This window comes from Podarcis vaucheri (assembly GCF_965113315.1).
Source record: "Podarcis vaucheri genome assembly, chromosome: 4".
NCBI classification, from domain to species: Eukaryota; Metazoa; Chordata; class Lepidosauria; order Squamata; family Lacertidae; genus Podarcis; species Podarcis vaucheri.
Window position 1 is genome coordinate 51,642,958 of NC_138762.1, and position 72,089 is coordinate 51,715,046.

At 40.8% G+C, this 72,089-nt stretch overlaps 2 long non-coding RNA genes across 2 annotated transcripts; one reads left to right on the forward strand and one right to left on the reverse strand.

The window, feature by feature from the left end:
* Window positions 1-2,019: 2,019 nt before the first annotated feature.
* Window positions 2,020-59,859, forward strand: LOC309531399. The gene is made up of 4 exons (XR_014219295.1): window positions 2,020-2,063; window positions 5,743-5,907; window positions 54,790-54,856; window positions 59,810-59,859. It is a non-coding gene; the product is annotated as an uncharacterized lncRNA (long non-coding RNA).
* LOC309531393 lies at window positions 4,627-9,000 on the reverse strand. The gene is made up of 2 exons (XR_014219288.1): window positions 8,688-9,000; window positions 4,627-5,241 (listed from the first exon to the last, which is right to left on the reverse strand). It is a non-coding gene; the product is annotated as an uncharacterized lncRNA (long non-coding RNA).
* Window positions 59,860-72,089: the final 12,230 nt, after the last annotated feature.

Sequence of the window (72,089 nt, forward strand, 5' to 3'; positions counted from 1 at the left end):
TTATTTCAGAGTAAATTTGCTATCAGATTTATTCAAATTCAGTAACGTATGTGTGTAAAAATTAAAGTAATGTATCAACATACACACTATACTGGGCTTCCTCAACCTCGGCCCTCCAGATGTTTTTGGCCTACAACTCCCATGATCCCTAGCTAGAAGGATCAGTGGTCAGGGATGATGGGAATTGTAGTCTCAAAACATCTGGAGGGCCGAGGTTGAGGAAGCCTGCATTATACCTTTAAAGCACATTAATAGAACCATAGAATTGAGAGTTGGAAGGACCTCAATGACTCAACTAGTCCAACCTCCTGCAATGAAGAAATCTCAGCTAAAGCATCCAGGACAGATGGACAGCCAACTTATTATTAAAAACCTTCAAGGAAGGAGAGTCCATCGCCCTTCCTGGGAGTTCATTTCACTGGTGAACAGTTCACACCATCAGAAAGCTCTTCCTAATGTCTAGTCAGAATCTGCTGTATTGGTTCCTACCCACTGGAGCAGAAGAAAACAAGCTTGCTCCATCTTCCATGTGACAACCCTTGAGGTATTTGAAGATGGCTATCAAATCTCTTCTCAATCTCCTCTTTTCCAGGCTAAACATACCCAGCTCCCTCAATCATTCCGCATAAGGCTTAGTTCCAGACCCTTGATCATCTAGGTTGCCCTCCTCTGCATGTGTTCCTGTTTGTCAATATTATTCTTAAATTGTGGTATCCAGAACTGGACACAGTACTCCAGGTATGCTCTGATCATGGCAGAACAGAGTGGTACTATTACTTCCCTTGATCTGGAAACTATACCCTATTCAATTCCACAAAAGTAGAAGCACATTCTTACCCTCAATAAATTTTGGGCACTGTGGTTGGTTAAGGGTTACAGAGAACCAGACAGAGGGCCTTCTTGGTAGTGGTGCACGCCCTGTGGAACGCCCTCCCATCAGATGTCAAAGAGATAAAGAATTACCTGACATTCAGAAGACATCTTAAGGCAGCCCTGTTCAGGGAAGTTTTTAATATGTAACGCTGTACTGTTTTTAACACTTATTGGGAGCCGCCCAGAGTGGCTGGGGAAACTCAGCCAGATGGGTGGGGTATAAATAATATTATTATTATTATTATTATTATTATTATTATTATTATTATTATTATTATGGTTGCTGGAAACTGCAGCCTTATGAGGGATAAACTACAGTGCCCAGAACTCATTGAGGAAAAGAATGTGTTTTGTATGTGTTTTAAATAAGTTGTGTGTACCCAGTCATAGAGACATATGATGTGATTCAGAAAGTACAGAGTGTGGATGTTTCTACAAACAAAGACACTGGAAAGAAGCTATTAAAATAATATGCTTTTAAAATAACAACAAAATCCAATACATGTCTACTCACATAAATCTCAATGAATAATACTTCTAGGTAAGTGATTATAGCAGCCTTCCCCAGCCTTTTACACCCCAAATATTTTGGCTTGTAACTCCCATAATCCTTCATTGTTTGCTATGCCACCTGGAGCTGATGGGAATTGCATCCAAAAGATCTGGAGAGCATGCCCCCCCTCCCACTGCCAACTGGTGGGGCTGTACAGACTGGTGGGGTTAATGCCACATCCACAGCCCTGCTGTACATGGTGGGCAGGATAGAAGATGGGGGCAGGTTGATTGCTGCATCAGTCCAGACTGTTGGTGCTGCAGTCTGGTCCACATTGGACCCAATGTCACCATACAATGGCAGTGGGACTGGTTCAAGAGCCAATGGACCTTAGGGTTACTCAATCCCTCCCTACCTCCAGAATGTCCTTTTTTGGTGCCTTCCATTGACAGCCACTAGTGAAGATTCCACTAACAGCACTTTCATCCCTCTGTATGTTCAGTGGCTGGAAGAGAAAACTCCATTCTAGTGGTAGCTGAGGCAGGGGTTAACTAGTGGGAGGCATGCTTAGCTGGCAGAATGGATGGAGTGCTAGTTGAAGGGAGTTTGAAATGCTCTGTAATTAATAGACACTCTAGCTGCAGTAATATGAATCTATAGCTCTTTCAGGAAGTCTTGTTTGGTGTTAAGTAAACAGGTAAGTGAATAGACATATGCTAGCTCCATTGTTGTTCCTGTCATCAGTCATGAGGACAAATGTCTAAAGGCGGGAACTTGTGGAGCTTCCTATGCATTTTAGAACCCTGATTTTCCAGGGCTTCTAACATGTACATGGAATCTCCATGAGTACAAGAGGCTCAACTTTCAGTAGCTCATCCTCTAACAGCTAACTCATGGAGGCCATCTGGAGCAGTGAAAGAGGGAAAGAACTGTCATACTCCTTACCACGGTCTCACATGTTTACTTAACATGGAATTGGTATGCTGGAAGAGGGCTTTTAGGAATAGCACATTAGCAGAAAAATAACAGAATAGCATCAATCAATAAACACTGGCATCATTGTTTAAAATAGTATTTTGAAATAGGGTGTGAGCTATTTATGTATAAATAATTAGTAGGCAATACCATTAGCAGTTTCTGTGGTAGTGGATTAATCACTCCATAAATTCCAGCTTTAGACCGGGCTACACAGTGTGTGTTTATCCAATATTTCCTCAGCAAATAAACTAATATAGATAAGATATTGGTGTTCAAGCCCTAAATGAAAAACAACCATTATTCAGTGTCATATATGTCAATATAATAAATGTCCATCGTGATTCTTATAAAGAAAGAAAAAATGAAATAAGTGAAAAGAAGTGTGAAATTTATTTTTATATTAGAGCCTGCTGTAAATAATAATAATAGTTTAACATCAGCTGTCCATAGTAGCTGCTTCTGTAAATTGAGGCTGGGAATGAAATTCAGTGATAGATTTGAATGCTACTGGTGGGTTAGAGATGCCATGTTGTCAGAGGTTTGAAGATGTCTGAAGCTCTGCTGGACAAGTGGCAGTAGGGTGGAGGGGAGGGAAGAACAATTTATCCACTCCCCCTTTCTTTAATGCCTCCCATACGCCTCATTTTTGTTTCTACTGATGTCAGAACTCTGGCATCAGTAAAGTAAGGGCTGTGGAGGTTTGTGCAGTGGCTGGGAGGTGCTTGATGATGTCATAACTTCTCCCTGAGGCTGAACATCTTACTTTCTCCATCCCTCCATCCAGAAAGATAAATCTAAATGTTATTTGAGCTGTGGAACATGGCCACAGAGACCACAGGATTGCAGTCGTAATATTTCCATGGTTATTATAGAAACTCCTCCCCATGTTATTTCATCAGGCATCCCTGGAACTAGTTCCTCAGATTTTGGTGCTGCAACTTGGAGAAGACGATTCAGTGCAGATGACTTAGCTGTCACTTAGTATGGGAGGTATGGGAGTATAGGTATGGGAGGACTTAGTTAATGCCTTAGCATGGTCCCCTGAGTTGCTTACCATGTGATTTGAGATGCTGGAGAAGAGGGTGTGGTAGGGGACCACCATTTCAATAGGATTGAGAGAACTACAAAGAGAATTAGGAGGGATGTTAAGTAGAAAATTTCTGAAAATTGGAGGTGATTATATCTCACATGCCACCATTATATATAATGTTGTTGTTGTTGGCATCCCTCTGTCTCGGTAGACAATGGAGGAATGTGCTTTTGGGTGGTGAAGTCAAACTGTTGGAAGGTTACAGCACCTGCTGTGGCTGTAGCGACATGTGCCTTTATAGAGACGATGATGTGCATCTCTCCATGGAGGAGTGGGACACTTTAATTAAGGAACTCTGGGAAGACCTGTTCAACCTAATGATCTGCAGAAGGACTGAGGTTTACTGAGCTTGAGCTGGCTTCTTCTGTAGTAGGTGGTGTGGGCAGAGGAGTGAAGAGACTGCCCAGATGAGCCCCCTGAGGCACCTACATGGTGAAGTAACACTGCCAAACCTACCTCACATTGCCAGCCAGTTTAAAGGGGTTGAACCTTTTGACCCTGGACACGTCTTCATTCCAGACAGCAGGGGAGGGTTGGAGCAAACAGATGTTCTCTGTTTGAGCAGGAGAAGAAGGGAATGAACCAGTTAACTTAAAGCTCCAGTGCTCAGAGCCAGGGTGGTGTCACTCCCAGGAGAATCTGGAGAAAAGCTCCCATCAGCCTCCTCCAGCTAGGCTGCTCACTTAGATGGAATTAATCAGTCCCATTTTCTTCAGTCCTTCATCACAGTAGTTCAGTAGTTAACAGAGTAGTGATTCTTTACCCCAGATCTGGCCCCATGTCTTCCTTTCCTAGGGTGGGGGGTAGTTCAATTTCCCAAGGTTTCTGGAAGCCTTCTTTGGAATGATATTTTTTGGGGGAAGAGGATACCAGAGTACTACCAGTGAGCTCTGCTTGGTTCAGTTTTATCTGTGCCTAGCTTTATCGGGAAAGTTTCACAAGGAGGATGGAATTAAAGCACCTCAGAATTCTGTCTACACGTGCATGGCTTTTAAGAATGTGTTTGGACTGCTGGAACGGATTGAGGACCAAACATGTTGTTTGCTTTTTTAAAAAACTAAATACTGTTGCAAATGGTATTTTTAAAAATACATAAATAAATCCTGTTTTCAGTTGTGAGCCTTTCTGTTAAAAGATTTGTCAGCTGCAAGAAAAATCCTAACAAGCACATCACAAAAATAACTGATTCTAATAACCATTTCTACGGCTCAGTCTTTAATAAATCTGTTAGCGGCAAAGGCAGAAACAGTAGCATCACATCACTAGAATTGGCATCATATGTTTCACAGGTTAGGTGAGGTGCTACTCGCTCTGAATCGAAGAGGCAGCAGGAAACCTTGCTGATTAATTTTACGCCATGTACTAGTGTGTGGCTCCTTTGGGTAGTCATGCTTGGCAGTCCAGGTTTGAAGCACTTGGTAGTCAAGTCTGAAGCAGCATATTCTATTTATGTTGATTTCAGTACTAATGACTTTGAAGAGAGAAGTTCAAAAGATGCTTACTTCTGTGGAATAATCTAGCACCAGCTTGATTCAGATCAGACCTATGAAAAGTCAAATGCCAAACCGGGACAGGGTGGGAGGAAATCTTCTGTGCCACTAATTGCAATGCCAGTCCTCATTAGCACTTTGTCACTGCTGATTGCTGTGCTGCTCTTTACAAGTATTGTGACCGCAAAGGGCCTTATCAACTTGCTTTCCTTGACTGCACAGGATTTGCTCTGAGTCCCAGTGACGTACAGCAGCACAATGTTGAGTGAATAGTGCTGCAATAATAGCAACTCAGAGATCTAACAGAGGCCTCACTTCTGTTTTTACAGATAAAACAAGAAATGGTACGATTAATGTATGTCTCCCCCACCACCTTGCTTCCTTTTGAGCATTTTAAGAAATTGTTCTCCAAACTTAGTGAGGCTTTTGATTGGCACTCAAATTCTTTGCAGGTTTGTTTGCACTGTAATTATGCTCTTGAACACTGACATATTAGAAAGAAATTCAGTGCATGCTAACCCCTTTCAGGCATTATTTGCAAGGGATGTAACGAGGCTGGGAGATCCATTCAAATAAAAATCAGTGCTGTTTTTGTTCCACTGAAACTCGCTTTTCACCAAATACTACATTATTCATCTTGTTCACTATTTAGCATAACTTACATAGCTATTTGTTTAACGCATTTCAGTGTAAATGAAATGTTGAAACAATTATTTGTGGAATCAAAAACCACAACAATGATTGTATTTGCTTGGTTGAGTTCTGTTCCTGACCATAGATGAACATGTGAACTGCAGCAATATATTCTTCCTTTTCAGTTTGCACCAGAATTGTCTGGCATCCCTATTTACTGCAGTACTTGCAAAGGGGTCTGTATCCTCAGTGGTGCCGCACATGCCAGCAATGTTACCAAGCTGATTCATGCTCCGCTGGGTCTGAAGGGGGCAGTCTTCATTCCATAAATGGTTTGCGACATGGGAATGGTAAGTCTGGTTCAATCCAATCTCGGGGACTCTTTTTACAATGAATGTGCCCCTGTCAGACTCAGCCAATCATATATCAACTTTCCCATAGAACTGATTCCCTCCCCCTGCAACTTATCTGATAAAGCTTAGAAGGACTGAGCAAAGGAGAGTTTCCACCATATTCACAGAAAATTTCTCACTGTGCAATCTCTATGTTCCCAGTGCATGGGCAGAAGTCACATGAACCCACCACCTCTGAAGCTAAGCAGTGCCTGGTCAGTGCCTTGATGGATGATCACCTAGAAACCACACATTTGCTGTATAGCAGCTGATGTTGAGATTGAGAGATCACAGTGAAACTTGCAATGAAAAGTTACAATTCTTCATTTAAAACCTGAACACCTGCTGATGTTAAGATTCCCTTACAACTTTTGTAGGGGATTAAATTTGACCATGCTTGCATTGTGATTTGTTAAAAGATCACTTGGATATTATGTCAGCTGACCAACTGGCCAACAATATATGATTTATGAATGACTCTCCCCAACAGTAGATTCTGATTTGCTGAGTATTCCATCTTCACACTTTTATCATTAGCCAAACACTATTTGACTTCCTTCCTCAGCATTAAAGAGTCATTGCGTCTTTGGGTGTGTTCACAGAAAGAGATCTCCAACACCTTAATCTGAAGCAGAGGAGTTTTGGGGGTTTATGTATGTGTAGTTGTTTTTACAAACAGTTATTAATGTAAAATGAAAAGCCAATGGCATATTTTTCTCAGGGAGTTGACATCTGACATTGTTCCACTTGAACAAAGATTTGTGGGTTATTTTCCCCCAAGCTGCTTCTACATTTTATGAACTGTACTGCAGTCTTTTAATAGTTTTGATTTGATTCATTTGTTCTACTGCATTTCAATAAAGTAGAATGTGTTCATACATTTTTTATGTAGTGTGTTAATAGCTATCTGCACATACTGCTTCGTAAGCTTGTTATTTAGAAGCCTTCATGGAACTCAGGGTGAAGGCAGATGGAAAAGAAAGAGCTCACTGCAGGTCTTTCCCTGTTCTGGGAATATATGGACAAAATATATGGACAACAACTAACTGAACACTGTCTCAAACCATCAGCCATGTGCATCTTGCTTGCTACTACCACCTCTTCCCAGGCGATGATGCCCAAAATAGTGCCCAAACAGCTGATTGTCCAAATGTTAGAAGCTGCACCACTTTTGTCTGAGGCTCCCAGCTGGAGGGAACTTAATCTTCTCCGGCTGGTGAAGGATGTTAAGGTAGGAAGAGGACTAGGAAGAGAAAGAGTGAGTGGGAAGGCAGGGAGGCACATGGTGGATTGCTTTAGACTGGCCTGTAAGAAGGTTTTTCTGTTCAGTAGTAAAATGAGCCTCACGGTATAGCTGAAGAATATGAATATGCACACACGTTTAGGCAGGAATAATCAAATGCAGACATATAGGATGGGTGACACATGGCTTGGCAGCAATACACATGAAAAGGATCTTGGGGTCTTAGCAGACCACAAGGTTATCATGATTCAACAGGGTGGTGCAGTGGCAAAACAGCTAATGCAATTCTAGGCTGCATCAATAGACATATAGTGTCTAGAATCAATGTATCACTCTAGATCAATAGTACTGTATCACTCTATTTTTCTTTGGTTAGATCCTGTCTGGAGTACTGTGTCCAGCTCTGGATACCACAGTTTGAGAAGGGTATTGACAAGCTAGAATGTCTGTCAGAGATTCTTTGGCTTTGACTACTACATTGCAAGGCGTTGGAGTAGATGACCTTTGGGGTCCCTTCAAACTCTACAATTTTATTATTCTGTTTCCAGGTGCATATGGCTTAGGTGATTGATGCTGCTTTATCCCTTTGGCTTATTTGTTTGCTTTTTGCTGAGGCGTTCTCTATGCTTTTATTGTCCTGACTTTTAAAAACTTTATTTATGACTGTTTTTTGTATTTTGCATGATGTAAGCCACTTTGGGCACTTTAGAAATAAAGCAGAATGATGGAATGGGAATATTTTAGTAAATAATTAAATAATAAGAATGCTCCTTTCGCAAGGGGAATTATGTAATTCTGAAACTGATACAACATTGACCTTGCCAAGGGCATTTCCTAACCAACTTCAAGATGGCACATGGGTAATGAAAGCTCTACAAGATTTGCCATACATAAGCATTGCTGGCAGGCCCATTTATAACTTAATAGACAAACACACCATCACCTCTGGGTCTACCACAATTGACCTGGTAACTTCAGCTATGAAGTGATATTAACAAACAGCTTTTTAACTCCTAATTCAACCATTCTTACACCAGAGAAGCAGATTCTATACATTCAAAGCTGCTATCTTCATTACTGTACTACAAATATTTTTCAGAAATATCCCTGGTTTTTAAACATTGCTCTCAGTGTCTGAAGACCAAATAATTAAAATGGTCCTAAATACTGGGGCAAATTTGAAAAGGAGCTTTGTGTCAAAAAGGAGGATCACTGTATCATGATTGTAGACATGCTTTATTCTCAGTGGTTCATGATTGCTGACCAGCAATGTTTTCACTATAAATGCCCTTAAGCTGCCCTTAGTGGTATCAACACATAGCCTAAAATTATTTGCTATGTAGCACTGTAATGTAAGCAGCATTTGTACCTGATCCTGATTGGTTGCGATCATTCAGAGAGAAATTTCAGAGTGTGTGCGGTTGCCTGTGGGGAAACACTGCAAAATCACAGGGTGGGGAGATAACATCCAGGGTGCTATTCTGAACACACTTACTAGATCCAGACACTCTTGGAGGGGAAAGGTATCCTTCTTAATTCTCTTTGAGTTCTCAGAGGCTTTTGATACCATAGATCATCTGCTGCAGCTGAGTTATGGGTGGGTGGCACTGCTTTGTAGTGGTTCTGGTCCTACTTGGATGGTCGCTCCCAGAGGGTGATAACTTGGGGAGTCCTCATCGGCCCTTGGAGCCTGCTAGAGGCATGTGGTTTTCAGGTGGTAGTGGTGGGGTCACTCTTATAATTTTTCTAAATGAAGTCATATTTAATTGTTATAGACATTTTGGCTGTCCATATGCATAACAAAAATTCCACCACATCCTTCCAGCATAACAATGGTCAGCTGACATATTTACTGCAATCTCTGAGAAACTGATACATCCAAAAAGGGGGGGAAAGTGTCTAGCAAACCCAGAAGATCATGTGAGTAACTAAGGTGTTCAAGGCAATGATTGGATTTTGTCCTGCCAAACATGGAAAGTTGGCAAAGTTAAGGTTTAACCAGTCTTCAGTGACTTCATGTGTGCAGTGCACTATGGAAACAGGAAGAACCCTTTTATTTTTGTCTTAAGTGGATGGCTTTGGATCACCACCATCATCAAGAAATAGGCTGAGAACTAATATTCATTCCAACCCCTGGAAGTTGATGGTTTGAGGTGCTGTTTCAATAAACAAAATCTATCAAAGTCTCAGAGAGGAGCTGAATGTCATCAGAGTATGGTGCGCAATGTAGTCATACATCATATCTGGTTGTCAAGGTAACATACCATTGCCATTCTAAGAATAATAGATCTTCCAAATCCTTATAGGACTTAGTGCAGTTGTCAGGTAGTTAAGCTACCTGGTTTCATAGAGTTCAACTTCTTGTTGAGGGTTTCAGAAGAGATCAATGTATTAACTTTGTGAAGATCAACAGAATATACCCATTTGAACAACAAAGCTGTAATTCCAGTGTCCTGTGTGTTATTCAAACACACCCACCCCTTACAAAACAGCATCTTGCAAACTATTTGTAATTGTCTGGACACAATATTGGGATGAGAAAGAGCCCATTGGAAGACCATCTGCCTTACATCTAGAAGGTCCCATGTTCAATTCCTGGCTTCTCCATGTAGGGATAGAAATTGTCCTCTGCCTGAAATCCTGGTGAGCCACTGTCAGTTGGTGTTCACGGTACTGAACTAAATGGCAACTTCCTTTGTTGCTTCTCCATGTCAATTTTAGATTACAAGTGATTATTGCTGGATTCCAGCTCTTACCTTCCCCTACTATGGCAGCATGACCGATAATACCTGGAAGGCCACAAGTTCCCTGTCCTTGACCTTTAGGATCATACAATGAAACACTTGTTTAAACTAAATGGTCCATGGAAACAGCCCATAGCCTTCAAAATGCTGTCACAATTACAGAAACTCCAGTGAGGTGTTTGCATGTGTGAATGAGCTGTTACTTCTCATGGAAGCCTAGTGCAATTTTGTGTACATGCAGTGGTTATTCACAGACATTTGCATGTTTACCTTAGACTATTTAACAGCTATATTTTTTTTATCTTGAATAAAATACAGCATTTGTAGAGAACGCTGGAACCTTCTGCTTTTTTATTTTATGATATGTGACTGCAATTTTGGTGAAACGAGGAAGCTATGACTCACATAAAGTGGATTTTGAGGGTGTTCTATGATGTGTGAAATGTATCTGTCCTTTTGGTGAGATGCAGGGTATCAAAGCCATCTTCTGTTCTGTTTTTATGCCATTTGAAAACCTATACAACATCTATTATGATATCTCTTTTAGTCAAAATTGAGGACCCCCCTGGTCTTTCATATACATACATGCACCTTGCAGAATGGGATGAGCTTTTCTTTGATGTTTTCCCACAGTGATGGTGACTGTTTTTGTAATTATTACAATCATATTGGATTTATCTGAAATCTTGAACAGCTGCTGCCAGCCAGGATCAGGTTGTATACAGTCAGAGCCATGAAGTTTATGCAACGTTAAGTGACACCTTTTAAAATGGAAGAATTATGTGAAGGGAGTCTTCCCTATTGTATTTACTTATTATCAGACCAGCTTGGGTTAAAGCAAAAACAAAACTTAAACAACTAACCTTTTTAACTGACCTAGAAAATATTGCACTGTCTCTTTAGCATGGCAACTAAATTAATTCCTCTCAATTAATTCCTCTCATGAAAAAGAACAGAGTTCAATTTCCTCCCCATAGAAATAATTCATAATTTTATGATTCAGTGGAGCTGGCTCATTAGATTCCATATGAAGGTACACTGCACATCTCTATGGCATAACATATAACTATTGTGTGTGTGGTTTTTTTAATGCTCCTGTGGCTGCTATTTTTGGCCACCTCCCTTGAAGTGAAAAGCAAACAAACCTCCAGAAATGTAAATACACACACTGTCAATGAAAACAAAGAAGCTGCGGGAGGGGGCATTATTTCCCCTTAAAAATCTGGTCCTTTTAATATATGCCTTCATTTTATAATCTTAAAATGCAACTTGTTATGCTTAGCACAGTACAAGGTTGTAATATTATCCTTCTTGCATATATAATGTATAATCTCCCTTCTTTATACAATTATTTGGAGACCTCCACTTTTAGCTAGTAACCTTAGGCTCAAAAGTTATTAAGTCCTATTCTTCCATATCCATTACTGCTTTGATTTGCTTTACTCATGATACTTCACATAACTTTATATCAAATCTTGGCTTGAAAGATTGCCTATCCTTCAAGCAAACCTTCTTCCAATAAATGGAAAACATTCTCCACTTACTAAAACATATATATATATATACCCCACACACAATCATTGTATCCACTCACTTTAAATCTAAATTGCAGCGTATTATTTCATTTTGTTTAGCACACTGCATCTATTTTAAATATTGACAGTTGAGGCAGATTTTACTATACTTGGATTATTTTAGACATATGGCAGTCCCCATGTGAGCACACAGGGATGCCATTGAGCTGGCAGTGCAGCTTGGCTTATGTGGAGACACCAATTGTATGAATCATCACCACCATATGTCCCATCCCTCCCTTATATACAGATGTCCTGATTTCCCTGATAGCACTTAGAGTCTCTGAAACTCTCCAAACCATTGGAGAAAGGGTGTTCTAGTGACATAGCGGAGTCATACCTTGCTTTTTTAGACATAGGGCCAAGTTGAAATTTTCCAGAAGTATTTTATTTGGAGAAAATTTCTGATTTCTTCCTTTTTTTCTCATTGCCCCCTATAAAAATACCACTTTACAGAATTATTTCTGAATACCCTCCAACATTTTGTTTGTGGTGACCACCATCTTCTCTCCACAAGGCCACAGTATTGTAGAGAATACAAAATGGTGGCCAGATTTCCAATGCAGTTGCCATTGTTGCTACTTGCAGTGGCAGAAAAAATCCAAAAACAGCTTGAAGGAAAAAAGAAAGGAACTATACTACTACCCCCACTTCTCTCCCCAACTACTACAACTTCTTCTCCTTCTCCTTCTCCTTCTCCTTCTCCTCCTTAGGTCACCTTCCTCATCATGAACTCCTGGACCACCGCCTTGCCGACATGGGGATCCAGGGCACAGTCCATCAATGGCTGCGCTCGTTTCTCTCTGGTCGGGGACAGAGGGTGGCGCTTGGGGGGGGACTGTTATCGCGCCACTCCCTGGTGTGTAGAGTGCCTCAGGGTGCGATACTCTCCCCGATGCTTTTCAACATCTTTATGCGCCCCCTCGCCCAGCTTGTCCAGAGTTTTGGGTTGGGCTGCCATCAGTATGCCGATGACACCCAACTCTATCTGTTGATGGATGGCCATCCTGACTCGGCCCCAGACACACTGATCAGATGTTTGGGAGCTGTGGCTGGATGGTTATGTGGGAGCCGGTTGAAGCTAAATCCTTCAAAGACAGAGGTCCTTTGGCTGGGTCAGGACAATATGGGATTGGGGGGGGCAACTCCCATCTCTTGCAGGGTGCAATTAGTGCCAGCACCATCCATTAAGAGTTTGGGTGTAATCTTCGACACCTCCCTTTCCATGGAGGTGCAGATTGCAGCTATAACAAAGGCGGCATTTTTTCATCTCCGCCAAGCTAAGAGGTTGGCTCCTTACCTCTCTCGCCCTGACCTAGCCACTATGATTCACACGACGGTCACCTCCAGACTGGATTATTGTAACTAGCTCTACGTGGGGCTGCCCTTGAGACTGACCCAGAAACTCCAGCGGGTGCAGAATGCTGCAGCGAGACTCCTTACGGAGTCCTCGCTGCGAGGTCACATTCACCTGGTGCTATACCAGCTGCACTGGCTCCCGGAGGAGTACAGGATCAGGTTTAAGGTGCTGGTTTTAAGCTTTAAAGCCCTACACGACCTAGGACCCTTGTACCTACAGGACCGCCTCTCCTGATATGTTCCACAGAGGAACTTACGATCTTCAAACAAAAACATCTTGGAGGTCCCAGGCCATAGAGAGGTTAGGTTGGCCTCAACCAAAGCCAGGGCTTTTTCAGCTGTGGCTCTGATCTGGTAGAACGCTCTGCCACAAGAGACTAGGGCCCTGCAAGACAGAGCTGTTCCACCAAGCCTTTGGCCAGGGCACAGCCTGACTCCCTCCTTTGGCAATCTTCACAGAACCCTAGCCCAATGGTTGCCATCAATTTGATTTGAATTAATTTTATAATGAAATGATTTTAGAATGTTGTATTATTTTATTGTTGTTAGCCGCCCTGAGCCCGGCTTCGGCTGGGGAGGGCGGGATATAAATTATTATTATTATTATTATTATTATTATTATTATTATTATTATAATTAATTTATTTCCCAGTCTTTATGAGCTATTTTCCTGTAATTTTCCTAACAAAATATGTGACTTACACACACTTAGCAACAGGTCTGGTGCTTTTCATTCTCTTCTATTGAAAGTCCAGGCTCCTTCACAGCAATCATATAGGTGTGATTCATGTAATGCAAAGTAATCACCATTGGATGCAACCTATAACAAACTCACAACAGTAGATTCTGATGGTGATTTTGAACATTATACTCAAGCACAGCAGAAGAGTTACTGACTTGTGCTTCCTCTTGTTCAAAGCTTACCTGTTTTATATGTGAAACAGCGACCTGTCCTGAGTAGGAAAATTCATGAGTATGATGCCTCAGAAGTTAACACATCTAAGTGTCCAAGTCATCACTTTCCATTTTGCAGTTTTACATTGCAAATGAGGTGACAAGTCAGTTCTGCTTCCTCAGTCAACAGTTGTTTGTAGTGTCAGAAACTCTGCAGAGAATTTTCTGCATATATGATCTGTGTGAATGCATTTTATTTCTATATGTTCCTTTCCTGTTGCTACCGAATGGTGAGAGAACCTGATAAATATGTAACAACAACAACAACCCTAAATGCTACTTGTTAAGTATAAAAATGTGTAGACTGGATGCAGGACTTGCCAGGCTATGCAGATTATGAATACTCCCTTCATCATGTTTTGAGGGCAATATTTATACTTGTATTAATAGAAATAGGGAAATACTCATTTTGTTTCCATGGAGAGAAGAAGTAGACAGATATAATAACATTTTAGAGAGAGAAAAAGAACCCTTTTTTAATCTGACACTTTTCCATCAAAACTAAACACTTGGGAAATGGTGTTACCAACCATTTTCAGTGAAATAAAGCAATTTGAGAGTCTGGAAATAAATGTATTGTAACGTTTCTTTTCATATTGATGTTAAATTTAAGACTAGCATAGGAAAACATTTGCCTTTTGAGTTTGGCATCAATGACTGTATTGATCTAGTGCCCTAGTGTATGCCCTGTTTTGCAACCTCATCCAACTACACCTGAGAATTCTTCCCTTTTCGTCTTCCATTTTATAATAATAATAATAATAATAATAATAATAATAATAATAATTTATTATTTATACCCCGCCCATCTGGCTGGGCCTCCCCAGCCACTCTGGGCGGCTTCCATAAAAACCAAAAATACAATAAAATATCACACGTTAAAAACTTCCCTGAACAGGGCTGCCTTAAGATGTCTCCTGAATGTCAGGTAGTTGTTTATCGCCTTGACATCTGCTGGAAGGGTGTTCCACAGGGCGGGCGCCACTACCGAGAAGGCCCTCTGCCTGGTTCCCTGTAGCTTTGCTTCTCGCAGTGAGGGAACCGCCAGAAGGCCCTCGGCGCTGGACCTCAGCGTCCGGGCAGACTGATGGGGGTGGAGACGCTCCTTCAGGTATACTGGACCGAGGCCGTTTAGGGCTTTAAAGGTCAGCACCAACACTTTGAATTGTGCTCATGCATTGTATTGTCAGCTCTGCACATACAGTACATTCCTTCTGCTGTTTATATAATGCAGGCCCTGGGGAAAAATAACTGAGTGAATTATAATAAACAACATATTACGGGCAATCAATAATATAACAAAATCTTAATTATAGGCACAACCATGCAGTTGTGTATCTGATGCTCTTAAAAATAGGGGCTATATTCATTTGTATTATTTATTTATTGAAATATTTATTGCCTGCTCTTCATTGCAATAACAATTCCAGAGCAAGTTGCATTAAAAATTTAAATACAGAATATGCAATAAAGCATCATAAATAAATATACCATATTCCTCCACGAGTGGAAAACTAAAAGTAATAACAAAGAGACACATGTGCTAGTGATCAGCTGATGCCTGAATGTAAAGACGGGTCTTCATCTGTTCTCTAAGACTTATTAGGGCTGGTGTTAACCACATATTAAAGAGGAATGCATTCCATCATTTCATTTGTTTATTTTGAGAGATTTCCCCCCCACAACTGCCACCTTGGCTCTGTTGAGTTCTCACAGCACAGCCCCATTGAGTTCACTAAATAATTGTTGTTCCACATGATAACTTTAATTGTTATCTAGTTATAACTCTTTTAGAACCTTCTGTTGGAAAAGAAATACATAAATATTGTAAGTACAGTAAGTGAATACATAAAATCCCGATCACTATCTCTCAGTCTGTCCTGTCTCACAGGCTTGTGGTGAGGAGGCATCATGTAAACTGCCTTGAGCTCACTGAAGAAAGCAGAATATAATTGTGATAAAGCTACTGCGGAAACAGCAAATTACCTGATTAGGGAACATCTGCCATAGCTTCTACATCAAGCAAAATGTAAAGAAAATAATGAGTGGTTTATTTTAAGTTATGCTTTCATAATAAATGATTTCCTTAATATATGTTTTATTCAGTCAGTAGTAGGATTTTTATATAAATTTTGCTTTTGAAACATCTATATTAAATTATTATTATTATTATTATTATTATTATTATTATTATTATTATTAGACATATACACTGCCCTATACCCAGAGGTCTCAGGGCGGTTCACAACAAGACCACAACTTATAAAAACAAACCAAAAGCAGTAACCCAATACCCCCCCAAAAGCCACATTCTAGAAGGATGTTGAATGTCAATAAGATCAACCAAAGGTCTTGTTAAAAAGGAATGTTTTTGCCTGACGCCTAAAGGTGTATAATGAAGGTGCCAGGCGAACTTCCCTGTAGATCAATAGATAAAATCTCTTAGTCTCTCTTAGTATCCAGTCTATGTTCACTAACAAATCTGTTTTAGTCTGTTCCATTCATATACTCCAGAAAGTAGAAACAAAATAAAAAAATTCCTTCCAGTAGCACCTTAGAAACCAACTAAGTTTTTTATTGGTATGAGCTTTCGTGTGCATGCACACTTCTTCAGATAGTTGTTTGTCTGTCTATTCTCTACGCATTTGCATACTTCTTAATATACCAGATTTTGCATGATGATTTCCAAGATCAAGGAGCACCATTTTTTGTTTGGATCCATTTGGATACAATTTTGGATCAAGATGGCAAGGCTGAATCTTTAAAAACTACACTATTTTGTGTCATGAACTGGCAGGACTTTGAGGAGGAGGATCCCAGCAAGGGGTGCAGCTGGGACTGAGTCACTTGGGGGCAAGCTGGGGGTAGGGAAGGAGAGGTTGGCATAGGTAGTACTCACATGGTGACAGAGGATGACGAGGGGACAGCGCACAGGAAGCTGAGCAGAGGGACCCCTTGCCAGAGCCAGAGAGGCCCCCGTGCCCATGAACATGGTGGGTCCTGAGACATAGGGAACAGTGGGCTGTGCACACCAGGATGCAGAAACAGGTCAGTGCTTGCAGCCCAGTTCATTAGCTGACTAGGTGGGGAAAGAGGCATGTGATTCCTCTGCTGGGGCAAGATGAGAGCAGGTGAGGGTCACATGGTCTTCCACCAGAACGACCCTCAATAGTATCTTTAACACTGGTTCCAGGAAACCTTCCTTGACTCATGGAGTGTCTGGTTTATCTTCTGAGAACTCAATGTCTGGCACCAGGTCAGGGCTAAGCACAAGGCCTCCTATTTGAATACTTAGGCCCTCTCTGATCTGTACAGCAGACTGAATTACTGTAGATTCAGAGAGAACAATAAAACCCAGAATTACTACATCTTTACACATTTTTGGCACATCTTATCACCTCTATAGTCTGCAGTCACTTCATTCAAGATCTATTTTATTTAAGACCATGACACATTTGTTCAAATAAATGCACACCTCTGGTCCTCGAGCACTGGAGACGGCCTGCAATGTCACATACTGTTTACATTGTAAATTATGATTTTTAAAAAATTCTGTTTTAAATCATGCTGGATCTTCATCTGTCTGTGTATATCATTCTCTCTCTTTTTAATATCATTTGGATCATTTTAACATATTCCAAGCTGCACATTCAATTAAAATTGAACTGAAGCAATGAAGATGCAGCTGCTCTATAGCCTGAAATAAAACATGAAAAAAATGACTGAATTGGAGTTCACATTTGGATGAGGTTTTGTAAACCGTGTGATGTCACCCATGCTATCTCAGAACATATCTTTCATTTTATCCCCAAACCAGAGTGATTTCTCCAAATGAATCATAATTTGTTATCTTGAAGCGCTGTAACTTTAAAAGGAAAACCTGTGGGTTGTTCTTTTCTTCCATTTCTAGTGGGCAGTTTAAAATGTGTGAAATATATGAATGGAAATACTGAGTGGGGGGGGGGGGAAGCTTCATGTCTTTTCCAGTAAATACTGTTTGTATACAAAGAGCTACAACTATATATATTGTATGCATGCCATCTGCATACCTTATGCTACGTATACACTCTTTTGGAGCCCAAGAGTGGGGCATCAGAACCACAAACCAGAGTGGTTTTCTTTCAGAGTCTGAGATGCCCTAATTCTGCAGGAAAACACTGGGATGCCAAAAGGAAACCCTGTCCCGAAACCTCCTGTTCTCTGTCAAGCAAAGGAAAAGCAACCAGTGCTATTTTTTCCCCTTAGAAAAACCATCCGTTTAGTTTAGGATTTCCCTTCTCAGTTCAAGCTATCATCTCTGTTGGATATCTGATGTTTATTTCATGTCTCTAAAACTTCCCATTCATCCTTGATTACTTTAATAACACATTCCAAGCCTAGTAAAAAGAAGCGATCAACCCCAGAGCCTCTCTTCATGTAGATTGCTCCTCACTACAGCAGGAGTTCCTGTAGGGTTAATATACTTCATTTCTTGGTTCAAAAGCTCTGATAGTAACTGACTACTTCCATAATAGTCACCAAAGATAGGGGGAAATAGGGTGGGCAGGGGTAGTCAGCTCTGTTTTCTTAAAATATTGGGTTGGTGTTGTCCTAAAGCAAATATTGTCAGCATACCACAATGATTCTGTTTTGTTGTGCTAGCTTAGGGAACTGAGCTTGGCTTTCATGCTGAGACAATATAATGGTTTGGCACTGCTGTGACAACAGTAGGTACCGCTGTCATAAAGCGGTGCACCAAAATCTTGGCATATTACTGGGAGGATATGGGACATGAACCCCATAATAGCTAGATGACTATACCATAGGTAAAAAATGATGATGATGACGCCCTTCCTAAAAGATTTGCATTCCTAAAAGAATGTATGTGGCCATGGAAACTTCTTTGCTAGTTTAATGACATCTAGCTGATGTACAGTTATAATTGGTTGCCGTGCTACTGATTAGCCATCTTGCTTCTTATTGGGTGCTTAAGGTGACAGAAGCCACTCTGTGTGCTATTGCAGCAATATCTAATTTCAGGACTGGGGGTACATTTGCTTTTTATTTTCATTATGAAATTTCATTCGAAATACATTACCAAAATGTAGAGATCTTCTGTACTGCCTCTGATGGCAGCACAAGTCAATTTTTAAAGCACTTTACACATGCAGCAAATGTAATTTTGTTTTTATTAGCAAGCATAAAAACATACCTCTCTGGTTCAGGTTTCCACGTAGCTTATGTTGAAGTAGGGTGTTTTACTGCATTGTCATCTGAAATGAAGACCTACAGTAGACTTTTCTGTTTTCAAAAACATCCAAGGATGATGTGCAAAAGTAGCCTTCGCATAATAGAAAGGTATTTAATCTGCAGCAAGGAACTAGTTACTATGCCAACAAGTCACCACAATGAGAAGTATTTCCAAACTCTTCTATTATATGAAATATTAACAGAAGATAAGATGGTAATTTACTATTAACCTTGGTGCAGTAACTTAACCTTATACGTAACCATTTACTTGTACAACAGATCTCTCTGCTGCTGTTAGGCAGTGGAGAGCTATTTTACTGGAAGGCCTCTTTGAGGGGACATAAGAAAGGACCAATTGGAAATTTGACATGTATTTCATACACTGGATCCCTACACAATTGGACCTCACATTTGCCAGTCACTGTGGCTTACCAATGGTTTTGTCTGAGTGGGCGGGAGACTAAATTGCCACCTTCTGCTGTGTACTGCTCCACTGTGGGCTCAAAGTTCCCTTTAACTGTGATTGATTCCATGAGATTCACATAGTGTGATCCAAGATATTGGAAAGGGGAATGTGGAGGGATGTAAGACATCCTGCTAAATTGAATGGAATGAGAAAAAAGGTACATGGGATGACAGAATGCTGCCGTATACTGAGACAGACCACCAGTATAGCTAGCTTGATATGCTGACTGGCAACAGCTCTGAAGAGTTTCAGATGGGATCCCTCTCAGCCCTAATTGGAAATGCTGGGGATTAAAAGTGGGAAATTTGCATGCAAACCATGTGCTCTACCTCTGAGCCCTAACCCTTCCCAAATATGAGCACTGTATTGGCTGGGGAACGGTGTTTCCATGTGCGGCACTGGTGCTGGCTCGCCAGATGCAGCTTAGTCACGCTAGCCACGTGACCTGGAAGTGTCTTTGGACAGCGCCAGCTCCCGGCCTCTTGAGCGAGATGAGTGCGCAACCCTAGAGTCGGTCACGACTGGCCCTGATGGGCAGGGGTACCTTTACCTTTACCTTTATTGGCTGGGGGCTGATAAAGAGCATCCTGGTACAGCTGTTAAGCTCCAGGACATTTCTTATAAAAAGTTAATTTACAGAAGGAAAGAAACACTTGTCAACTATGGAGAGTGACTGTTTTAATTTCAGGGTATGGTCAAAAAGTTCTATCTGTGCTAGTTTTGAAAGCTTTGGTTTGAGTTTGGAGGCTGACCCCTCATTTGTGCAGTAATGTGATGAGAATTAGAGACAATAAGATTGGGCTGTACAATTATCTTTATACAGGCACCTTCAAGTACATACATGTCACAGTATTACAACCCTCATTTAAAATCAGCACTTTTCCAGCTGTCAGCCATGTTCACTGTTAAGTAAAGCCTTTTAAAATTCTTATCAGTGTGTTTTTATAAGGGTGTTTGTTTGTGTCTATCCACCCCCCTACACACACACACACACACACACACACACACACATCCTAGCCCCACACCATTATTACTTAAATCAAGCTAAATGAATGCCAAACAAATTTGTCAGTTTTGAAAAGAAAACTAATATCTGCACTGCTTGAGTAATGCCAGCAAATCCACATTATGAGCTTAAAATGGATTGATAGTCATTACCTCACCATAAGGGGGCTATAGTTTGGTGAGGGGAGTTACAGAATTGCCAGCAACCTCGCTCTCTCAGTTCTATGTATGTTTCTCTTATGGTCGAATGTAAGTTCAAGATATAAAAAGTCTAATGTATAAAAACTTGTATTTCAATTGCATGCACTTCCCCTAAAATATATACATATTGTATACATTTTGTACACGTTATTCACATAGAATGTACATGTTCCTACAAAAGATATCTTTGGCACACACGCTGGATCCCTAATGGAGCACAAACTGCACCAGCTTTGGAGTTGCCATAGTTTATTTCCCTCCAATTTAATTTGGGGAAAACTCATCACACCATTTGTGCTGCCAGTATGAGCCCAGTTGATCATTGATAAAAGGTGGCTATCTTCCTTTGGTCCTATTCCCATCTTTTGGATTGCTCTGTAAGCAGCTTAATACCAGGATAACTAGGAAATCTCCATCCACATGGAAATAACCTTTCATTGAAATCATTTGGTGAAACCCTTCTGCATTTCTTGCCACCCTCTGTAGACAAAGAAAGGGTGTACACACTTAAGGCCTTTGACCATATTGTAACTAGAAGTTTTCAAGGGGAACTTTTGTTGCAAAGAAGTTCAGTATCCAGAGAAAAAACTATGTCTGATCAGTACATGAGTCCAGGAGGTGTCAATCAACTGAATTCATGCTGGCATAAGAATGAAATGAATTCCTTGAACATCCCTACTTGGACATTCTAATTAGTGTAAAGGCGGAATGGAACTCCTTTAATACTTGCAGGAACACACATTCCTTTTCAGCATGGCATTTCCATCTTATGACTTTTTATTAAAAGTACAATGTGAACCTTTTTGCAGCTTGGAAAGACATTCAGAAGATTTTTCATATTTTCTGAGGCACGGTATCCACATGGGAATTTGTAACGTATTTTAGACTAACTTAAAAGAAAGCTAAAGTGTGTAGCGTATCCATTTAAATGGTAGATGGCTCTATGCCAAAATGCTGATTCCTTCCCCCCCCCACCCAAGGTTTGAAGAGTAGAGAACGTATACTACTTACACCTACATATTTATTGCAGCTTATTAGATAGAGGTAAATATGTAGTTGTTCAGAGGGCGGGCGGGGGCAGAATGATTTCTTTATTCCCAGAACATGTATAACACAGAAAGAAATTGCCTGAATTCACCTTATAGTGATATATTTTGTGTTTATTTCAATTTTCTCTGCTGGTGGTTGAATGAAACTCATGGGTGCCATTTAGGAAGGGGGGGGCAGTTACCTCCATGTGGTTCAGACCACATGAGAATTATTCAAGAGCACCTATATATTGGATCAACTCACAAGCTCCATGTAGGGAGTGATTCTTAGAATAAGAAGTATGTTAACTCTGTGTGGCGAAAACAGAAACCCTTTTGCTTCAAAATGATAACACAAACCCCACAACCATAGGGTGATTTGTGCTAATATAGTACTATGAGATTTTTTTAAACATGAAAAAGCACCAGAATGCTTCTAAAAGCACTTTTAAAAGATCTTTAATCCTTCTGGGAGCAGATGTTTGATTCTATCTGAAATGATGTTCATGATGGAGCTGTATCTAGGGCAAATCTTAATGGGGTGATTGGGGTATTACAGTGCTTAAAATGAAAACAGGGCTTTTTTCAGCAGGAACTTGACAGAACTCAGTTCCAGAACCTCTCAGGTGACTACCATTGCCATTCTAAGATATTAAGGGAGGTGTTCATTGTGAGTTATGGCACCTCTTTTTCTAGAAAAATAGCACTGGATCTAGTCCTGAACTCTGTTCTCTCAGTGATCAACAAGTCGCTAATGGGAACTCCACTAACTGTTGTTTGTTTGTTTGTTTGTTTATGCCATCTGAGCTGGTGGCTATATTTCTGCAATCATATGTTGATAATTTCCATATTTTAATTATTTATATTGTGTATGAAAACTAATCCCATGGGGGAAAATATTTGTCCTTCTAAATAAGGATAAACACAGAAGAGTAAGCAGTCTTTTTTTCTTTTCTTTTTTGCTGTTTCACACCTCACAGGTTCATCAATTAGAGATGACCTAGAAACTTATCTGCTTGGTGATGAGGCATGCACAGTGTTTGATATCTAATTCTCCCCCAGACACACAGCTGCTGTGTGGGGCTAATGGCCATATTTACAATATCCCCTCAACCTTCAAATTGCCTCTGCTGCTAAACTCAGCAGATTCCATAAGGCCATGAAGAGTTACTGCTACTTAGCACATTCCTGACTCCCGCCTTTTGCAAGTCATAGCAGTTCAGCAGGAGCATTAGGGATGGTATCTTACATTTGTCAACACAAAGTTACTTTCTAAAAAAGGCAAAGGGGAATTGTGATTTGGAAGCTACAACCATGTGTCGTTGGCCCCCCCCCCCCTGAGACTTTACTTTCATAGGTTCAGCTTAATGAGTAGCTCAAGACTGAGCCTGGAGACACACACAAAACAGGGACAGAGATCAGATTTTGATCATCCAATGGTGTATGGATTGGGAAATGCCACACTGATGAACTGCCCTATCAACAGCAGTCAGTGGCAAGATGTCTTAGTCAGGAGAACTGGGCAGTGAGACCCATCCAGCCCCTCAGATTATTCTGCCCAGTAGCAATCCTGACCCCACTTACTTTCACTGAATTCAGTAGGACTGATGGTTGAGTAGGCACAACTAGGATTGCACATTCAAACCAGTCATTCACAGAATGTTATTACAAACTGAGCCAAATGGCACAAAAGTTTAATCATAGTCAACATTGTTGCATTGCTTCAACAGATCCACACACGGCTGGATAATTCAGGCTGTACATATTTCTTGCATTCATGCTGACCATTTAAATAAAGGAAAATGGGATACAAGAGCTTGTGTAGCATTATCAAAATCAGCTTAACTGTGCAAGTGATTAAGAAGACAAGAGCCTGCTGGATCAATCCAAATGTTGATCTAGTCCAGCAGTTGCTTTTTTTTAAAAAAAAAGTGGGCAGCATCAAAGATTTAATGCTTTTGTTCAAATAAAACTATTAAAAATATCTTTATCTGGTGAACTTAAATGATCTTGCAAGAACAAATAAAAGAGAAGTGACTCTTTCTAACTTGGAGGCTTCACTCAAATCAATATTGGTGTCCTGCCTTGGGACTTCGAAGCACAGCACAAGGAAGCAACAAAAACAAGTGTTTAAACCATTAGATTTGAACTTCAATACAACTTGTTCCCTTTCTGGCGGAAGCACGGTAATAGCAAGCTTTGCAGTGTGTTTTATAGCCTCACACCCAGAGATATGTTATGATTTGAGGCCTCTTTTCTAGAACTAGCTTCTTAGTCTGCCAGCTAGGCCTCTCGTTCAAAGGATGAACTATCAGTCTCACTCAGCAGCTCCTGTGAACTCACATTATTCTTTACATTACAGCTACATTGCTGTCTTCTGTGTATTTTCTATTTTTCAGCTGCTGAAAGCTCACTATGTAGGCAGTGGCGTAGCGTGGGTTGTCAGCACCCGGGGCAAGGCAAGTAATTTGCGCCCCCCTAACCCTAACCCCCAGATGTTGCGCCCGGTGCAGCCGGCCCCCCCTGCACCCCCCACACTAAGCCACTGTATGTAGGAGCTATTTAGAAGGAGCTAAAAGGCAGGAGTTCAAATCCTGGTCATGGTAAAGGTAAAGGTAAAGGTACCCCTGCCCGAACGGGCCAGTCTTGACAGACTCTGGGGTTTGTGCGCCCATCTCACATCTATAGGCCGGGGGCCAGCGCTGTCCGGAGACACTTCCGGGTCACGTGGCCAGCGTGACAAAGCTGCATCTGGCGAGCCAGCGCAGCACACGGAACGCCGTTTACCTTCCCGCTGGTAAGCGGTACCTATTTATCTACTTGCACCCGGGGGTGCTTTCGAACTGCTAGGTTGGCAGGCGCTGGGACCGAGCAGCGGGAGCGCACCCCGCCGCGGGGATTCGAACCGCCGACCTTTCGATCGGCAAGCCCTAGGCGCTGAGGCTTTTACCCACAGCGCCACCCGCGTCCCCTAACCCTAACCCTAACCCCCAGATGTTGCACCCGGTGCAGCCGGCCCCCCTGCACCCCCCACACTACGCCACTGTATGTAGGAGCTATTTAGAAGGAGCTAAAAGGCAGGAGTTCAAATCCTGGTCATGGTAGATAAGGCTATTTCTCTACCAGAGCTCTGCCAACATTAAATATTTTAACTACACCCAATCTTTTTGGCTGTTTTTTATTTTTATTTTTAGGACAGCCTTTTAATGCCACTTATTTGATATGTCTGCACCTGATGTTCCAATAGATGATAGATGGAGAATTTTCCACACATGACCAAGTTTGGAATACTTAGAAATATAATATCACTGACATACATAGAGCAGTCTCTCAGCTGCCAAATGAGTCCTTACCTTCAGGGAAGATCAGTGGAAGAAGTAGTAGAATCTGAGTTTTGATAGACATGGATCTTGTCTTCCTTTTCCATCATTGTACTTTCCTTTACCCTAGAAACTCATATGTATACAGAAGCTCATGTTGTCACAGAAATCATATGGTTGGGTCAGCACCAGTAGGTTATATCACTGAATGTTTACTTGCAAACTCAGATGTACACATAGCATAATATTCATCTCAAGGATGTGCCAAAAAATATGATCCTCGTATTCTTCTGTAGCTCATATTTAATCTGACTCAGAGATGAATTCTCACCAACCGTCTCTCATTCACCCACTTATTAATTCCCCAAATCTATCTTTTTGCTTCAACCTCACTTACTAGCAGTTAGGGTAGAAAATTGTATCCCCTAGTTGGTAATTCAGGCCTGAACAGGGCTTGGAGATGGGGGGCGGGGCGGGAATTCCTTCCATGTTTGTGTGTTCTCTCTCTCTTATATATATATAGAGAGAGAGAGAGAGGGAGAGAGCGCGCGCGCTTGGCACAAGAGCCAGAGATAAAATGTCTCTTCAACCGACTATGTAGTTTGGGAAAGAAGGCAGAAACAGTCTTGGGAGGATCATTTAGGGACAGGGTGGACATAAGAGAGGGGATCTTGGGAGTTCAAAGGGGTTAGTTTAGGTTGGTTTGAACAATTTTCATGCCAGCCTATCATGTGCCAGGAATAGCTCGTGCATCACTATTCATTTTTCACAAATTTCCTTCCTACAGTAAATGCAATATATGCCATGGACTTGTTCCCAACAGACTTATATAAAGCAAAATAGATTGTGCATGTGGAAAGAATGGCTTTATCTGAAATATAAGCTAATTGTTTTTATTCAAATAGGTCTGCCTTTCGCATAGCTAGCACGCTATTACTCTCACAAGAGTTTTCAGCTAATTGTTGTATCTGCCACTTGCTAAATTTGTTTGCTAAATTACAAAGTCACAATGAGTGCACAGCCAGCCACTCCCCCGCCAAAATATCTTTACTCTAATTGTTTTATCTGCTGCTTGCTAAATCTGTTTGCTAAATTGTACCTTTCATTGAGCTTACACCAAAACCTTTTCAGGAAGCAATTAGTACCTACTGACATATTTTATAGCATCGTGTATACACTTTAACTGCACGGGTGGGTCTGAAGGAGAAATGTAGAAATAATACAGCTGTCAAAAGACTGTACTAAAGCATTGCCCAAGGCTTTCATAACAACATTCCTGTTATCGGACAAACATTGTTTCAGAGACATGAACTTGAAAGCTGTTCTTCCACATGTTTGTCTTGTTTTTGTTTTTATGACTGACAGAATATTGTTACTCTAATTCAAAATCTTATCTCAGGGCCATATTCCCTGTTTCTGCTTCTGTGATGCAGAAATGCACTCCAAATATAGACTTACTGGAACCAGTACCACTACTCCTACACCAAAGGACTGATTTAGAAAGAGTAGTGATAGCAGGCTGTCTGTGTATTCCACAGGGATGGGGGAGAAAATCAATTCAGTTCAAACTGAAAAACAAGTCAGCTTTCACACTTCCCAAAACAATATGTGAAATGAAACATAGCGATCCTTTTAAATTCACATGTCTCTAGATTTTGCAATGCAGTCCTCTAGCCCAGTAATGTGGGCAAAAGTGCATATACTATGGTAAGTGTACAAAAAATGGATAAATCAGTAAACATAACGTAATATACAATACTGTATTATGGACAATTGCTTGCAATAATGTGTATGTTCCAGAAAAATGGATACAAAAATGTGTGTATTTGGATAAAGCCAAACTAAAATCCTATGGAATCTTCATGAGAACTATTTTTTTAAAAAATTAAAAAGAAACTGATAGAGAAATGCGGAGAACTGAATGAAAGACTGGAAAAATAATGAAGCAAGCATAGCCAGGGATGTTGTGGGTTCTAGATCAGCAACATCTGGAGGGGCAAAGGTTCCCTACAACTGAATTAAATAGATCAGATATCTAAAGTAACCACCAGCAAAGGAACATAAATGCGTAGCCCTATTCAGGTAGTCACCTGAACATTGTTTAAAGTGCCCACAAGTGTTACCCCATCACCATGTATGCAGCTTGTCACATTCAGCTGAGCACTTGTATAAGTCTCCACATGAATGGGAATGTTGCTAAGGTTGAGGCTTCTTAGTGCATTCCACAGTGAAGGTGTGAGGAGGAACCCAACTGTGAAGGGACATTGAGAGTGGAACTTATGGGTGAGTCTCCACCTACTCCTCAAGGAAACAGCTGAATAAGACTGAGCTTGGCCACATTTACAGAAAAGTAGTCAAAAGAAGATGATAGCAAAAAGCTCTTACTGTAAATACCAGAACTTTGAGGTAGATTCCACTTAATCTAAAAACCTGTCTCCACACACATGCCTTAACGATTGGGGTGTTAATTACCTTTTCCTTCTGCTGGAAATCTTCGATATTTGCATATAACTGTACATAGAGAATGTGGAAGGAAAGAAAACTCACCCGCCTCAAAGGAAAACTCTCCTCCCAATCTGGAAGTTGCAATAGCCATTGAAGACTTTTCTTCTCCTTTCACAATCACCCTGAATGGCAGGACATGCCAGCAATCCACCTCACTGGCTACCACTACGTATATGATAGTTTTGTACATATGGTTTGGAGCACACTTTGCTTATTTGAGGGAACATCTGACAGTATGATGCCTCGCCTGATTTATAATTTAGCTATAATTTAGCTATGACTTGACATTTGAATTTGCTGAATGTGTAGTTCATTTGTAAGTCATGCACCACTTCCTATAAAACATATGGGTCTGTACTAATGGCTAGAAAATAGTTTGGGAAACTGCTGTGTAAAGTCTGAGATTTGCATCAGTACCTTCAATTATGTTATCCTAGAATACTGTGGCTGCATAGTAATTATCAGGGACAGACACTTGGGAAACATTTTTTAATCAAAGAATTTTGATTAGTCTAATCACTGCTCAATGATGACTGCAAATGCAAGGTCTTGCCGCATTCCAACTGAAAACCTTAGGTTTCTTTGCTAAGGAATACAGAAAGCGTTCCTTGGAAATAATGACACTGTTGTGGCTGCCAGATGAAATTTGCAAGCTGAAAAGTGAGAGGAATACCAAAGAGCAGAATACCTTAAACATAAAAAACAATAACTTAAGACGTTTGACCTAGGCCACTTTGCGTTTTCCAAGGCTAACTAACAGCTGCTAGCACAGCATAAAGCTGCCTCAAGTTTGATTTTATGTTTTTAGCCATGAAGAGTCTTTCTGTAGACTATTATTTATTGTTCTGTTTTGCTGAATGCATCGATTACAAGAAATGCCTCCTAAAGACAGAAACTGGCAAGATCTGATGTACAACTATTAAGAGTCTGAATGCACTAGAATGTACAATGTAAATCCCTCTGAGGAACACATCCCCATTTTTATGAACATGCAGTGCATCACTACATTCACCATAAGAAGCATCTTAATTATCATTTTAATCAAACATTTTGTTTTTCAACAGTCTACTGTTAATTCCCACTTTTTGTCTGTGCCCTATAGCACAATTTATTTTCTCTCTCTTTCTGCATCATAGATCTCTCCAAATACTAATAGAAAAGTGGGCATAGCTAGAGAAAAAGTACTAAAAATAAAATAAAATGTCTTTCTCCAAACTACAAGAAAGAAGATTCCACCTAAACATTAGGAAGAACTTCCTGACAGTAAGAGCTGTTCGACAGTGGAATTTGCTGCCAAGGAGTGTGGTGGAGTCTCCTTCTTTGGAGGTCTTTAAGCAGAGGCTTGACAACCATATGTCAGGAGTGCTCTGATGGTGTTTCCTGCTTGGCAGGGGGTTGGACTCGATGGCCCTTGTGGTCTCTTCCAACTCTATGATTCTATGATTCTCCCTGATTTCTGTTCTAATGTCCCCTATTTTCTCTCCATTCCCTAGTATTCTCTCCCCCCCCCCCCAGGTTAGAGGTATGCATTGGTTCTGTGCGGGAGCAAAATAATGAGGCAACTCCAGGTCTTTTCAGGGTCTTTCCCTTCCAAGTCAAAGTGCAATGTCAATAAACTCCCCTCGGATTGCGTTAGAGCCCCCACAAAGCTTCATGTTGCACAGTAACTCTCTTGCTTCTTATTTTCTGCCTTTATAGTTCAATTTTTTTATAGCTTTGTTTTTTTTCTAGCTCCATGGGCTTTGCAATATGTTGTGTGTGCAGCACTGAGGAGCTCAGGATTGGATTTTGTGTGTGTGTTAAATGTACAGTGGTACCTCAGGTTGCAGATGCTTGAGGGTAGAAACGCTTCAGCTTACAGACTCAGAAATAGTACCTCAGGTTAAGAACTTTGCTTCAGGATGAAAACAGAAATTGTGCAGTAGCGGCACGGTGGCAGCAGGAGGCCCCATTAGCTAAAGTGGTACCTCAGGTTAAGAACAGTTCCGGGCTAAGAACGGACCTCCAGAACGAATTAAGTTCTAACCCGAGGTATCACTGTAACACCGTTTAAAAACAACAACCCTACACTGCTCTAATTTAACCAACCAACCAACCCAGAGCTCTTCAGAACCCATAAGGCAGTGTTCTGGAGAGTATCATGTTTTAAGACATATCAAAGGACTGTAAGGGCTATTGGAGGACACAAGCAAGCAATAGAAAACCCAATATGAACAACATTTTAAAAATTCTATGTTGGAATACACACCACCACTTAATCACTGTAAGGTAAGAAAGAACAAGAGACAAACCACCTCGTTTCTTCCCCCATAAGAGATGAGGAAGGAAAGTGACTGCCTTTTACTTCTCTAACAAAAAGCAGTGTATCTAAAGGAGCTCATATGCCAATGAAGTAACATTGTATTGTGAGGCATAAAAACGGCAACTGCCTATCTCTAGCTGGAGAAGGTTGCTGCTTGGGCCTCTTCTAGACAATGAAGAAGGGAGCAGATGGTGGTGGCACCAAGTGGTTTCAGGGCTCAGCAGGTTAAGTGTCTTGGTGGCTCTGTCAAAGGTGTGCGGGCTTTGGCATTAGCCTAGCCCTGCCAGATGCTGACATCAAGTCCCAGTGTAAGGGCTCCTCATATGAGCATTCAATTTTGGGGGGGTCTCAGAGACTTGGAGCCTGGTCAAAGGAATACTTATGGGAAAGTGGGCATAGCTAGAGAAAAAATACTAAAAGGACAAAAAAAGGTCTTTCTCTCCCACATTATTAACATTTTATTCCTGTGTATTAATTGACAGAAGGTGACCTTTTGAAACTCTGCTGAAACAAAGTTGCTGTGGGCATTTTCAGGAAAAAAATGACAATTATGCCATGAAATCTGGCAGGCTATAGCCTTAAGCCTTATTAAATATATATGTTTTGCAACTTTAATATGGTCTGCATATTTCCCAGTGGGTTGAGATCTCCAATCCACTATGGTACCTTCTTCGTTTTAACAGTGAAGTTCCTTTGAATAAAAATAATTTTTTAAAAAAAGCTTAAGGTTATCTGTGTGTGATATCATGCAAGATTATCATTGGACATCCCAGCAGCCGAGACCCCGTTAATATACACACATGCATGGTGATGAGGCAGATGCTTCCCTGTGGTGTGCTTCCACACCACAGAAGCATGTGTGCGCGCACACACATGGATATTCTAACCCCATTGTTGTATTCTGGGTAAATCATGGAAAATGGAGTCCTGGCCACCAAGCAAAGGCTCCATTATGCACACAGTCAATGCTAGCTTTGCTTTATGCTGGCCTTGCCCTATGCTTGCTCAAGACTGAAGTTTGGTGCAATCGGAACAGCGTGAGTAGCTGAATTTAGAAATTTCAAAGGAGCTTTATATGAGGACTTCACAGAGGAATGAAAACCTAGGATCAAAGAGATCATGCTCAATAGAAAGGCTGTTCGTTATGATAAATGCTATGTCATTGAAGGATGCCAAGTCAAAACATATTAGAAGAACAACAACTTTGATAAGCACAACGAAGGAATGGGCCTAATCCATCATATGCATAGTATAGATAACACTGAGGAGATGAGTGTGGTAGATCTTCTCCCCAGGGCCATAAAATAGAAAAGGACAATTTATGGAGTAAACAAGAAAAAGCAAACAACATGACTGATTCTATACAAATACCTGTATTTTCCATATTTAAAGCAATTTCTCTGTTGACTTGTAAAGCAGAGTCATGCAATACCCACTTGCATTTAAAGTAGTAAACCCAAAGAAAGCTAAATCACACATGGGGGTTTTTTCTAGCGTTTAGATTGGCCCTTACTTAGTAATTTCACAAGCACCCTATACGTAGATCAGTCTTATTATCTATATTATACATGGTGGGCTAAGGCTAAAGGACTTTATGCTGCACAACACCATCAAATAAGTTTATGACATCGAATAAGTTTATGACATGAGCTGAGATTTAAAGCAGTGGCTTCTAGTTCATACCTCATGATCAGAACAAACATGCTGTTCCAGGTACACCTATCCAGAGACCTAATTCTTGGAAATTAAAGCCACCCACCTGATGCCTCTCTGCCTTATGCCCCATACTCTGACAACAACAGATAGCTCTGGGCCATCTTGACCTGTAGTGATACATGGCTCTTTGTAGCCAACTCACCTGACACCCGAGTCCCTCTGAATATATCTGTTTGAGCTCAGGAATGGGCCGGATCCAGTGCACAACCCAAGACTCAGCATGAAAATGAATGGAGGCACAAGAGAGCTTCTGCACTTTCTTTGCAATCTCCTTCCTGTGCATGGTTCCTTTGGACCTGATAGTTTTGATGCAGCAGAACATGCCTATATTTATAGATCAAGGTTTGATTTTAAAATTTCATGTCCTTTCCCTCTCCCTTTTAAAATTAATGACGCCCTTTTCCCTTTAAGATGATTTAAATTCATAGCCTGCTGAGCATATAGGTTCTGCTTTTTAATCCAGAAAATTACAGACTATTACAGTAATATTATTCACCTTTTTCTCTTAAAATGTCAAATAGCTAGCCTGAAATCTGGTAATGGAAGATAAATTTGTATCTTGAGAAAGACTTAATGATATTTTTTCAAATCTTAGTGTCGACTGTGTTGAACAAAGATATTATTTCAACACACAATGTTGAATAATTACTTTCTAATATCTACAAAGTGTTTTGTTCTAATGCTTTTACTTAATTGTACAGCGGTACCTCGGGTTACAGACGCTTCAGGTTACAGATGCTTCAGGTTACAGACTCCACTAACCCGGAAGTAGTACCTTGGGTTAAGAACTTTGCTTCAGGATGAGCTATCTGGTGCTGTATGTGCCACCAGATGGCGACATGGAGTCCCATTTTTCTCTACCTGTTTTCCCTGTTTAAATTTACAATACTTTAAACTGAAATGCTTCTTTGATGTGTCTTGTTGTTGTTTAGTCGTTTAGTCATGTCCGACTCTTCGTGACCCCATGGACCAGAGCACGCCAGGCACTCCTGTCTTCCACTGCCTCCCGCAGTTTGGTCAGACTCATGTTTGTAGCTTTGAGAACACTGTCCAACCATTGATGTGTCTAGATTTCGCCTTGTTATCTGTGCAACTTTTCAAAGCCATACAAAAATGGGAGTTTAGTTAATACATCTCCTTTTGCCATAGTAGTCATAGCTGAAGTGAATTTCAGTCCTTGGTGCAATTGAGTTGAAAGTGGTTTTTATGTGTGTGATTAAGCAGCAGTCACAGAACAGCAGCAGGATCCCCCAAAATAAGGAGTTTGAAAACTCTATTTATAAGCAGAGCTGTCAAAAATACATCTTGCTGCTTTTCATTTATATGCAAATAATTTGGAATATGTCTTGCATTTAGCTCAAATAAAATGCAGATCTATGAAATATGTAAATAGCTATGGATTTTTTTCTTGATGGATAAGTGCCCACCTGCTCTTTTTGGATCACAAAAATATAATATGTCTGAGTTTGATTGTAAGAGCCTGACCCTACTTAGGCTTATTTAAAAGTAAGTCCCACTATATTCAATAGGGCTAACTGCCAAAACTGTGCTTGGGAGACATACTTATCTGGGAGTGAGCCCCATTCAACTCAGTGGGATTACCTCAGAGTAGACATGACGAGCGCTGCACTGTTATTTACAGTTGCTGCAGTGATGCCACACTTCAGTGAGTTCATCATTATTTAGTATGTGTTTATCAAAATAATTTTCTTCCTCAGGGCAGTCATCTCCTCCCTCATGCCATAGTCATCTGCCATCCATTCACCTATGGGAATGAATGAGAGGGAAAGTGTGAATGACACAAGACACCTGCTTTCACTTCAAGAAGACACATCCCACCCCCTTTTTGATGCCTGCCAATCTCTCCTCCTCCTCCATTCCCATAGGAGGGTGGCTGGGACCATGGGGGTGGGGAAAGAGGACACTGTCCTGTAGGAGGAATAAAGGAAACGATGGAATTAGGTGAAGGCACCAGGTGCCTCATTCTCTTGCAGAAAGTTTTAGAGTGGAAGAAGATTGGAGAGTTACTTTCCCTCATCTCACTCTTACCAGTCTTGTTCATTAGGCAGAGCCCTGCCCTACAGGATTCAGCAAAGGGGACTGAAAATCAAGACAGCCCCTCTCTGCATAACCCTTCACTTTTCACTTTAGAATATGATAGATCACCAGGAAAGTAGGCTAAAAATTGTTGTGAAGTGTCTCCAAAAATAAAGTTGCTAAGTTCACGTTTGAAAAGATGGTGACAAAATTTCCGGGGTCAAGCCAATTGCTCTATTTGCTGGTTTTAAACAGCAAAAAGCTGGTCCTTGTGAACCTCCCTCAAGTCCCAATTCAAGGACAATTCACCATCTACAAGAGTCTAGCTTTCCACTGCAGACTGCCCTGGAGTGTCTGTCTGATGACAGTAATGAATAGCACTATTGAGGGGGAAGCCCGGCATATGATTCTTAGCTTGTTCCCAGAACTGATAAATTATTGTTTGACTGATAGGAAATGAGTTTATTATTGGCCTCAAGAAAAATAACCTGCAGCAAGCTCATTTACTGCACATGCAGCTGAAAGAGATACTGTAAATCCATTTTCTAAATATGTTTTCCTCCAGGACTGTCTTGACAATAGGCCCATATCCCCTTCCTGAAGAAGTAATTCCCTTAATCTATTTTGTCACTGAAACTCAACTACAGCACACTCTAGCAGACCTATTGTTGATGTCACTTTTCTTCAGGCGAGGGGAATAAGTGGTATCTTGCTGAAAATGAGTTCTTGCTTTAACTCGCTTTAACATCTTTAACCAGGAACGGAGAAGCTGTACTACAATGCCCATCATCCCTGGCTGTTGGCCTTGCTGGGTGGGGCTGATGGGAGACACGTGGAGAGCCACAGTTTCCCAATCCCTACCTTGAAAAGAAACCTGGACATTCAGGAGCTCATCTACATGCATCTGAAACCCATGTATCTTTTTGTGGAGAAGCTTCCCCTTCAGCATTTTAATAATCATAAGCAAATGAACAAGGAAAGGCAGATGAAATGCAAAAGCACAAGTCATTTCACTGCATGTTGATGTAACACCCAAAGGCAGGCTTTAAGTGACAGCCTGAACATTTGGAAAATTAGAAATCTGGAAAAGCAGAAGTGCTATTTGTGTGACTATCACTCAGATATAAGCAGATCTGGTATGGAAGCTAGGAGAACTCATTGATGTGTCTCCCCATACACATGTGATGATTATACAATCAATATGAATATAAAAATTGGGGAAAGTGGACTGTGGCACCATGATCAAGCTTCTGAAATGTTCCTAACATCTAAGGACATTTCTATGTCTGTGTGAAGATTGATACATATTTTTGAACATTCCATTGGAGCTTATGTCCAGCTATGTGTATAGGATTGTAGCCTAAGACATAGAATACAACATACACAGATATAGCAGACAGGGTTGCTAGGCTCTTAGATTATAAACTTTTGTTACACCTTTACCCACTTGTGTTCCTTTGTTCTTAATATTTTAATTAGGACAATTTCATTTCTTCACTAACACCTTCCTTATTTAAAAGTAAATCCCACTGAACTAAGTAGCACATATTCCCTATGTTGGCTCCCTTGACCAACTACAATCTTTCTGCGGCACCCCTGTGGGGTTCAGGAGCCCAGTTATGTCACCCCTTGCATGCGGAGCTGGCAACCCCTTTTCTGTCACCCTCTCTTGTGGAGTGTTTCCTCAGCCTCCTCTCTTTCCCCCTCTCCTTGGGAGTCCTCTGGGCAGCTGCACTGTCACCCCTGGATTCTGAGCTGTCCCCTGCTCCAAAGAGAGGTGCCTCCTCACACTGCCCCACAGGGGCCTGGGAAGCACCCCCTGGCCAGCCCCAGAGGCACCATTCGCCTGGGGAGCTTATAGCCAGGGCTGCTGCAATAAACAGCTGTGCAATGTGAACCAAACGCAAGTTTTCCCCCATCCCTACTTTTTAGCAGTTCAGTCACAGGCCACATTTCAACAGGCTTTAATTCACCACTACAATTTTGAATACAACCGTACAGAAAACCACAGCCAAAGTCATCAAATGGAAGAACACTTTGGAAAGCACCAAGAAATACTGAACTTGTGAGAACTGCCACAAGTTCTGTGGGATAATGCCCTCCTGAAAGACAAACACTATTATGCAAATAGGTACATATATTATCTGATAATGATAGTGATGTTAATAATAATGATGATGACGATGTTCAGTTCTTTCTCACTTTAGAGCTTTTCCAGTCCAGTGCTCAAATGATCAGAGTTTAATAATTTGACAGCTGTGAATTTGCTCAATAGTCCTGATTCAAAGATTTGGCATGAACATGATATGGAAACCTCTGTTGCCTGTATTCAGAGGACAAAAAATTCTGCTGTGAACATTCTCTATCCAGTATGAATGCAGAATAGAAGAACAACATAGAGATAGAAGAAATGAAATTTACCGTGCAAATGGTTCTGAGAGGGTAAAGAAGCATGAAACAGATATATAATTAGAGATCTCTGCAAACAATCTGGTTAAAAGATATTAGAAACAATTTCAATGCCATTTCAAAAGCAGCAGTGCATTTGGGAGCATTGCTATTGGAAACGCAGCAACTGTGAACTCCTGAAGATTTCCAATAGATGTGGGCAGATAGAAATCAATTGAATAATAGTAACTCACATCCATTGTGGGGTGTGTTTTTTTACTAAACTTGAGAAATAGGATAAAAGGGGGAGATGTCAACAGGAATAAGGAAATTTGAGCAGCATGACACATTATATATATTCAACTGTATGAACTGAACATAGGGTGGTAACCACATTCTCTATCATTACTTAGAGAATGCAAACACCTGACTAATCCTGTTACAGAAAATAGAATAATATCAGCCAACATGTTATTTAACTGATCAAATAAGTGGTTGTAAAGTATTTTTTTCCCTCCAGGCATACCTGCATGAACTGCTTTCAAATTTCGCTCCATTCCTTCTAAAGGGATGTTTTCCATTAGATAAACACTCTCTTGCAAGCTGCAGTCTCCTTGCTTAATCCCACAGAGTCATTTTATTAATCAAGCCTCTCGATAGATGAATAATTTCTTTTTCTTATGATTTCTACAAAAGATTTTGGCTTGGAGAGAATAAAGGAAATGTGGAACATTTCCAAGCCCTTTTGTGAAGCTACTGAGGAATGATAAGTCTGCTGTGGTTTTTTAGCCGTTCAGACTTTCTACGATGAAGAAAGATCTAAAACTTGCACAAATAGTAAAGGACTATGTAGGTTCAAGTTAGAATTCACACCTGTTTAAATCGGTCTGGTCTTTAAAAAAATCAAGGCCATATGAGAAGCTGCACTTCTGTAGACAGTATTACACAGAACTGAGAAATCATTGAAGTGTTGAACTGAAAACTTATATGATATTTATTGATGGATTGTTTTTTCTACCTTTAATAATACAAATCTTTCCAAGGTAGCTGAAAGCAAACCATAAAATGATGATAAAATAAATCAAAACATCAAGATATTCAAACATAGAAGGATGAAACATCAAGGACAGGAGGAATAGCACCATATCTGAGAATACTTCGAAGTGTCATTCCTGATCAGCTACTAATCAGAGAACAGGGACATGCAGCAACAACATGGCTATATACTAAGGGAAAGAGTGGACAGAGATCTTCAATATTCTGGCAATGCAAACTAAAAGAATAGTGCAAAAGTCAAACATCAGTGCAGATTCAATATTGGGACCATGTGCTTTAGATTTGCAGCAAGTTTTTTTTTTGTTGTTGTTTTTGGAAGGAGAATGATTCAGAATGCATCTTTAACTTGGTCAGTAAGTTTCATATGGTAAGCAGGTTTTGTGCTTACCATTTTAATACCCTTGTTATTAGAATGAGTCCTCAGATAGCTACCCATGTGAAAATCTGCCTAAATTAATCAGGTCATTAGATGAGGAAGACATCTTAACAGCACAATCATATACACATCTATTCAAAAGTAAGTTGCACTGAGTTCAGTGGGGCCTACTGACTGAATCCCTACTGACAAGTAGGGATTGGAGTAAATTCAGCTGAGTTTGCATTTTGATGTGAATCTACTAATTTGCACCTCCTGAAACAATAGGTTCAGTGAAATGCAACTACCTTCAAAATTTGCACATCTCTGAATTTTGTGGTGCAGTTCCCCAATAAAAGAATGAATGTTAGAGGGGAGTGTATATAAGTGTGCATATGTTATAGAAAACACATATGTTGATTTTTATGGTGAATTTTCATGAGGATTTTTTGTTTTTAAAAAATGTAATCTGATGTAGAAATGAGGGGAAATAGGACTGATGATTGTAAAAATGAGAAACTGAAATTGACAGATTCATATCTCCCTCCCAGTTCCCAATAAGCAGATTCAGGATTGTAGTTTTCATGATCCAATAGTATTGTGGTTCGAGGACCCGACCACCGCGAAGTGAAATGAAGACACAAGGACACGTGATATAAGGTTGATGGGCTAGAAAAGGCCACAACTTTATTGATTACAGCAATGAAAAGGTATTGGCTTAGGCATTGGATAGCGAAACAAGTGGGTTTATTCACCAGGGGTTCATCACCTGTTGATGCTAATCCAACTATAGGCTCACCCCAGATGTCACCGAGGGTCGTGCCATGGCCTCCCACCAAGCAGGCATCGGACGGAATACACGACCCCCAGATTCCTTTAACGGAACACCCCTAAAATTGAAGGCATAGGCGATGGCCACACCTAGCACTTCGACACACCACAACACATTATTCCAATGCCTAACCTACCCACCAATACCACAAAAGTTGTGACGATTGCTACGAGGTAGGCGAAAAAACCAAAAAGCCTAATGCCAAATGGAAAAACTCCTACCAGGCCCCCCGGGCAACCAGGGCGACCAACCTAAGGTCCATAGCAAGGCCAATGACCTAAGCCCTAACTAAAAGGGAGTGGAGGGTGGGTGACTCGCGATGGGGCGACGATGAGGAATGAGGCCAGATAGAGGCTGGCGCTGCAGCAAAAGGCTGCTGAACACGCCCCCTCTGCGGCACCTGGTTGGGTGGCCACCGGGGGCGTGAGCGCCAGCCAGGTGAGCTGGAGGCAGGGGGCCACGCCTCCTGCTGGGCGGTGCTCGGGCTCCCGACCACAACCACTCCCCTCTCTTTCAGGGAGGAGAGTCTTTCTAGAAGTGCTCCTATGAATGTATGCATACATTCCTCAGGTATAAGAGTGGGATTTATATCTGTCAATGGCATCCTTTAACAGTTTTTGGGGCTAATATTAAGACCATAAGATGCCAAATAACCTTGCAATCAAGCATCAGCAGCAAAGTCTGTAGCAATGTCTCCTGCTTACATATTTTTCACTTTAGAAAGTGTGAAAATCTAGGTGTTATATGATTAAACTCTACAACACGCATGTTGACAGTAAGAACACTTAGCTGCTTCTTTACATCAAATACTAAATGTAGGGAGATCAAACGCTAATCTTTTAAAGACTAAAGTGACAGGGATATGGAATGTTAATATAAGTTATTTGAGAATACTTTACATCTATTTGCTTCCAGCTATATGCGCCAATAGAATAATGGCCAGAAATTTCAACTGGACAAGGAGCAAATCCTATGTGGAAAAAATCCCACACCAACCCATTATAGATTAATTATGGATGCAGTGGGTGGGGTTTGAACTATTATATCCCACGCTAATACAAAGAAAGTGTATTGTTCAATGTCAGGCCAGGTTACTGCAGCAATTTGTCCTTTTGTTTGAAAGATATTTGCTCTCAGTCGCCAGTGTTTTATTTGCTCATTGTTTTCCTTATCACACTTGCCATGTCATTTTAGAACTGAAGTGTCTGTAAGAGTGTTCTATTACAAATGAGGTTTACAGGACAAAAAGGTAACTTTCCTGTCTGAATAACAGCAATCATGTCAAGCTGGGGAGGGGGGGGGAGAAATCCTGCAGGTAATAAGTCTGCAGAAGGCCTCTTGGGTCATCTAGTAAATGTTCTTGATGTTCCAACGGGTTGTTTGAGGGCATACAACGCAGTGCCTTTAAGAAATCTGCCAGTGTGTCATCTTTGTTCGCCTCTCTGGAGCCATAAAATATAGACAGTCTCCACATTCTGACCATCCTTTACACTCTTAAAACTACTTTCCAATTTATTGCTTGACAAACAAAAGTTTGAGGCATGCTTCTTAGAGATAAATTCTCACACAAACTGTGAGTTGCTTGTGCTAACCACACTGTGAGAGATTATCCATAAAGAACATATGCCTGCATTTTTTTGTGAGTCCTGACAGGTCTTGCATGGACATTAAATCTGAATCAAACTGCTTGAGCAGAATGTCTTTATAAAAACTTGGTTTCCTTTAAAAAAGAAATCAAACAGCATTTACGGCTTGACAAGATACAGTATGAAAGCGTGGAATATATAGCGGGGGGAGGGGGGGAAAGCAAAAAGCACCACGGTGGGAATTGTAATAAGCCAAATGCACATTTAAAAAGCTTTCTAAGGATTCTTAAGGAGTGAGCCTTGCTTTAAAAATCTCACCCAGAAGAAGCTTTTCATTAGGGCAAAGTGAGACTGTGCTTAAGCTCTCTCTGCCAACCTCTCTACCAACCAAGTACAAGTCAGAAGTTGCACTTGCTCAAACTTCCTGCACACTCCTGTCTTCTCCCAGACCTTCCCCTAATCTTCTATATGTTGGCTACAGAGTATATGAAAGGGAAATGTCGGTGTATAGACTCCCCAAGCAGGCCAGCAGGTAGGAATGATCAGTTTGGCTATGGACAGATGCTTCCCATGAGCCCATCATGACATTGCTGCTGTTTGTTAATAGGAAGTTTCTGAGAGATGCCCCCAGTCAATCTGGCTCAATGTATGGCTACTGCTGTGCAATGCATCCTAACAGAATTCCTTACTCTCCTTGCGGCCAGGTGTGTAGAGCTTGCACTATCCAGCCTCCTCACTACAAGTATGAGAATAAAATCATAGAAGGACCACAAGGGTCATCTAGTCCAACTGCCTGTAATGCAGGAATCTTTGGGTCAAACACACAACCCTAAGATTCCAAGTCTCGTGCTCTAGCAACTGAGCTTTCCCAACAGTGATGGAAGCAACAGAGTGCAAAGTCTGTGTGAGTGTGTCAGAAATGGCAGAGGACTTGGAGCACTGGGAGGTGATGACATGGAGATGAGAGGGTGCACTGACCAGCTGCAACCAGGCACTTCAACAGTCCCCATACCCAGTGCAGCAAGTCTATTTTTCTAAATAAATGAAGAGCAAAATAGAATGTTAAAGGATAGCCATTTACAACACCACAGTTGGGATGGTGTCAGCGCATGTTACAATACTATTCCTCAACCACCCGCTTTTTTTTTCTTTGCAGAAGATTTATATGTGTCTCAGCACATAAACCTTTGCAAGGATACCAAATTTCTGCAGCAAGAAAAGTGGGGCATGATTTTCTAAAATAAATATTTTGAAAATTACTTTTAGGATCATTAAGCGGGAGGGAAGAGATTTTCACCATTGAGCAGCTGGCTTCGATCTGGTATTTATAAGTTCATGTGTAAAATGAGGAATTTTTAGCTTTGGGGTATTGTTTATAACCACCCATTTTTCCTGCATTTCTTATGCTGATTGGTGGAGTATGGGAGCTTCTAGTGCCCTACTTCTTAAATATATTCTGGTGCTTTTTCTTTGCATTTTAGAAGAAAATGTCATTCATCTTTACATGTGCAATCTGGGACTTGGATTTGTATCCATAAACATTTCCTTTGCAGCAAAAGGAAAATCATTCTAGATCTTTGGGTGTCCTGGGTCCAAACCAGGAACCCTTGGAGAGATTGTCTTCTACTGATGACTGTCTTGAGGGGATGAATCCACTCCTTGGTCCATCACATGTGGAACTTCAGGCAGGAGGGCCCACATCTCCTCCCCTGAACCCCTGCAGGGACACCTTACGCACAGAGCCTTCAGAGAATCAGGACAGACACTTTTCCAGCCGCTGTCATAACAATGCTTCTCAATGCATTGTGTGACCAGGCGGCAACCGCCCCAGCCCCCAGGGGCCACCAGAAAGGGATAATGACTCGTGATAATGTGCTGTGGAATTAAAATTTGGCCACAACTTTATTAAACTTTCAAATGTAGGAAGACCTTGGCTTAGGCATTGGGCGTGTATCCCTCCCAGCCCCCCAGCCAGGGGAACTGGGGCTCCTCAGGGTTAATGGGATATGGGGTGCACTGAAAGACACACGTGTACGCAGGCAGCCCACCCTATATTCCCGCACGCAGGGTAGTTCACTGACAATCTTTCAGTGTGTGGCCAGTGATACCCATGTTACAGCCCCTTTAAGAGGCAACCTGGAATCGCTGCCGCAGTGGGGGGTGAGTCAGCATTTCACACACACACACACATTATAGGGAAGAAAAGAATAAAGGATTCCACCCAAGGCCTTAAACCGCTAAAGTTGTGACAAGTTGCTATGGGGAGGACAAAACCTGCCAATGCAGGATCTTCCTGGTTTTTCAATAGCAACCAGTCAAAAGATCGTAGCAGTGCCCACTAAACAGGAAGGAAAGGGTTAACCTGAAAACAAGAAACATTACACAAAGGGAGGGTTGGGTGGGTGGGTGAAGCTCCTGAGCCGACTGCCTGGCTGCTACCAGCTCCACCCCCTATTTATGCAACTGGCCTCACCTCCCAGCAGTGTAAATTGACTAACTGAGGCTGGGCATGAACCTCCAAAGAATAACACTGAGAGGCAGGCCAGACCATACAACCAGTAAGTTCCCTGCACGATTTGGCAAAGGGCACCCACAGTGTAAAGTGTGAGTGCTCATTATGGAGATAAGCATTTTTGCTCTCAAAGTGCCTTGCAAATTTGCCACAGCATTGACTTGTTCCTCCAACTATAGTTAAAATTAACCACTGTTTATCCACATGCAAACCAATGTAGCAACTGTAGCTAGCTAAAATTGGAAGCAAAACATTCCAGTCTCCACCTTGTGACTGCACCCAAAGAAGAGAGTGGAGGGGGGTGGGTTAATGAGAGCAAGACTTGCTCACATGACACTAAACCATAAGTTGAATGCTACTTCTGAACTAGGCTACCAAATCAGACATCTGAGCTACAGCAAAAGCTTCATGTACAGTAGATGTGCCTGCATATACTGTGCAGAACTCTGGGGTTGGGTGAGATAATAATTTCACGAAATCCTCAGATCCTGAATGAAACACTTCTGATTGCAAAAAATTACTACTAATTCTTTAAAGCACCATCAAATATGCATATTTAACTAACAAGAGGTAAATGAATAATTTATCCAAGATAGGATGGAAAGGAAGACATTAAATTGTTATCTATAGACCCATTTTGCACTCAGAAAAGCTATTATGAATTCTCTGGAGTTTTGTTCTGTGCTACATGTCTTCAGTGTTCTGGAGTCGTTACAAATGTGTTCCGATTTTTAAAGAGTGCACACTTTTGACATGTAGCAGTAGCTGAACAAATATTCTATTAAGAGCTTTTTGGAAAGAGATTTCTTTGAAATGCTCTTTTTAAATTGCTATTCCGCACAAGTAATTCATGTTGTAGGAACTGTGTGGTGCCATTTAATGAAATTAGAAGGACTTTAAAAACAACATGTTATTTCTGTTGAAATTAAGGGAATGAACATTTCTTAAAAAGGAAAGAAAAACATTTTTATGTGCACTAATGCTTCCATTTCATTGACTGAAAAAGTACAAGTAAATAAAAAAACAGGGGAAGCTAAGAAGAAAGGGACCAGCAGAATTTCCTGTGCTGGCCAAAATATAAGTTGTGATTGTGCTGCAGCAGCAAAAGCGTGATAGACGCAGAACACATTTCATTTGTCCAACAAAGGGTAAAGGATGCCTCAGAAGCATATGAAATGGTATCCTGCATTTTCTGCTATAGTAGCTACTTCAGAAGTACTAGGCTAGAACGCTCAACCTGAGCCATGTTACCATTCATAATATATGGAGTATGGGTAGAAAATGATAATTACTATCAAACATTAAATTCTATATTTTTTCCACTTTCCATGGCTGATGCATACCCATCATGCATACTTTAGTAATCACTGCTCTAAAATATTCTGGGCCTGGGGGGGACATTACAAATTGTAATGAGCACAATAAAGTACCCCCAAAAGAGAAAGAAAACTGGACATGCTCCAGAATCACTCCTTCTGGGTCTCCTCTTCCCCTGTATGGGGAAGGGAACCACAAAACACAACCAGCTGAACAACCCTCCCTACATTCGATTTATTTTTTACAAAGAAAAGGGGGGGAGCAGGACTTGGCAGGCACCAAAGAAAATAATGGTGACCATGAGTGGCATGTTAGGGATCCCCCCAGACATGCTTCCTGGGAGTCAATCTATTTGAACTCAATGGGGTTTTGTTCTAGGAAGATTACAGGATTTAGGATTACATGGTAAATATGGTTACTACATTTAGTACTACACGAGGATATTTTTGTATATGGTGTAGCAAAATTAGAAGTTACTTGATGTGTGTGATTTCACAAAGTGTTCCATTTTTGAGGTCAGACCTTCTTTTCCTATAAAAAATGATAATAATAGTATTTTGCTGTAACGTATTGGTTGAATAGCCATTGATGACAGTGTCCATTATTCCAGCATGAATAATGCATTATAGACTTGCATTGTATTATAGATATCAATTTCTTCATTAGAAATTACGTGTTCATATTTCACTTGTCTGTATCATGTACCTTTCTGTTTAAAAGAAAGTTATCACAAATCATTCATCGAGAAGGATACTAATATTAATAGTTGATTTGGGTCAATTGAGTTCAAAAGACAGTTAATACATTTATTTATAGTTCAATCATATGTATGTTTATTTGGAAGTCAGCCTCACTGAGTTCTTTGATGCATACTCCCAAGCAAAAGTGCCCTTTTGAACACAGAAAGGGGCACATTAAACAGAGGATGGAGTACAGCACTTGAAGTAATGATTCTTACAACATAGATATATCTTGACCAAAAAATAAATCAAGAGGGGTTGTGTTTCTTTCAAATTTTCTTACTGGGCAGTGGAAGCCCATCTCAGATATTTTTCAGCCCTGTTACTACATTCCCTCATAGGCTAGTCCAGGCATAGGCAAACTCGGCCCTCCAGATGTTTGGGGACTACAATTCCCATCATCCCTGACCACTGGTCCTGTTAGCTAGGGATGATGGGAGTTGTAATCCTAAAACATCTGGAGGGCCGAGTTTGCCTATGCCTGCCTTAGACATTTAGGGTATCTAGAAACTTAGCATTACTTCACTTAGTTTTCATCTATGCTATACATCCCTTGCAAGGTGTCCAGTCTGATTTGTAGATTTTTATTATTCTTGCATTCTGTTAAAGTTACCATTCCGTATATATCTTAATACTCGTAAAAAAATAATATTATTTTAAAAGCAGTGTGATAAGCAGCATCTGTTCATCCTTTAGCATTGGCTCAGACAGTGCCAGTACACTGGGCTTTTTTCCTTGGATTCCTTTCATATTCTAAGGGAAGATTGCTGCAACTCTGCACCAATGTACCGTATTTTTTGCTCTACAAGACTCACTTTTTCCCTCCTAAAAAGTAAGGGGAAATGTGTGTGCATCTTATGGAGCAAATGCAGGCTGCGCAGCTATCTCAGAAGCCAGAACAGCAAGAGGGACTGCTGCTTTCACTGCGCAGTGATCCCTCTTGCTGTTCTGGCTTCTGGGATTCAGAATATTTTTTTTCTTGTTTTCCTCCTCCAAAAACTAGGTGCGTCTTGTGGTCTGGTGCGTCTTATAGAGTGAAAAATACGGTAAGCTAAAGGGTAAAGGACAGTCAAATTTGACTATGGTGGTGTTCATCTCTGTTTTCAGGCCAAGACAGCTGGAGTTTGTCCACGGACAGCTTTTCGGGTCATGTGGCCAGCATGACTAAACCACTTCTGGTGCATGGAAACACCATTACCTCCCTGCCACCTATTCATCTACTCATGCTGGTATGAACTGTGAGGTTGGCAGAAGCTGGAACAAAGCAACAGGAGCTCACCCCATCACATTGATTCAAAACTGCCAACCTTACGACCAGCAAACTCAAGAGGCTTGGTGTTTTAGACCACAGCACCACCTGAGTCCCTCAGGTTGAATACTACAGAACTCACAGGAGCTTCCTTCTGAGAAATTGGGTCCTCTCTTAAAGAGGGCATGTGTTGCGGTGAGACCTGGCAACCAAACCCTGTGTTGTGGGTGGGTTGATTGATTAGCCACAACACCCAATTGGTAGGTCCCTTGATGCTGGATTTAATCAGGCCAATGGGACGCAGGATAAATGGATTAAGGGACCAATATGTATCTATGCATGTGACACAGAGCTTCCTCTTTCGGTGCATGCATTGGAACACCTGCCCACCTCTCCCTATGTTTAGGGCTATGCACTTGACCTTGCTATGCCGTTGTGTGTCGTCTGTCATTGGGACAGGGGCGCAGCAGGAATTTCCCCCACTTGGCTGATTGGCTGGTGCCATTTGGGTTTCGCCTGCCGCGTAGCAAATCATCACAACTTGTAAGGTTGCAGATAGGCTCTGGTTCAGGTGATAGGGATGGGAGAACGCTCTCACCATCCCTATGTGAAGGGTATTCCGTTAAAGGAATCCAGGGACTCAATTGTTTGGTCAACTCCTGAGAGTGGGTTGTGCCCGTGCCTGAGTCGAGGGTGGCATTTGGGTGGCGGAGTTAGCCCATTCCCAGCTTTCCGCTTATCCAGGTGTTCCCCCTTGGCTGACCTATGCTGGAACCCTGGGTCAGCGCTACCGGCATGGCAGGGAGATAGTCGAACCAGAGCCTATGCAACCACTCACTTTCTGTAATCAATAAAGTTGTGGCCTAAATTCTGCCAAAAACCAAACCAAAATTTGAGTCTTGTCTGAATTTTTTTTAAGGGGTAGGTTTAAAGGTCTGAACATGCAAAGCATGGCTGGGAACAAAGTGTAAGGCAAACCGGAAGAAGTATTGTAAAATAAATGAAATATACTAAGTGCAAAAGAATTACTTTTTAAAGAGGATTTTAATCTCATTTCACCAAATGCTAATGACTGGTTATGTATTTGCTTATTTGGCAAAAGTATGACTCACTCACTCCAAAATGAAAGACGGAACAGCTGGCATTGCTTGGCACCCAAAATGGATTCCTGGAAATAAGTGGGGCCCATTTTGTAGCATCCATATTCTTTTAATTAACTCATGTAAAATGGTTTCAAAGGAACAGGGAAATAAAGCATCGGGGGGGGGGGGAATTGTGCCTAAGATTCTCCATGGAATGGTGAATCAGGTCAAACAGACTAAATAAGATGGGTGGGCTGTTTACTTATTTCCTTTTATAGATGAAATTTCGTTCTCCAGACCCTCAAAAAGTTCCCCAAAATCTATCATAATTATCACCTCAAGGGTGGGAATTCTATGCTCACTTACACGTTGTTATTTTTTAAAAGACAAAGTATGGTGCAAGTGGTTGTGACAGACATTTGCTGAAATCTGAAGCATTTTGCCCCCAATATCAGCTCAGCCATTTCCATATTTAGGAGCTGAACATATTATTTAGGTTAACATAGAGTGTACCAAGAGTTACTGTAGCACCTTTAATATAACATATTTTCTTCCTTTTGATTTTATGTCAATCTTTATGCTCTTAAAATTTTGTAAGTCCCTTCAAGAGACCTTATGCAGCAAATAACTAACAAACTGATTAAACAACAACCAACAGTACAATCCTATACTTGTGTACTTCTAAACCTGATTGAGTTCTTCAATGCGGCATACTCTCAAGTAAGTGTTTATAACTGCAGGTAATGGAAATGCTCAGCGTATATAGTATAGTATAGAATAAATAAGCACATTCCCTTTGAAAGTGGGATAAACAGGTTATAATTAGTTCAAAATGTGCAAAATAGGGTTTGCGGCTGGCAGCAGGAACAATTCAAGCAAATATTACTTTAATCTGTCTTTTGAATTCTAAAGCAATTGAGGCATGTACAATAGGAGAGCAGCCCACAGGGAAGATTATTATAGAACATAGAAAGGTATTTTCATTCTGTTAGCTCGACCTTGTTTGCAATTATCAACGTAGCCTATCATTTACTAAGTGGTTAGTTGTGCGTATGGGACCTTTTTCTTGCACTATAATTACAATGTGTAGCATAAGTATAATTGTGAGGACTGGTTGATAGAAATGGGTAGTTAACTGTCATTAAAAAGCTTCCTTAATGTATTAATTTGCTAATAAATATTTGTCAAATCTGTCTTTGGATGAGTTTTCTGAAATTATATATAAAACCTGGCACCATGGCAGTGTTGTGCAGATGACGGAAATGAAGAGGGTTTTACCAGTCTCTGTGAGTTGATCAAGGCTTCCGCACTTAACTTTTTGGCAAAGTACTGATTACTTGCAAAGGGACATATACAATAAAATTTTGTTAGTCCATAGGGTAGCTCTGCAGATGTTTTGGACTACAACTCTAATAAGCTCCAGCTAGATGGGTAATGGTAAGGTAAGGAATGATAGTCTAGAACGGTAGTCCAGAACATCTAGATGCCACCAGGTTTGAGAAGGCTGACACCAGCTCTGTACAGAAGACTCACTCAGCATATGAAGGTTGGATATGGGCTACTGAGTACAACCCTGTTCCCTCTCTATGAGTTGGTTATCCCAATATCTGTCTCTCACCATGTCATACGAATACACTTTTTAAAAAGCAACCTATTTTACAAAAAGAATGCAAACCAGGGAGGTTGTTTTTGGCCTTTCTCCTGCCTGATTTTTGGTAGTATATTATTAGTGCAACTCAATGGGGAAAATCCTAGAGGAGAGTGACAAAATCAATATAGAGTTAAAGTGTATTTAGATTCTATGCTATTTTCAGGCCATTTTCAGTACTCTTAAAAATGACATCTGGATGAGTTTTTAACACCCTAAAGCATATTATACATGGATATGTAGTGGAGCACTTTCCATTTTTATATATAGTCATAAATGTGTTCTTACAAAATGGCAAAGTGGCATGCATAGTTATCAGTATTAGTGATTCACCCTTTTATGGTGGGTTTTAGAGTTTTACACACAAGCAACTAAACTCTGATGTCAAAAAATCATGTACCTTAACTATACAAGAGAAAATTGACCAAGGAACCTATATGTTATGCACTGAAGTTCTCACCCTGGGCTAGGAGGGGATACTGTTGATAGTTTTCACTCAGGTCCAGATATGCAAATAAGGGATTGAAAGTGACGTTCAGTGATCAGATACTTACAGAATGTTGTTACAGTTGCATTGTACTGGAGCTCTATATAAGCAGGCTGGCTGAACCCTTCAGTTCAGTTCTGTTCTGGCCTGTGAATAAACAAGAGCTGTTTGAAGAATCGCTGTGTCGTCTGATATGTTCACCCACAACTTAACACAACCAAACTACACATTCCACACAGTCACATATTATCATCACCACCACCCCGCCACAAATTATCCATTACAAAAGGCAGCCATAGAGGCTAAAAACTGAAATGAAAAGCTATCATTTTAAAAGGGGGAATAGGATGGTCTTAAAAGCTAGAATTACAACTTAAGTATTTCACTAGTAAGTTACATTGGAGTAGGGTTGTGTTGAAATGAAGAAGCTTCAAAAGGATTGTGGGGTGTATAAAGTCTCATTTTTTAAAAAAGTATACATTTTTACGCCCGGACACCTTAAAACAGGTTTTAAAACTCCCATTCGCATGCTCACAACAGCATACAGATCTTTGAAGACAAGCTTCCAGCTTTGCAGCACTTCTGGATATGATGCCATGTAATGCCTGCCAAGCTAAATACTTTCTTTAAAGAGCCCTCTGTTGTGGATCGAGGGCCCGACCCCGCTATGTGAAATAAATACACAAGGACACATGATATAAGGTTAATGGGCAAGAAAAGGCCACAACTTTATTGATTACAGCCGTGAAAAAGGTATTGGCTTAGGCATTGGATGACTATAGGAGGTGGGTTTATTCAACAGTAGGTGGAGCCTGTTGATGCTAATCCAACTATAGGCTCACCCCCTGATGTCACCGAGGGTCATGCCATGGCCTCCCACCAAGCAGGCATCGGACGGAATACACGACCGCCAGATTCCTTTAACGGAATAACCCACGGTAGATAGCATAGGCGATGGCCACACCTAGCCCTTGACACAGCACAACACATGAATCCAATGCCTAACCTACCCACCAATACCACGAAAGTTGTGACGATTGCTACGAGGTAGGCGAAAAAAAAACAAAAAGCCTAATGCCAAATGGAAAAATTCCTACCAGGCCCCCCAGACAAACAGGGTGACCAACCTAAGGTCCATAGCAAGGCCAAAAACCTATACCCTGAGCTAAATGGGAGTGGAGGGTGGGTGACTCGCTGAGGGACGACGACGAATGAGGTGGGGGCGGAGCTGGCGCCACAGCATTAAGCTGCTACACACGCCCCCCAGAGGCACCTGGTTGGCCACCTCCGGTGGGCGTGGGCGCCAGCCAGGTAGGAGGGGAGGGGGCTAATGCCCCCTACCAGGAGCGGAGCTCGGTCTCCCGCCCACAACCACTCCCCTCTCTTCCAGGGAGGAGAGTCCCTGCTACAAGTTGGATCCTCCTAACAGAGGGTCCATGTTGTGCTCGGCCCTGAAACTCTTCCCTAACCAGCTTGTGGGTGGGGCTTGCCCCGCTCCAAGCCAGTGGTGCACAGTTATGCCAATGGACTTTAGCCAATTAGCAGCATGGCAAGGTTGGGGGTTGGGGGTATCTATTTGGCAGCGCGACATAGGGACCTCCTTTTGCTTCGCGCTGCCAAACACCCGCCCACCCACCTGTTAAGGGTCGTGTTTGGCCTTCCTTTGGACTTCGGTTGGTCGCCTCTTTTGGAATTGAGGCCAGGTAGGAATTTTTCCCAATGTGGCAGATTGGCTGTGGCCACTTGGTTTTTGCCTACCTCTTAGCAATCGTCACAACTTTGTAAGGTTTGGTGGTCAGGTATTGGTTTAGGGAAATGTGGGGAGGGGAGGTGCGGCCATCACTAGCCCCTCCAATGAATAGGGTATTCTGTTAAAGGAATCTGGGGGTCTGGATCTCGTCCGAAGCCCGAAGAGGGGCTAGGGCCATGCCAGGACCCCTGGGAACTCCAGGGGTGAGCACCAGTCAATATACACTGACGGAGATCCCCCTGCTGGTTGTTTACCCTTACCGGCTTCCTACAGGGTGGGGCAGAAGCCAGATATAGTTTGATACCAATGCCTAAGCCAATACCAGTCACATTTGTGTATTTTAATAAAATTGTGGCCAAAATTTGCCCATTAACATTTAAACTAAATTCTGTCTCCACTGTGCCTTTATTTCCATTTGGGATGGGTTTTGGGGCTCGAAGCACAAGTGCTAACAGGGTGTTAAAAGCCTATTTTGTGGTTGGGTGTGGTGGTGGAAAGGAATCCCTTGGCCACCTCATTGCATTCATTAGGTAAGCACACCCCAACCCCTTTAAAATTCACGCACATTATCCAGAGTGAATGTCTTTCCCAGAGAGTGAATAGATTGGAGGGGGGGGATCAGAGTTTGGCACAACACTTCTTCTGGATGTGAATCTAGCCTGATTTTAAGGATGGAACCATTTAACCCCCCCCCCAAAAAAGGCAAATCACTTGTTATAGTCTCATTTGCTTCTTCCTTTATAACAGAGTTTGTCAAGCTGCACTGCTAAGACAGGTAATTACATGAGAAAGTAGCTGAGAACTTGGTAAACACCGAAGTGCATAAATGTCACTTCAAATTAAGCATTGCTTCATTAAGATACTCCTTGTTTTGTCAAGCACTGCTTCTAACTGAGGATGAACTAATCATTTCTCTCATTTTCTTATGGTCAAGTATTTTGCAGGGTGGCCAGCGGGGGTGGGGTGGCAGATGAATATTTGCAGCTGACGTGCAGCTGTTCCAGAACATCCTGCTGTTATGCATTTGCTATTCTGCCAGACCATCATATCTGTATTCGTGACTCCATTCAGACTGCAAAACATCTCAAAGAAAATTGCCAGATTTCAGCATAAAGGAGATATTATAGTGAATCCAATTAATATTCTTTGCCAGTTGTTCTATGTTAATGGCAGACATTCAGTAAGACTGGACTGCTGTAAACTGCTTCCTAAATGGCACTCCCCATGCTGACCTATCTCTTCCTTGCCAGAAGCAACCAGTGAGGTGAAGTGGGGCAGGGAAAGTAACACTAAGAATGTTGCTTTTAGCACCACTCCCCTAGTACACATCACATGTAGTTCTGGCCTAAGTGTAGACTGTTATCAGCAATTATAAGACAGGGATGAGGAACCAGTGGTCCGCTAGATGTCATTGAGCTCCAACTCCCATCAACTCCAGCCTGAATTGGTATTGATCAGGGACAATGAAAGTCCTAAAACATCTGGAGGGCCACAGATTTGTCATCCATATTATAAAAGTCCATAGGTCAATATATCAGAAAGATCTATCTACTCATAAATTTCATGACCATTTGTTACATAACCAATAATAATTTCCATAATTTAACAATAAAGGACACATCCCATATTGAAGTTGGTAAATGTCCCAAACCAGCAAAATGATAAAAATATTTCTAGTCTTCTTCAGACAGTCTGTAGATGTGCTAACTAAACACTCAAGAGTAGACTGTGGAGATAAGTGTGTAGGCTCTGACCTTCCCATTACTATCATTTTCACGATGCTCCATTTGTTGGAGGTCAAGGAACTGAAGTTTTGAGTCTCTGGAAGCCATGGAGGAACCCAGTGTGTTTTAAAACCCCAATTTTCTGAACTTTTATTCCCCCTCCCCCCCAAATGGTCAAAAATGAGAATGCCAAAATTCTTATTCTACTGAGAACATTGCTACAGATCAGTTTATAGTCATTAAGAGGTTTTTTTTAAAAAAATACAAATATGGAAATTTAGTGATATGAATTTAAGATGAGTAAAAGGAGAAAATGAAAAGAACAGACATTGACATATAGTGCAGAAATAACATTTGCCATAATTAGCATCAAACAAATGAAAAAAGGTGGAAAGGAGCACATGAGAGGAAAGAATGAGAGCTCACAGTGTATTCCTGATTTTCTAGTCAATGTTTTGAGATCAGGCAGCATTATGTCTTCAAGGCAGAATGAGTAAAGATCAAATGATGGTCCTCACATGATTTGCATTCTAGGTATTCTTATGTTTTGAATTAAAATGTTAAGATACAGTTGACTTTGTTATTTTTCATGGCGGGGATGGTGTGTTTTTGTGCAGTCAGAAGTTCAGTCAAGGCAAATAAGCTTACCAAAGCAAATGTGAGTGTAGCAGAGTTTGTTTTACTCAGTAAACACAAACTATATACAAACTATACACAGTTGCTTCAGAAAGTCTTTCTGAGCCCAGAGAGAGCTTTCAGAGTCCTTCATTCAACAAAGTTCTCAGCAAGTGTGTAGTACAAAGTTGCCAGAGTCCTACAAAGTCCACATTTCTCTGAGTCTATGGTCTTCAGTTTTTTCAATTTGTTTCCAGTTCTGTCTCCACAATCTGTCCTACACAGAAAGCTGTAACATGAGCTTCTTACCAAGGCTGCACTACAATAGAGATCAGGACATCATGTGCACTCTGCAGCTGTACCTTAGAAATAAATCATTCCAACTGACTTATGGAGAATTAACTCATTCCTTCACAGAGGTGGGGCTACAAGTCACATCATCCCTGGCCATTGGCCATTTTGTAGGCTTCTAGTATAATTCCTCATACTCATAAAGACCACTGGAATTAGGTTATCCCTTTCTCACCTTACATGCTTCATCAAAGTAAATGAGGTCTATAAATTTTGATGCCTGTTTAATTATACCTAGCAAGAAAATAGACATGCAAACTTTTGACCTTTTCTGCTTGATCTTTTATATTTTGGAGGTTTTTGGCTGGACAATTGTGCTGTATCTGCTCTTCTGTAAGGTTGTAAACTGCAAGTAGAGTGGAAGGGCAGGGCAATCAAAGTATGGAATACTGAAAAGGTTGAAGCCATAAAGCACCTAATACTAAATTTCGATATATTTTTATTTAATACAAGACAAAGGTTTGTAATGGAAATGGGATCATCCCTTTGGAATGTCTGTATTTATCACTGGAAAATAGTGGGAAACTCAACAATGCTTCAATCCTTCAAGATTTTGTAGATTTCTTCCAGTCTTTGGAAGAAGAAGAAAAAGCAAAAACAGCAACTATTTAGCTCCCCCCAATCCCCTTCTTTGCATAACAGTTCTGGAGAATACTGTGGGTGGAATGTAACATCACAGTAAGGCAATGTTTCCACCAGTGCAATCATTTCTGCTTGCTGGATGGAGTTATCTCCCCTCTCCTGCCCCCCCCACTGTTCTCCTGACCCACATAGTTTTTGGGGGAATGCAGGAGGTGGGGACACTGGTGGAGAAATGTGGGGAGTGCACCACCCCCGGCACCATTGGGGAGTGGGGTGCCATCATGGCTGCCCCCCCTGGACACACGCCGTGCACCCCCCCACCATGCCGGGCACCACGTCCCCAGGACACATGCCACGCCCCCAAGTGACAATGCCAGTCTCCCTGGAACATCCTCTCTCTTCCTAGTAGGCAACTCACTGCCAGGCAGCTAGTATCCCACCTCTGCCCCACCCAGAAAGCATCTTCTGAAGTCATATTTTCCATTGCAAGCTCTTCAGAGAAATATTAGGGCATAATACAAATAGGTAGGGAAATAAATTCACAAGGTGAAGACGACTTGTGCCTTGTTTTTAACCATTTCCTTGCCATTTCTATGGGTGTAACTATAATCCTCTTTAGCCAATATTCTGTAGGTGTATGACACAACCTTGAGTTATTTTTCTCTTCTCCCCCCTTTCCCGCCCCACCATGTCTGTTAAAATCTCAGGAGTAGCAGCCTGTTTTCCTATCAGCTGGACTTTCTTTCCTTCAGCAATTGGCAGAGGCAGGCAGTTTCAGTGTGAGCTGTCATTTGATTATTTTCCTTCCCTACCTCCTGCTCTGATTCCTGTTCTTCTTTACTGGCTTGGAACAAGCCCTCACTGTATTGAATTTTCCTTACAGACCAACATGTTGCCAAGGCAGAGAAGAAAATGCTTCCTTCCCCATCCCCCGCCCCTTCTTCCCTTGGGTGAGTAAATGGCTAGTATTTGACCAGCGCAGCTGTATTTTACACAGTGTTATTGTTGTCATACTGTTATTTTTAGCGTAGTTCTAGTTACATTTTTAAAGCCTCCATCCCTGTTTCTTTGGCCTATGGTGCTGTGTAAGCATCTCTGGCATCATTAACTGCTAAAGAGCTGACAATGGCTGAAGCTGCTTTTGTATAAACAAGTGCAGCAATTTTTCCTTTCTTTCAGACAGATTCCTCAAGGCCATATGTTACGATATCATTGATCTGACCTCAATATTGTCAAATTTCACAAAATCAGGGCTGTTAAGCCTGCAACTTTAAGCAGATGTAACACACAGCAGGATGCTCCATCAAAATTACACATTTGGACCCTTATTGCTTCCTAACGGATGGAACAGTTTCCAATTATTATTTCCCCCCCACGGTACCTTAGCACTGAGGCATGAATCCTCTGAATGGGTAAAGGGATGTTTTCATGGCATTTCCAGATGATACAAAAAGGCCCCACAGGAATTTATTTTTAGGGGTGAAATAACAGTAGCCCAGATCCAGATTTAGTGTACAATTTACCTGTGTGAGCTGTTATTTTATTCCCTCTCTATCTCTCACTCACACATACACACACACAAACCATGCTGTTAACCTCACAATGAACTAAGGTTTTAAACTCTGGTTAAACATGTGGTTGGAAAGACCACATGCTTCATTAGGGTTTTAAATAATAATAAAATGTAAGGCTGTGCTAGGGCTCCGGATCAGGTTGAGTTGGGTGCTGTAAACAGCAGTAGTGTGGACAATGTGTCCATGCACATCAAGCTCTACATGCATAGACCCCTATCTAAACATGATGTTTGCATACTGGGGACACCAGATAGATGGCCAGCACCATCTCAGTTGCACAGAGAAGTACATAGGAATGGTCCGAATGAAAATATATGTGCCAGGCTTGTTTGTCATGGGAATGGAACTGAAGTCCATACCATTCCATTTCTGTGCATCCCATTTTAAATGTGCATTTAAAAACACTAGATGGTCTGGGTTGTGAGTGCATATGAGGTGGTCTCAGGTTTGCCTGCCTTATTTTCTTGTTTTTCTTTTTTAAAAATAATTTCAGCATCATAACAGTGGCTAACTAGTGTGAACCTTTGCATCACATGTAATGAAATCAATGCAGCAAGACATCCTGGGAGTGAGAAGTCTTGATGATGTAAAATGACACAGACAAAATCCATAAGGCTGTGGAGATCGAGCAGTATGCTGATTCTAGAGTGCATCTGTGGACTGATCCCTGAAGGTCAGATCATATGTGTCTGCTTCAGAATTATTGCTCAGTTAATGTGTCTGCTATACTTACTTTTAATGAGTCAGGTATAGGAAAAGATTTGCTCATTTTCAAAACGATACAAGCTTTGTGGTCTTCTACATTTCTTCTATAGCTCTGATGTTAATCTTAGCGGAAGTAAAAAAGTTGCAATTACAAACACATTGGGAATTCCTGGAAAAGAACTTTTCTGAACATGTTCCACGTGTGGTTGTCAATGCCACTCCCAATCTCAACTGAAGCTGAAGACCACCTATCTCTATTGCCATCCCTATCTATCCCCTTCATTCATATGTTCAGTTAATTTCCTTCTTCAAATCCAGATCTTTTAATTTCTGATTCCATCATTTTTATTTCTATTGCTTTTTTATATTTAATGTGGACTAAAAGGGTTCTTTTTTCCATTTTACACAGTTCTACTCTGATTTTGTCTTACAATAATCATAATTGTACAACAGTAATAATAATGTAAATATCAATATTTATAAGCATATGACAATTTTCTATAGTTAATAACAATGCTTTGATTCAGAGAATAATTATAATTAAATTATAGGGTGTCTAGTTCACATTGATTTCTGGAAAAACATTGATTAGCTATGCTTCAATGCCCTCTCACTGCCCGTAATGAATATAATGCAACCTATAATTTAATGACAAGGAATTATCTAACATAAACATGGAACCCAGATTCTTTTCAATCAAAACAGTTGTTTTTCTGTGCATGTGTGACTTTCTCCACATAATCTATAATTTTTGCCACCTGCCCCAAATCAGCAAATATTTCATGCTGTCTAGATGTGTTAATTTTTATTAAATAAAATAAAGCTTATTCTTAGATCTATTTTTTTCTAATAACTACCTTCTAGCACAAAAGGGTTTTGTTTAGTACAGTTGTCACTGTGGTGACTCTTTAAAAGAAATATTTCTAGTTCTGCCTGGTAATTTAAAAAAATTGGAATAACATTTGCTAGGTTGTTTACCATCCTGAAATTGTACTAAGGAGTAGACTAATTGAGTGACACATGGCCAAAATATCTGGGGAATTACCAACACAAACTCTGGTCACATCGCATTATGCCCAGGATCCAAAGTGTTTCCAGGAAAGTTCAAGGTGTAATGTTGCTGGTTTCCTGACAGATTGTGCCACATAAAATGCCATTCCAGAGGGTCACCAAATGTTTAGCATCAGCTTCTAGGTGGCAGAGTGGACTCTGGTACAAAGGCCCTAGCTAAAGCTCAGTTTGAGAAAAAACTGGATTCATATCCCAATGGAACTCAAAGCACTGTTTTGCTGAACCAGTGCAGGTTATATTGGTCATTCCGTGTTTAACCTACACCCCGGTCAAAGACATATCCACCAGTGATACTTCTTACCGAGAATGGTTCTAGGTTACTTGTTTTTTTCAAGTAAAGGGATCTTAAGCAGCTTGGCTGGATATTGATTACTAATACCACTGTTGTCAATCAGCATACATAGCACTAGACTGAACATTGTTCCATCTTTATACATTTAGCAGCTACTTTCGTGTTCTTTCCTTCTGTACCTTCCTTAATAATTGCTCCTGTAATATTTTTCTTTTTCATAAACTGAATATTATCTACATTACAAATGTGGACTCCTATACTGTATGTCTGACAACATAATGCTATGCTATGCTATGCTATGCTATGCTATGCTATGCTATGCTATGCTATGCTATGCTATGCTATGCTATGCAAAGATCACTGATACTTATAGATATGTTACAAAAGAAGGAATCATCATGGTACTTACCATATTTTTCGCTCCATAAGGCACACCTGACATAAGGCGCAACTAGTTTTTAGAGGGGGAAATCAAGAAAAAAATATTATCCCCCCCCCCAGCCCCAAAGAGCAGCAGACAGGCTACGCACAGCCTGTCCTCTTCTCCCAGAGCTTCTCGGGGCTGCCGGGGGAAGCCCAGTTCCCCCCACCCGGCCCAAAGAGCAAAGAAGCCAAGACAGCCAGCGGGATCCATCCCGCTGGCTGTCTTGGCTTCTGCCATAGCCACGCACAGCCTCTCCCGGCCGGAGAGGCTGCGCGCAGCTAAAGAGGAAGCCAGGTAATCAATGTATACATAATGTATGTTTAATTTGTAGTCTCTGAATGACTAGACTTGAAGGGGAAGAGACCTGGCAAAATACATTATATAGGCCCAACACTGTTAGGTGTGCTTAAGGCCACTGAAATCAATTGTCTTAAGTGTATGTAACTTTGCTGATAGTAATCTGGGATCTAAAATTTCCAGTGCCTAACTCTGTGTTGGATTTCACCGATAGTATTTTAGGCTCTAAAATTTAGAGTTGTTTCTGTAATAACAGTTTGTCCTCTCAAAGAGCCTGATGTGAGCTTGGATTCTCTCAATGGATTCTTTTCAGAACCGGTAATTTGCAATACAGGGCTATTTCTAGCTATTCTGATTAGCAATAACTCCTCTCTAGTTAAAATGATGTTCACCATCCCTTTTAAGTTCCACGACAGATCCATTTAGCTTGTGACATTCTAACATTAGTTTCTTTGCCAACAGCACTATAACTCCTTTTCATTGCCTATTAGAGAAGAGAATTACGCCAAGCCATGGCCAAAGATCACATAAGAAACAAGAAAGTACACTTTCTACATGATTAGCTCCGTGTGCCTTAGGAGAGTGAGACAAATGAAGAGGAGATCATTTAGGGGAAACTTCTGTTAATGCTTACCATGTTCCCGATTCAGCTGTAATCAGTCTGACTGGCTGTGTAAGGAGGAGGAATCTACCATTCAGATGACTGGTAGAACAGCACAGGGCACAGTTAAATTGCTAGCATGGCTATGCTGTGGGAGGATTCTGATCTACCCAATGGAGTTACACCTTTACAGCAAATGCATACATATGCAACTGTATGTCCAGATAACACAGGCTTGGTGTGTTACAGAAATAGGGGAAAATAGACCCCAAATTTGGGTCTACCACAGTTCTCACAGCAATCTAATTCAACTGGAATGTTTACTTACATTGCTAATAGTTCTGTAAAAACCACAGCACAGCATGGCTGTTCGAATCAAATTTGTCTGTCTTCTGCTTTTTCTCATAAAGAAATTAAGAGATTTTGAGTGAAATGTTGCTAGTCCCCTTTCCAGATTCCCAATTTCCTTTTCTCTGAAGGAAAATTTGGACATAATGACTTCACGATACAGGAGTTCCCAATGTGAGATTTCCCCCTTTTTATGTAGCCATGCATTTATTTATGGAAATTTGGGCTACAGCGTAGAGGCTTAATTGCTCTGCAACCTCTCTAAAATGTGAATGAATTGCTTATTATATCATTAGTCTTTCACACCTTTGAAAGAAGGTCTGGGTGGCAAACTTTAATGGTGGCTTTCAAAAGCCACAGAGTTCCAGGATGTATACAGAGGTCAATGCTTGTGTTTTGCCACATGCACAAAGTCTATTCATCCACCATCTCAGTCACTGTGGTCTGTACGTGGTTTAATAGCTACATTGTTTTGCCATGCTCATAATTTTCCCCTACTTTGATTAGCAGTGTTTGCGGTTGGAAATTGAATAGCTTATATTCTATTTTGCTGTGCAATTATTTATAAACACTTTATTACATCTCTTTTAGGGACTTGATGCAGGGGAAGAGTCATACCCAAATTATGTTCAGGGTTGGGGGAGTTTCTTCAGAATGCAGGGCAATGAACAAGAATCAATGGCATTCAAAGATTCTAATATCGACACACTTCAATTGTTGTTATTATTATTAATATGACTACAACTATTTATTAAATGTGTTAGTTGCTTTATCTTGCCCAAGGCAACCCAAAGTGACTAAAGATAAAGGGTAAAGGGACCCCTGACCATTAGGTCCAGTCGTGACCGACTCTGGGGTTGTGGCGCTCATCTCGCTTTATTGGCCAAGGGAGCTAGCATATATTTTCCAGGCCATGTGGCCAGCATGACTAAACTGGTTCTGGCGAACCAGAGTAGTGCACAGAAATGCCGTTTACCTTCCCGCTGTTTACCTTACCTATTTATCTACTTGCACTTTGGGGCGTGCTAGGTTGGCAGGAGCAGGGGCAGGGACCGAGCAATGGGAGCTCACCCCACCACGGGGATTCAAACCGCCGACCTTCTAACCAGCAAGCCCTAGACTCTGTGGTTTAGACCACCCACTATTTAATACATAATACATAATACATAAATATTTAATACATAAGCTACCTATCATTATATGTTTGGTGTACCAATAGGTACAGAATTTGTACCTAAGACTGAAACTTCTGTTCCATCTATCTATGTGACTTGTCTAATATTGTTGGTTATTTATGAATGCCATTTTGTGGCAGATTTAAAATGTTCTGATTTACTGCCTCCAAATATGAAATTGTGCTATCTGAGTTGTAGGGAAATTAATATCTGAAAATAGTTTCCATTGCAGTTCTGATTAAGCCCTCCCAAATCACTAGACTCTAAAGAAATGGTATTGGGCTTGATTAAACCCTGTCTATTTATTTAGTGAATGTATACCCCACCCTTCATCATAAAAATGTTTCCCCTGCAGGTCGCAACACAACAAACAAATATACAAAATCATATTACAAATAAAGCAACAATTACAATATATAATTTACAAAAATTACACCTGTCCCACTTCAAGGATCTATGTATGAATTCTACAATTAATACATTAAAAAGTGAAGCTGTCATAAAGTACTGAAAGGCCATAGTCACAGAAAGTTGGTGGAGATTTGGGCTAAAATATTCAGAACAATGTTTAAGCACAAATGCCACTGAAAAGGCTTAAAGGGCTGGGACAATCAACATATATTGTGGCTCAGAGACTTAGACTTCAGCCCTAAGCATGTCTACTCAGAAGCAAATCCCATTTAATTCATTGAGACTTACTCTTGGTTGAGTGGAGTTAGTATTGCAGCCTTGGTTTCTCTTCTCGTCAAACCTGGAAGTTCCAGAATGACATTCTTGTGCTCACCTTTGGCAACTGCTAGCCTGACTCTGTAGGTCATACTCCAGGCACATTGTGCACAGACACTGGGAGTTTGCTTTAGCTCAGAAAGCTTTATTTCCTTAACTTCTGTTTTGGCAAATCACTAAATATTTGATCAGAAAGAGTGGTCCCATATGCCATAGTTATGATTATGAGCAGACTGATATTTACACACATATTGGAATGTTTATCTGCCATGATGCCTCATGCTTTTCAAAAGAAAATTAAAATCTGTACTGGCTGCTATATGGAATAGGGATTTGAAAATACACATAATTTCTGAATTCTAAATCCAACTTGACAGCTTCCCTTTCAGCACCATTTTTATGTGTAGCTTCTGCAGATCTTGGAAATTAGGAGCTGTGCTTAGGCTGAGCTGCCACATGAAGTGGACAGTATGGCCACAGATGACTAAGAATACATGCAAAAATTTGTTGGTGTTGTATAGCCTTCTTTATCATATTACTACACTTGAATTTTGTATAGAAGGGGATGCAGAAAAAGGAATGGTGTGTAATACTGTGTAAGTTTCTGCATGGACAATGTGACTGGTGATTGAGGGACATGACAGACACTGTACAAATCATTGTGCTATTGGTGACAAGCAGTGGTTCACTGATAGAATATATGTTTTGTATGCAGAGGGTCTCAGATTCAAGTCCTGGCATCTCTAAGTAGGCCTGGAAAAGACTCTTGCCTAAAACCCAGAAAAGCCCCTCCTAGCTAATGTAGACAAAACTGAACCAAATGAGTCAATTGTGGTAGTCACTAAAGGGCAGTTTCTTGCGTTTCTCAGTTCATGGGAGATGGTCTGTGGGATCTCTATGTTATGTCTCTTCATGGAGCTGCTTGTGGTGATAAAGGGTACTTGGGTACTCTGATGAATCCTTACTGTTTCTTTCTGTAGTATGGAATTAGGACTGGGTCAACCTCCTATGCAAGAATGAAGGCTGATATGGGCAAATTGTTAGAAAGGCTTAGCATGGTATCTGTTGAATATCTCTTATAACATTAATTTGAACACACACACACACACACACACACACACACACACACACTTGGTTTCAATAGAACAGGATAGGATGAGAGATGGTGATGATGACACTTCTGTCCTTCACCCTATTTCCATAGCAGGTTACAACATTAAAACATTCATTTCACTTTTAATTTGCATACCACCTTTCTATATTACTATACACAAGGCATCTTACAGCAACAAAATGTACAACAAAGAACACACACCTTATAATAATCTGATTCAATACATATAGTCATAATAAAACCTAACTTTAAATTGGAACAATTTATATCAAATAATGTACTATTCAATAATCTATTAGAACACAGTGGTACCTCAGGTTAAGTACTTAATTCGTTCCGGAGGTCTGTTCTTAACCTGAAGCACCACTTTAGCTAATGGGGCCTCCTGCTGCCGCCACACCTCCAGAGCACAATTTCTGTTCTCACCCTGAAGCAAAGTTCTTAACCTGAAGCACTATTTCTGGGTTAGTGGAGTCTGTAACCTGAAGTGTATGTAACCCAAGGAACCACTATATAATAGTGTACAATAAAATTAACTCCCCAAACATAGCAAATAATAATTAAACAGAAATTCACTCTTAACAATTACAATAAATAATCACTATACTATTATCCAAAAAAAATAACTGCAGTCCTAGCAAGGCCTCAAATGCTGAACAAAGGTGTGGATGAGATGCAGAGGTCAGGGCAAGGGAGGAAGGAAAATCTATTCTCTAAGTGTGTTGGGGGGGCAAAAATCAATTGTTAAACAGGCATTTAGATATGGATTTCCAAGAGCTCCAAGAAACACAACTACTTTCATCCTGATCTCTCAGTCTTCTTTACAGGATATATCACACTGAATTGTGTTTTACAACTCATCTAATCCCCCTGAAAAATGGGTGTGGAAGTCAAGCTGATATTTAAGTCAAGCTGAAATATTTAAATTGAAATATTTATTGAGGATGTAATCCTACACACTTACCTGGGAGTAAGCTCAAATGAACTTAATGATCATTGTCAGGGCTGCCTCAGGTTTCAGCTCACGAAAGACCAACGCCAAGTTCTTCTTATATACAAGGACGTTTATTGCAGTTCATAGTAAGTTCCACAACCGAGGCGCGCAGCCCCCACGTCTGTTAACCTTAGACGGTAGAAGTCCCCTCTGAATCGGTCCCTCCCCTACACCAGCTTAATAGGTTTACGCTGCTCCACCTTTTTTTCTCCTTCCTTTTCCGCAGGGTCTTTCTGCCCGCCGGGGTTCCGCCCCTCCTGGATTCTCCTGACGCGGAATCTCCAGACTGCTCTTCCCCCCTCCTGCGGGCTTTGGGACCTGGCTCCTCCTCCGGGCTCCCTGTTCTTCCGCGCGCCTCCTCATTTGAACTTGGCGCGCGCGCCCAACCTCTAACCTTCCTTTTGACAGTTATGCTACTCCCCTCACTGCCCTCCTCCCCTTCCGGGAGAATGGCTTGCTCTGACCCCTCCTCCTTCTCTGCTGCCGGAGCTGTTTCCCCTGACACACTGGAACCTCCCCCCCCCTTCGCTGCGCTCTGGTGGGGAAGCCGGCCCTGATTCCCAGCTGCCGCTTTGGGGTCCCCTGCTGGCCTCCTGCTCCTGACACTTTCCCCCTGGGGCTCCCCTTGCCCTGACCACAGGTGCCCCCTTCTGGGAATCCTCTGACTCGCTGGAGAGACTCATGGAATCCCTTGCGTCATTGTCATCCTCTTCCTCGCTGTCCTGGGATTCCTCTCCATCGCTCTCCATTTCCTGCCTTCCCTGTGCCTCTGTCCCTGTACCCCTGACAATCATGATCGTAATTCATGATGTCTTAAGCTCTCTTAAGATTTGATGTGCAAGTAGGAGAATGAAGATTGTGACAAAAGTGGCACAGAAATGGTCAACTCATTAAAAAAAACAACCAGCAATATCTGACTCTAGGAGAATAAGGGGAAATTTACACTTGTAGACAGTATTTGAAACAAAATTATGGAAGGTGGCATATGCTTATTCTCTTTCTAAATAAATAAATAAAACCCTACATTCTGAATACATGGCATGATGCTGTGTCATTTTTTTGCCTCACCAACCTGGTGTCCTCCTGTTGATTCGGATTATATTTCTCATCTTCCCTGAACTTTGACCCAGATGATGCTTATGGAAGTTCAATTCCTAAACATCTGGAGGGCACTATTTTTGGGGAGGTTGCTAAAGCTGGGTATTTAGCTTGGGGAAAATATCTCCATTAAGCAGAAATGAATGTATCTGCAGGACTCTAAAGCTCCTGCTATTTAGCCTGGAAAACTATTCAAATGCAATTTTTACATTTCATATCATAATGTTTCCAGTTCTCATGATCAGAAATAAAAGGTTATAAGAAATGGATGGGGAACAATGGTGCATTCTTCATTCCCCTTCACCACACAGTACTGTCAAAGGCCCAAGTCTGCAAGAAAAAAAGAAACAGTTGAAATCCAATAAAAGTGGAATTAGAATGGGATTAATGTGACTGCCTTTCTTTCACTCATCAGGACAAATCCAAAAATGTGACACAATGTAAACTGATGTCAGGTGAGGAAATAGTTAAAAAGTGTGGAATGGTAGCCAGTTATAACTTGTTCAAAATTTCAGGGATTATAGCAAAGAGAAGACAAAAATTTAAATGGTGAATTTAAAGGAAAGATTAGAGCACAAACTTTTCTGCACTCATACTATCCTTTTCCACAAATCTACGCATATAGGCAGACCTATTGGATAGAAAAGGCAACACCCAAATAGTCTTATCTAGGAGCCTCAAAACAGGTCTTGTGACTAAAAACGCTTCAAGATAAGAGACAAAGATAGCTTGCCACAGTTCTTTCTACAGTTCTGCAACTGTAGAAAGTCCATTCCATTGCTACTGTGTCTGAGGTTTATAAAATTCAACCATCATAAAATTATCATGTAGTCAAAATCATTGAAGGGATCCCTGTGGCTGAAGTTATGTTGGTAACACATGGAAAGAGTTAAAAAGGAACAGTAGGCTCTGATCACTTTTTGTTGTTGTTGAAATGAACTCATCGGGATTTCATGCCAATTCAAAGAGTCACTTCCTGTCCACAAGCAGAGCCATTCCACAAAGAAATCAATGCCTGCCTCATAAAATTACAGTTGATTCCTGAATACTTTGTTAGCAACAGAAAAGAAAGTGGAATTGCAATCTGTGAACTTTGGTGAGTATCGCAAGCCAAGTTGCACTCGTTTTGAAAAATAAATGTCACCCAAAGTAAGATAAAATCTTGCATGTAATTTTAAGTGAACTGATGCAGTGGTGCATATCTGTGGAAATTGGTCTCTGGAAAATCAATGCTTTCAGCTGGCTTTTACCAGAATCGTGTGCACAAGGTAAACTCAAAGAAAGCTAGGTGGAATGTACACACATATAAAAAAAACACACCGTGAAAATGCTTTTTAAAAAAAGTTTTGAAAAATGCATTGAATTTGGCATAGCTCACTTTCACCATCTAGTGTCACAATTTTATATTGTGCTTTACAACACATTAAAAACGTTTATTTGCAGCTGTAGAGCTGAGTCCCTAGTTATCAATAAAATAAATTTGCCACTTTCTTGAATTTTGTTAGCAAGAAAAAGCCACCATTCCAGAAATTTAATAAAACAGTAAATTCAGGCATTCAGAAATCTTCCCTATGCTAAGAACAATTGATTTTGTTAAAAAATTCCATATCTCTGAAAAAGATGAAATACAGCTAAATCCTCAATCAAAGAAAACTATTTTTGTGCTACTAGAATATCTCATATCAGAACAGACACTGTTATTTGAACAAGGCTTTGTTGTTATAGATAAAGTACTCCCTTTCAATCAGCCTAGGTTGTCTGAACTAATGGATGTTTGACTTTAATGCATTATGATAAAAGCTTTTTGGCAACCTCACTTGGTGAGGGTTTTGTTTTTTTAAAAAAGAACATATTTAAACTGCTACAATACAGATTTGGTGACAGAATACCCAATCTGACAACGGAGTAATTGGAGATTGAGAAATCACTTAGGTTGTGATACATTATTGCACTCTTATCACAATCTCCTTATTCTGTAAATAATCAAACTATTAATCAGCCTGTCTCAACCACCTCAGTGGTTTTCTGTTCCCTCTACTTCGGAGGCAAGTGTGAACAGATACATGTCAGAAAAGTAAAACGGGGAAAATTTAAGAAAATTGAAATACTTGTATTAACCAATATTTAAGATTGTTACTTTAAATCCCTAAGCAACATGGAACCTGGTTGCCTGAAAGAGAATCTTCCCGCTTTCATATCTGCCTAGTCTCTAAGGTCATCTTCTGAGGCGCTTCTCCAAGGACCTGCACCAACTGAGATGAGAAGCTATCAAAATAGGGCACAAAATTTTTGAACCCTCTCACAAGTCTCTTGGTACCCTCACTGTGGTCTTTTTAGAAGAAGAAGAGTTTGGATTTGATATCCCACTTTATCGCTACCCTAAGGCGTCTCAAAGCTGCTAAAATTCTCCTTTCCCTTCCTCCCCCACAACAAACACTCTGTGAGGTGAGTGGGGCTGAGAGACTTCAGAGAAGTATGACTAGCCCAAGGTCACCCAGCAGCTGCATGTGGAAGAGAGCAGACACGAACCCGGTTCCCCAGATTATGAGTCTACCGCTCTTAACCACTACACCACACTGGCTCTCTTTAGTGTCAGATGTACCTTTATATTCTTCCAGGATTTTAAAAAAGTGTTTCTTGAACCTTTTAAACTAAGGTTATCCTCTGATGCTGCTTGTATTCTGTTTTGTATTAGGATGTATTTCTTCTGCTTTAGATTTTAGGTATTGCTCCGTTTTGTGGTTTTAACTACTATTTGTAAGCCACCAGGCAACTTTGGTTACTGGATGGTAGAGAAGTGTAACTCTTAAATAATAATAAAAATAATCAACCTCTCCCGTATTTTCACTAAATCCCTAATTGATTAACTGGATTGTTAGTAGGACTTCAGACAGAGACAGAGGTGAACATACAGGGTGACCAAATCAGTTTCTGTGCTTAAGTCAGGCCTAAATCCTGATTGAAATGGATCTAGAAAACCAGTTTCCTCCAAGAGCGCCTGGATCTGGACTGCAACCACCTGCTTAAAAGCCTTACCCCCATAACCTTGTTTTCAGTTTGTGGGTGCTAGTCATCTTTAATCCCTGGATCCAGCAAGTGTTAGAATTTAATCAAATATTGGGGTGTTAAAATGGATGCCAGACCTCTATAAACCCTGGATCTGGCAAGTGTTAAAAACTAATTATATCAGGCTAGCATCCTGGGTTAAGTTAAGGTAATGGGATCAAGGGGGCTTGGTGTGAGATGGCAAATGGGTGGGGACCACTCCCTTCACAGATAAAGGCAGAGTTTAGAGTATGAGGAAGGAGTAAAGCAGAAAACTGGAAAGCCAGAGAGGCAGACCATGATGTTTGATGACTGTTTGAATCCAGTGCTGCAGCTATGGGAGAAATAAGACCATCTTTGGGTGTTATTGCTCCCTCCATCATAGACACAGGTTTTATATATGCATCAATACTCCTTATATCATAAAGATACCACAGTCTCTGCTGTGCCTCATTCCCAAAAGGAAACACAGAGACCCTGTGTAAATGCCTGGGACTTCTGGAATCTCACACCACTTGGACATTGTGGTGACATGCAACAGTATCCTTTAACCAGAGGGGAAATTTCTAATAAAATCAGCACACTGCATATTCATGAGGTACTTGTATATGATGGTGCCCTTTTTTCCCCAAACACAATACAGATATAAATGAAAAGAGAGCATAGATAGCTAGCAAAATGAAATGGATAATTAAAGGCTCCAGGGTTCAGACTATAATGTATCTGAATTACAAGTAAACGTTAACTTTCTTTTTGAGAACTGGTTTGCAAATCTCGCTCTTTAAAATATTAACAGGAGAGTACTCAGTTGCAACCACTGAAGATTAAAATATGAGCACTCACAAAATTAAAGCCTTGCAATCTAAGAGCAATTTAAACCTAACTTTCAGTGTAAAAAAGATTTTAAATACTTGTTTTTCCAAACATAATTCTCAATAGAAGAAAGGTTTTAATGGAGATCAAGAGGTCTTCATATCTAATGTTCCATCAGTGGGAGATATTTCAGAATTTGTAAAGAACCTTTATTCCTATCTATTCATGCTACCCTTGTGATAGCAGTACACTGGCTGTAACAGTCATGGCTTTCCCCAAAGAATCCCAGGAAGTTTAGTTTGTTAAGGGTTGTGAGTTGTTAGGAAATCCCTATTTTCCTCACAGAGCTACAATTCCCAGGATTCACTGGGAAGAACTGATTGTTAAGCCACTCAATACGTTCAGTTCTGGTAAGTGTGTTGCTGCCACCCATCACCATGCATTTCCACTTCTGACCCAGTTGTGTTTGCTTCTGGCTGAGGCAGAGTGGAGTAGAATGGCACTTGCTGCTAGATCCTCACAACCTTCTTTTTCATTGTATTTCCGCATGTCGCATCAAAGATTCCACTTCTAGCTTTCTGGGTGCTAGGGTTTGATCAGTGCTTTGAGAAATAAATATGAGCTGACAGATGTTGCGTAAAAATGTAGGCTGGAGGAAAATTGAGGGGTGTGAAAAGCGTGGGGAAAGGGGGCTGGCAGAACTCTGGTAGGTGGGCTGGAGCAGGCTGGAACAAAGGGGAAAGCAGCATGGTTAGGTCCTCTGTCTGTAGACCTAAGCCTGCTGCTCCTAAGAGAGGAGCAAAGAATCATCTTGAATATAAATGCTCTGAGCCTTCTCTCCAATGTACATTCAGGTAAACAAACCCTATATCATAAAGACACTACAGTCTCAACTGTGCCTAATTGCCAAAGTAAGCATGAACCCTCAGTGAGCATCAAGATCCCAGGAATCTTACACCATTCGGAGATTGAGGTTGTGTGCAACACTATGTATATGTTCGTCTGTTTTCATCTTGTTATATATTTATATATGCTCTTAGTCATTCCGGGCTGTTAAGTACAGAAAAACAGAACACAACACAACAGATACATTATTGTGGTGATCTAGGTAGATGTGCTAGCTAACAGTGTGGTGAACTAAACATTCTGGGAGAAAATAAAGCTATAAGCTCAATGCAGCGAAAGGGCTCTGTACACATCAGATCCTAGGAAGCTTTGGAGTGCAGCCATTTTCTCACATTCTTAACCTTTTTCAATTTGCCTGTTTAATTAAAATGATTTCATCAGATTGGGGTTTTTTCAGAATTAGATATATCTTTTTTTTTAATTGTGCAAGTATTTTGAATTCTAGAAGCAAAATTAAGAAGGTCCAAAATGATTGAAACCTTTCTGGAATCTTGTGAAGTACTCCTGTTTTCTCCAAACAAAATTGAGATATAATCTATTAGAAAACTAAATGATCAGAATCTGTTGTATGTCATGCTATATGTCTGTTTGCTTAGTGCAATAATTAGGCTGCCTCGTTATAATGAGCAAGTTACAGAGAAAAATGGCTTGACTGCATTATTAATTATCTGCTGACAAATTATTTTCCTATTTCTGAACTAGGCTACAGGCCATATGAGGCGGTGGTGGTCGTTTTGAAAATTAAAGCACATCATTTAAGTCAACAGAACTATAGTTGGCACCATGTGAAAATTATAACACACAGTATGTGTGTGTTTGATAAGGCTTCTGTTGATTTTCTTTTTCTTTTTTAATGAACGGGTTTTTTTTCTTTTTTTTTCAATCACTGCTACATAATGCTTAGAAAATGCTTTCCCTACCTGTGTGTGCCTTTGTAGGGTCCTTTAATCCCACGTGAAGTGTTTTGTTCTTTTCTTTCCCTGTTATTACACTTTTTAAGATTGTTTCAAGTGCTGCAGGCAATTACACCCAAGGCACTTTAGCAGAAGGGTGACGAAGATGGGAAAATGTCATGTTGTACATATTTTGCAGATATCTCCTCCACCTGCCTCCACTATCATTGGTATCTACATACTGTGATGTTTTGGGAGATTAGATAGTTTGTGCTCACAGTTGCTATATACTGAAATAAGTTCTGTAGGGCTACTTGGGGTCAAAGCAGTACCATGGACAAGACTAGACACATTTGTCTTGTTATTAATATTTGCATGGATGTCCTTCTTTACTAATGTTTGATGAGGATGCATGAGAGGGCCTTCTTGGTGGGTGCTCCCAGACGTTAGACCTCCCTTCCTAGAGAGGCTATTTTGCCTCTCTCCTTGTCCTTTGCCTGCAAATGAATATCATTTTATTCCAACAGGTTCTGGGAACTGACTATTTTTAAGAGAAGGGCTTTCAATAGTGCTGTGTTGTTTTTACTGTCTGTATTTTAATATATTTGGTTTTTATATTGTTTTGATTCTATTGTAGTTTAATTACTTTTAAACTACTATCTTTTATTACCATTCTCTTCATAGCGATGTGCCTTTCAACATGGGCACTTTGTGCCAGCCCCCTGCACTCTTTCATACATGAAACATTATTCATGAGTAGTTTCAGACATCTTCTTTTATCTAAAAATCTGAAAGAAAATTTTCCATATATTGCCCCAGGAATGAATGCCTCTTTTCATATGGGGTATATCAACACACTCAGGACATGTTAATGATTGGGGTAAAATGTCACAATATAATTACTGTTTACAGCACTTATCTGGGCATGTTTGGAAAGGATGAGCTGATGAAACTTTAGGATCAGAGCAAAAGAACATAAATGTCACTAAGCTCACAACTACATTTCTACATGCCATTGGTGTCAGCATGCACCCAGCACTACCCAGCACTATCTAGGAGATGGGCATATCCTCAGCCCTTGTACCAGGCAGATAATTCATCTAGTATTCTGTGTTCTCATCCATCACAGACCCAGCCATCTATCTTCCTAGTGAATGAACTACTCACTAAAAGGTAAAGGTAAAGGACCCCTAGACAGTTAAGTCCAGTCAAAGGCGACTATGGGGTTGCGGCGCTCATCTCGCTTTCAGGCCGAGGGAGACGGTGTTTGTCTGCAGACAGCATGACTAAACCGCTACTGGCACAACTGAACACCGTGATGGAAACCAGAGCGCATGGAAATGTGGTTTACCTTTCTGCCACAGCGGTACCTATTTATCTACTTGCACTGGCATGCTTTTAAACTGCTAGGTAGGGAGGAGCTGGGACAGAGCAACGGGAGCTCGCCCCGTCATGGGGATTCAAACCACCGACCTTCTGATCAACAAGCCCAAGAGGCTCAGTAGTTTAGACCACAGAACTACTCACTACCATTCATTAAAACTTCATTCAGATGTGTTCAGTTATTTTCAAAGGGTGATTGTATGTGTAGGATGGGGGCAGGGAGTGTTGGCTTCTCTGTCAAAGGTAAGAATATTTTTAAAGGGATATATAATTATATGGTAACATGGACAATTATTACTTCTTAAGTGTCTAGCTTGAAGGTTAAGGTATTCTAAACTTAAAGTGGCCATTTTGCCTCAAAAGTAAGGCCATAAATCTTAATGCTAAATAAATAGTATTGTGTTTAATAATGCTGAGATTCTCACCAAGATTTCTCATTTCAAACTTCACATTCTCAAAATGGAGTTTCTTACTTGAGAGTGAGTCCCACTGAACACAGTGGGGTTTCTACTTCTACTTCTGAGTAGATATGCATAGGATTGTGCTGTTGGAAAGTATAGAAACAGATTAGACACACCACTAGAAATAATGAGGAATACCTACGATTTAAATATTTTTGAGTAAACCAAATTAACAGTTGCTAGCCTGGTTCAGTAAACTTGAATATATATTCTAAGAGACAAATAGAAAAATAAAATAATTTGTGTTGCTATAGTAATGAGCC